General features: G+C 30.7%; 2 protein-coding genes, 1 long non-coding RNA gene and 3 other non-coding genes across 9 annotated transcripts; 3 read left to right on the forward strand and 3 right to left on the reverse strand.

Moving 5' to 3' along the window:
- Positions 1-7827: 7827 nt before the first annotated feature.
- On the reverse strand, positions 7828-17864 carry LOC124936422 (AT-hook motif nuclear-localized protein 7-like). The gene is made up of 5 exons (XM_047476920.1): positions 17082-17864; positions 16214-16290; positions 8987-9118; positions 8582-8743; positions 7828-8502 (listed from the first exon to the last, which is right to left on the reverse strand). Exons 1-5 carry the CDS (start codon positions 17461-17463, stop codon positions 8200-8202), a joined length of 1056 nt encoding a protein of 351 aa, XP_047332876.1. The 5' UTR covers positions 17464-17864; the 3' UTR covers positions 7828-8199.
- Positions 17865-26622: 8758 nt separating this feature from the next.
- LOC124933455 (protein trichome birefringence-like 18) lies at positions 26623-31963 on the reverse strand. 3 transcript variants are annotated; one of them, XM_047473856.1, is made up of 5 exons: positions 31833-31963; positions 31486-31661; positions 30684-31190; positions 28939-29213; positions 26623-28570 (listed from the first exon to the last, which is right to left on the reverse strand). In XM_047473856.1, exons 3-5 carry the CDS (start codon positions 31027-31029, stop codon positions 27785-27787), a joined length of 1407 nt encoding a protein of 468 aa, XP_047329812.1. In that variant the 5' UTR covers positions 31030-31190; positions 31486-31661; positions 31833-31963; the 3' UTR covers positions 26623-27784. The 3 variants fall into 3 exon arrangements, with proteins under 3 accessions (XP_047329812.1, XP_047329809.1, XP_047329810.1); XM_047473853.1 differs by having other exon boundaries at positions 30684-31193; XM_047473854.1 differs by lacking the exon at positions 31833-31963 and having other exon boundaries at positions 30684-31193; positions 31486-31728.
- An 8655-nt stretch (positions 31964-40618) lies between these two features.
- LOC124935979 lies at positions 40619-42955 on the forward strand. 2 transcript variants are annotated; one of them, XR_007099083.1, is made up of 3 exons: positions 40619-40701; positions 42593-42724; positions 42935-42955. It is a non-coding gene; the product is annotated as an uncharacterized LOC124935979 (long non-coding RNA). The 2 variants fall into 2 exon arrangements; XR_007099082.1 differs by lacking the exon at positions 40619-40701 and adding an exon at positions 41986-42033.
- Positions 42956-43357: 402 nt separating this feature from the next.
- On the forward strand, positions 43358-43429 carry TRNAC-GCA. The gene has a single exon. It is a non-coding gene; the product is annotated as a tRNA-Cys (tRNA).
- A 1140-nt stretch (positions 43430-44569) lies between these two features.
- TRNAC-GCA lies at positions 44570-44641 on the forward strand. The gene has a single exon. It is a non-coding gene; the product is annotated as a tRNA-Cys (tRNA).
- A 274-nt stretch (positions 44642-44915) lies between these two features.
- TRNAA-UGC lies at positions 44916-44988 on the reverse strand. The gene has a single exon. It is a non-coding gene; the product is annotated as a tRNA-Ala (tRNA).
- Between the last annotated feature and the right edge of the window lie 27101 nt (positions 44989-72089).

Here is a 72089-nt window from a genome sequence, read left to right on the forward strand (position 1 = left end):
TGACACTCCTCTAGTTGATTTTGAGCCAACAAAGGAAGATGAACAAGATGATGATAGTTCTCTAAATCCAGCCGATGATCAACATATTAGAAGATCTAATAGGCAACGACAACCTTCTAGTAGGTATCTTCCCAATGAGTATGTGATGTTGACTAACGGGAAAGAACCAAAAACCTATCAAGAAGTATTGTCTCATGAAAATAATAACAAGTGGTTGGTGGCAATGCAAGAAGAGATACATTCCTTGTAAGAGAAAGAGACTTATGATATCAACTTTTCTTCAGTCGTCCATTCGCATCTTGGCTTTTAAATTTTTATAGGACCATTAGAGATGACATGCAGCAAGTCAAATCGATAGCAGCCAAATGCACTTGCATCCTTATCTTCCAGCATTCATAGTTTTCTTTCGATAATATGGGAATTTGGTTACCTCCAAACATGATTCGGATTCTTGTTGCTTGAGAATAGAAATCAGAGCTCTGATACCAATTGATAGGATCGGTGTAATCAATAGAGACGGGGGTCTGACTATTGATAACAACTTCGGATAAACGGATTGATAGAAATCATGTTAGGGATTAATATCTTTTTCTATTCTTCGCAAATCTTCACAAACTCTTGAAAACGATTCAAGTGCGGAACTGTTTGTTTGGGTTTTAAGCTTTGAACCAAGAAGATTGAAAGGAATGAAAGTAAAGAACACAACAAGTTTTTTATGGATGTTCGGAGCTAACTCTCCTACGTCACCCCTTCTTTCAACAACCGGAAGGATTTCACTAAACTTCTTTGAATCAAAGACAACTTACTAACTAGCTAACACTTTGTTAAATAGAACACACTCTGTTCAACTTACCTTATGATCAATATATCTCTCAGCTAGACGGTGTTTTTGATTATCTCTCTTGAACTTGGAAAATGATGTACAATCAGTAAGTGCAAGAGTGATGAGTAAGAGGAATTCAATTCGATAACTAGTAGACTGAGCGATTCGTCCGTTGTCCTTGAGCATCTATTTATAGTAGAAGGACACCAACGGCCAAATCTTCTTCGTGGACATGTGGTACGCGCCCATAGAATGGCCGCCTAAAGGACAAAGTACAACAGACTTTGTGCTCCTGGAACGTGGTTGTACTGAACGGTAGTGCGCTGAATATCCTTCTACAACTATCATGTACTGAACAAGTAGTGGGAGGAATCTTCGCGTACGTGGCGTTCATTCATTGGATGCAAATAGTTGGCGTACTGGTCTGCAAAGAAAGTGGAGCAGGAGTAACGTACAGCTAGTTGATCGTGGGTAGACGTATGCTAACTTCAAACGGCTGCTGAAGCGAGGCATTAGACGTGCTCCATTAGACTACCAAGTCTAAGGTATTTAGACGTCAATGTCTAACAACAAGTTCCATTAGACTACCACGTCTAATGGAGTTAGACTACAACGTCTAACTTCGCATCCTATTAGACTACCACGTCTAATGGAGTTAGACGGCAACGTCTAACTACGTGTCACTTCAGACTAATCTGAAGGAGTTAGACGCTCATGTCTAACTACGTGTCTGTTAGATTGACACGTCTAACTACGTATCTGTTAGACTGACACGTCTAACTATGTATCTGTTAGACTGGCACGTCTAACTACGTATCTCTTAGACTGGCACGTCTAACTGCGTATCTATTAGACTGGCACATCTAACTGCGTATCTGTTAGACTGGCACGTCTAACTGTGTATATGTTAGACTGACACGTCTAATTGTGTATCTATTAAACTGACACGTCTAACTACGTATCTGTTAAACTAACACGTCTAACTGCGTATCTGTTAAACTGGCGCGTCTAACTACGTATCTGTTAGACTGGCTATTAGGCTGACACGTCTAACTACGTATCTGTTAGACTAGCACGTCTAACTACGTATCTATTAGACTAGCACGTCTAACTACGTATCTGTTAGACTGACACGTCTAACTACGTATCACGTCTAAATAGTTTGCTTAGACCACGTTTAAGTTAGACAAATCTGATGCACCTGCATAGAAACAATTAGAAGACTTAGCTTCTTTCATTCAGATTTTAATCATAGTTATGTTTTATTCATACATCATCAAAATAACGTTAATCAAATAAAATTTGACCCAACACACTTATATGAAGGCATTAGTTCGACCTTATTCGATAAAAAAGATCCAAGTTCAATCTTTAACAATTGGGTATTTAATTTTTATTTGACTAAATTTAACTTCAAGTCCAATCCTTGGACAAATTTAATAATAACTTGGGGCCAAAATAATGAGTTTAATGTCTTTCGATAACCTAATTAAATTTTTTTTTGCAGTCTACACAGGTTTTTGTCCTTTTTTTTAATAATAGAAAGTTTGTTATTTAATAAAATAATATGCCTTATAAAAAAATTAAAAGTTTGTTATTTAATAAAATAGTATGGCTTATTTGATCGTGACAACTAATTTATCTTTTATAATTTTTTAATTTAGTGCTACATGTTTATTTTTTAATAAAAAATAAATTTTGAAATAAGTCAATAAAATTCACAATTAACATTATACTCTTAATTAATATGTTAAAACTCTTTTTTTAAGTATAATATAATTATTATTTATCAATTAATTCAATCAAATTTGTACCCATATAAGTTTTTATAATTTTTCAAATAAGACCCTCAAATTTACACACTATCCTCTCCAACACAAATTTGTATATATATGAAATTTAGTCTTGAGTGTAGAAGGTGGACACTTTAAACATTAGACTATTTGTGTTGGTTGAATTTTAGTTATATATATATATATATATATATATATATATATATATATATATATATATATATATATATATATATATTTTGTATGTAGATACTTAATTTGAAAGCCCAAACTAATTACATTCACCAATTATACAAGATTACAATTATATTTCTATTATTTATTTATTTTAAAAATGAGTATGACCTTTGTCATTGTCTAAAAATGTGACTTTTTATGTCTTAAACACATACTCTTATTTATTACTTGAAATATCATAATTTAAAATCTCTTATTATTGTTATTGAAGTGATAACATATATATATTATTAACACACTTTTCTTGTTTCACCCTCCAATAGGCAACATTCCTACATTAGTGTAGAGACTGATATTTGTATTTAGAACACTAATTAATATATATCCAACTTATTTAATATTATTATTATTCTACTTCCTCCAATAGGTAACGTTTCTACATTTTAGCGTAGAGACTGATATTTGTATTTAGAACACTAATTAATATATATCCAACTTATTTAATATTATTATTATTCTACTTAGTGTTTGAAAAGTGGTATTAATTATACCTATAATTAGAAGGAGGTATAAATTATAAGAAGGTACTAAAATTATAAATTATATAAATTATTTGTGTTTGGTTAGAGTATAAATTATATAATTTTATTATTTTGTGTTTGGTGGATGTTATAAAAAAGTAGTAAAAAATGTAAAAGATTATTTTATTCTTATATTTATATAATTTTTTTTAATACTTATCTTATATGTAGTTTGTATTATTATTTATAATAAAATTAATAAAAAAAAATATTTAATTATCATATAAATGTATTTTTAAAACTATTATATGGTTTATATTATTTTTATATAATTTAACTTATATAATTATATAAATAAAACTTATTTATATATTAATTAATATTTAATAATTATTTTTAAAATTTATGAATTATTATAAATATTTGGTTAATTGAAAAATATTAATTGTTTGTATAAAATATAATATTAATAATAATATTTTTATAAAAAATAATATTTGAAATTAAATGGTATAATTATAAATTAGTTTCAAAAATAAATTATATAAATATAAGTTGTATTAATTTATAATAATAATAATAATATCACTAATTTATGTAATTAATTATAAATATTATTTATTAATAATGTAATAAAATTTTATTTTATAAATTAATTTTTTATATGACTATTATTTATTAATTAACATTATTAATTTTTTAAAATAATTATTATATTTAATTAGATATAAAATTGTTATATTTAAATTTTTTATAATATAACTTTTATTATAGAGATAATATATATATATATATATATATATATAATTTTAAAAATCAAATAAAAATAAGTAATTAAGTATTTATTATTATTATTTAAATTATAAAATTAATACAGTCAAATATAAATAAATATTTAGTATAATTTATTATTATTATATTTTAAAATATAATAAAAAAAAATTATAATTTTAATAATTTTATAACACTAAAGGGTAAAGAGGAATATTAAAATTTATGAAAAGTATATATTTTTGTAACAAATTAAAATATGTATTATATTTATCTCTTTCAATGTATAAATTATACCTAAATATTATTGTACATAAACTAATTAACCAACCAAACACCCATTATAACTTCCTATAAATTCAATTATACTATATTTTTATACCAATGTAGTCATATTCTATAGTAAAGAGAAGATTTATTTATAAATGAATTTTATTATTGATAAAGTAAATAAATAAAAAAGTGGACATATGTGGCATTGGTTAATTAAAGCATGAATACAATTGCACGTTGGGTGCGGCCATGATGTATAACTTTGTCTGTGCAAGCTAAGCTGGTCTCTTCAACTTGTCTCATCAAACCTGCATACTTGTCCACAGCTAAATATCATTATATTATTATTTTTCTCATATAATTATGAAAATTATTTGAAAAGTAATATTTATTAGTGATTTTGTTCGGTATAAATTATTTTAATTATTTAGAGTAAATTATCGACAGGTTGAAAAAAAAAAATAAAAAGTGAGGAGAGAAGAGAAAAAAAATTTGTTATTTTTTTAGCTAATTAAATTGCGTCACAACATTTCCTCCACCATTCTCTCTCAAATTCCCTCTCCAATCATTTCTCTCTCTATATATATTATATATATATATATATATATATTATTATGAATAATTATTCAACTCAAATTATTTTTTTTATAATTCATATTATATCAGATAATTATTATATTTTTAAAGTATGTTTTTACTTAATTCTTTAAATCTTATACCGAATATGTAGTGAAATTTAATTTTTCTCCTCTTTCTCCTATTTATTTTTTACTTAATAATATATTTTATTTTATTTTTAATTCTAAATCTTAATTTTTAAATCCTAAATCTTAAAAATTTTAAAAATTAAAAATATACCATTAATAAGTTATAAAAATAAAAAATAAAAAAGAGTAAGAAAACATGAAAAAGAAATTAAAAATTGTATATCCTTACTTTAAAAAGAAAAAAAAATTAGTGAGTTTTAAAATTATTAAATTAGTTAAATTCTTAGAATTTTACTCGTTAATAAATAATTTTAAGTTTATAATTTTATATAAAAAAAAAGAATTTATATTTACAAATTAAAAAACTTATTATTTATTTAAAAAATGAATTAGGTATACTTTCGTAAATATGAATTTCTTTTAATTTTAATTTATTTATTATTAATTTATACTTAATTATATATATAATATATTTTTTTCACATAAATTCTTAAAATTATAAATTTTATGAGTTTATGTCTAATCAGTATTAAATTTTCCATTTAAGAGTTTGAATTTGAATAAGGGAGGTGTTTTTTCTACTATCTGATATTCCTATTTCTGCCCATTCCTAACTCACCTCCAAAATTACTTATTTATCCTATCATTTTTATATATTTCCTTTCTTATTTTATTAAGTTTTTTTATCATTAAATATAATTAATTAATAACTTTTTAATATATATTTTTTACTTTATTTATTTAATTAAAAATATAAAACATTATTATTATTATATTATAATTGTTTAAAATATATTAAATATTGAAGTGGGTCCTAATTTAATAAAATATAAATATCTTATATTTTATTATATTAATTAGATATATATATATATATAATAAAATTATCTATCAAATAAATAAGGTGGAGTTTTTAATATATTATATATTAATAATTAGTCAAATTAAATATAATGTTTTACTTAATAATATATACTATAATATTGCATAATATTTTTAATAATATTTTTTATTAAAATATTTCATATTTAATTTTTTTTAATATTTTAAAAATATTTATTTTATATAAAATTGTTATTTTATTTAATTAATTTATTATAATTTTATTATTAATGTATAATATTTAAAATGAATTATATATTTTTAGATTTTCTTATCTTTTAATTTCTTAATATTAAATATTTTGACCTTATTTTTAAAAGAATACATGTAATAATAGGAAAAAAAATACACCAAATAAATAAAAATATAAAAATACAAATTCTAATCGATATTTCCTCCAAATTCTGCATTGCCGCCGTTAGGTCTTGTACCCGTTATTTCCTACCACAAATTAGAAATTAGCATGTGTTATATAACTAGTTGTCCATCTTTTAGCTTTGTCAGATGAATGATTGCACTACCACATTGGAAAGGGTGGTATAGGGTAATGAGAGTGTAAAAAAACTTGCACGAAGTATACATGGGCGATAGCTATTTCTCGGTGTTCTTGATCTGGAACTGGTGTACATGGGCGATAGCTATTTCTCGGTGTTCAATAGCAAGTGAGTAAAACAACTCCAATTATTCTCACCAAATGTATACAAACAACCTTGATGCCATGAGAATTCCTAAAGTCATAGAGTCCATTAAATATTTTAATAAAAATAATAAATTATCTGTCATTTATGTGGATAAAGCTGAATAACGTTTATTTTGTCGAATCATTCAACTATTGTTTTTATAAGTATTTTAATATATATATATATATATATAAAATAAAATATTAAATATTTATACATTATTAAATTAGGCCATTATTCAATATCTTCAATATTTTATATATGTTAAACAACTATAATATAAAAATAATAATATTTGTATTTTTAATTAAATAAATAAAGTAAAAAAAACATATTAAAAATTAATTAATTATATTTAATGATAACAAAATTAATAATTAAATAAAATAAAATAAGTAAAATAAATAAAATAAGAAAGATAAATATATAAAAATAATAAAAATAAATAAATAATTTTAAAAGTGAGTAAAGAACCGTTACAAGAGTGAGAATATAACATAGATAACAAAATGCCCGTCATTATGTTTTGGATGATGGATAGCCAATTGTACTTCTTTTGTACTTCTTTGTTATCATATTTTGGTTAGTGGTTACTAATTTACTTTGAAAAATAAAGTGTTACTAATTTACTATTCCTTAATACAAAAATATTTTTGGACCATGTTCTGTTTTTTATTATATCAGATTCGGACTTAAGTTTCGATATGAATAATTGGTTGTGCATAATAAACTGACCCAATCACCCTTTTTCCAAAAATAAATAAATAATAATAATAATAAAAACTTAGAATAGTTAGAAGCCAAAGTTTGCAATATTTATCTTTTATCATATTACATTTGACCATTTTTCTTTATTTATCTTTTATCATATTACATTTGACCATTTTTCTTCTGTTTGATCATAAAGTGTGTTCATCTTCTTATTTTTCAACAATAGAAGATTCAATCATCGAGATTGAAATAGTCAGGAAAAAAGGAATTTGACAATCTTCTTCTTGCATGTAATGATGTTCTTCATCTCTAGGAGTGAAATCAACAACATATAGTTTCTGCACATGAGCTGCTCTTCATAAAGAAAGACTCAATTCATCATTCAGAGAATTGTAGCTCTCCTTAATTTCAATATCACATTTGTAGTGACAATACATTCAGACACAAACATTCCTTGATATGAACACTAAGTTACAAACCAGAGAAATAAGACTTCAAACAAAACATCAGCATACCAAGTCTTCATATTTTGTGCAACCTATTCATCGCATAAATATGATAAAATAAAAATATTACGCTAATTAACAGTCTTCAGACAATAGTAATAAAAACTGAAACATAAAAGACCCATTATGCTATAAATATTTCTAAAGGACAAGCGCACAACACAACACAATACTCGAGAACAAAGCATAGCCAAGGCATAACACCTAAGAGAATACAACACAGCCTAAAAGTCTAAGACAGACACACAGACAGACAGACATGAACCTTAAAAAAGAAACTATGTTGTTATCTAAAGGGATCAGGTAAGTAACAGAACATATTTCTCCTCCTTCCATTACAAACTGCACAAAGTAATCAGCAAGAGATCTTGCAATTCTCAGATTCTTCTCTGCCAAATGAAATAATGTTTGGAGCTGTTGAATTAGAAATTGGCCTGCTGTTCAAAGGGGTTGGATTAATTACGTCAGTTCCATGGTAGGACGAGTGAGGAGTTTGGTTCGGCCTAGGAATGCTGAAAGATCCTTCTGTTCCATTTCCTGATGAGGCGTTATGATTAGTCTGGACAGAGGTTGAATAGTTTATTGTGAATTCAGATTTCTGCTTCTTCTCTTTCTCCTCAACCTGGTTGTTGCCCGATAAAAAGCTCCCAATCACAACCTGTTGTTTGTAATCACCAAAAATTCAAACAAAGAAAAAAAGAAAAAAAGAGCGATGAAAGATAAGAACCAAAGATAACCTGGACAGGAACTGCAGCCACTAAAAGGCCAGCAAGTCCACCTCCAAAAACACGTCCATCTGGACCAGCCAAACAAATGCTCATTCCTCCTGATCTGCTCTTTGTCACTCCATCATCAGTAGCCATAAAGGACCCGGTTAAAGAAAGTATCTCAAACATACCCTGCAAACAGAATTTGGTGTCAACAAAATGAGACCAACCAACCAAACCCAAAACAGAAATCTGGATGCAATTCTCTTTTTTAAGATTTATCATATTTGTCTGAATGTTAGAACTGTTTCCAAATGGGAATGCATTCAAATCAAAAAACATAGTAAAAGGTTCATCTAGCGAATGTATCTCAATTAGAAATTAGTGCATAAGGATTTCTGGAACTACATAAAGCCTTATTTTAAGTAGACAAACCTCATATGTCATAGTACCACCAGAAGAATTATGTTGTCGTAGAGTGACGTTCGAGACTGCACCATTTGCTGCAAGAATGCAAATAGCCCTGGAGCTTTGTTGAGAAAATGAGATGATTCTCATTGATACATCCTGAAAATTCATAAGAAAGGAATTACATATTGTAGAATCTTATGACAGAAAATGATGAGAATCATAAGAGAAATTCTTTAGATGAGAAAAATCATATTCCATTTCATTTCAATACTCAACATTCCTTGATACATGCCTACCATAATATTTATAGTAATAAACTCCAACAACCAAACTGTTGGGTGTGTTGAGAAAAGTGATGGATAATAATAATATCATTAGGTAGAGACTCAGATATAGAAGAGAATATCCCGTTTAATAGGGATATATATCACCTAAATTCTCAAGATAATTACTGAAAATAAAAAAGGCTAATTCATCAAGATAAAAGAATATAAATCAATTCTATAATTTAGGAACTAATAATATCTATAAGCTTAGTTTGAATTTCCATACTACTCAAGCTAGGCAGCATATATTCTCAATATCAAGGAGACCCGTGAATTGTTTTATCCAGTTCAAACGAGGAAGCCATGAAATGCTAGATTGAGCTAAAAGTGAGAAGGTCCAGATGAAGAAGGACCGTGAGAATGCAACACAGAAGCTTTAGAAGGGTCTGAAAATATTCAAACTAGGTCAGGCAGATAATCCCTACAGTTTAGGAATTAGTTAAGTTTTTCTATGTGATTAGTTCTAACTTGATGATCCAATCCCAGCCTTAAGCTCAACAAAGGTATGATGTAACAATTTAAATTATTAATACACATGTAAATGAAGTAATAAATGGTTTTGTTTTCTCAATACATTTATAAAAATTGTTTGTTTTGTAGAAATCTATTATTTGGTTTACTGAATATGCTAACTTGATATCCACTTTGAAAGTGGTTAAAACAAAAATAATCAGTATTGCAAATAGCACTCATAGTTCTCACAAATCACATATTTTAAACTATGAATCAAAATACAATGGCATATATTATAACACATTCCAACAAAAACTAAACATAGGTTGAAAAGATTACCAATAAGTTGACATAAACCTTAAGATCATAGGTTGAAAAGATTACCAATAAGTTGACATAAACCTTAAGATCTTGATTGGACACCTTTGAAACGATGCAACCTCAAGAGGTTTTATTGGTACTACTCTTAGTTCATTTTGTTTTTGAGATGACACACATGTTGTTCCATTTGGAAACACTTCTATTTCTATTTTGTATCTGGTATTGGATCCAGATATACAAACCTTGCCAACTAAACTTTGTTAGAAACAGATTTAGAATTTATTTTTTCTACTGAATATATAGAAACATGAAAAGATATACAATGTGTTTCCTGGGACATTGTATTTGAAGAATATGAGAAAGGGGAGTGTGGAATACATTTATCACATAGGTAAAACACTCTATAAATACATGTACAAGAAAAAAATATTGATAAGACTTAATCAATGTTTAATAAACACGATACTCTAACAAAAATCACTACAAGACCACTTTATCCTTCTAAATTTAATAAAATTACTGCTATAGATAAAGTTGTATTAGGTTTTACAACTGATCATAATTCATCTAAAAGTGTTTTCAATGGACATAGTATTTGAAGAATTTGAGAAAGGGGAGTGATTGTGGAATACATTTATCATAGGTAAAACACTCGTATAAATACATGTAAAACAAAAAAAACATATTGATAAGACTTCGTCAATGTTTTTGATAAACACATCGCTACTCACTGACCACTTTATCCTTCTAAATTTAATAAAATTATTGTTATATATAAAGTTATATTAGGTTTTCCATTTTTTTCTCCTTATAAATATAAGGAACTTCCTTTTTTTCTCTTTGATCATAGTTCATTCAAAAGTGTTTCCAATGGGACTAAGTATTTGAAGAATTTGAGAAAGGGGGAGTAATTGTGGAATACATTTATCAAATAAGTAAAACTCGTATAAATAAATGTAAAAGAAAAAATATTGACAAGACTAGGTAAATGTTCGATAAACACGCTACTCTAATAAAAAAACACCAAAAGACCAATTTATCCATCTAAATATTGACAAGACTAGGTAAATGTTTGATAAACGCTACTCAATGACCACTTTATCCTTCTAAATTTAATAAAATTATTGTTATATATAAAGTTATATTAGGTTTTCCATTTTTTTCTCCTTATAAATATAACAAACTTCCTTTTTTTTCTCTTTGATCATAGTTCATCCAAAAGTGTTTCCAATGGGACTAAGTATTTGAAGAATTTGAGAAAGGGGAGTAATTGTAGAATACATTTATCAAATAAGTAAAACTCATATAAATAAATGTAAAAGAAAAAATATTGACAAGACTAGGTAAATGTTCGATAAACACGCTACTCTAATAAAAATCACCAAAAGACCAATTTATCCTCTAAATATTGAGGAGACTAGGTAAATGTTTGATAAACACGCATCGCTACTCAATGACCACTTTATCCTTCTAAATTTAATAAAATTATTGTTATATATAAAGTTATATTAGGTTTTCCATTTTTTTCTCCTTATAAATATAACAAACTTCCTTTTTTTTCTCTTTGAGCATAGTTCATCCAAAAGTGTTTCCAATGGGACTAAGTATTTGAAGAATTTGAGAAAGGGGAGTAATTGTAGAATACATTTATCAAATAAGTAAAACTCGTATAAATAAATGTAAAAGAAAAAATATTGACAAGACTAGGTATGTTCGATAAATACGCTACTCTAATAAAAATCACCAAAAGACCAATTTATCCTTCTAAATATTGACAAGACTAGGTAAATGTTTGATAAACACGCTACTCTAAAAAAAATCACCAAAAGACCAATTTATCCTTCTAAGACTAGGTAAATGTTCGATAAACACGCTACTCCAAAAAAAATCACCAAAAGACCAATTTATCCTTCTAAATTTAATAAAATTACTGTATATAAAGGTGTATTAAGTTTTCCACTTTTTTTTCTCTTTATAAGTACAACAAACTTCCTTCTTTTTCTCCTATTTGAAGAATTTGAGAAAACGAAGAATTTGAGAAAACGAGTGATTACATTTATCATATAGGTAAAACACTAATATAATATATATAAAAGAAACAAATATTGATAAATATTGATAAGACTTAGTCAAAGTTTAATATAAGAATTTATCACTTAATTTAATATATTGAAAACGTATTTAATATAAATCGATTTCATGCATATTTATAATCACTTATATATATACAGATTTAAGTAAAATTATGTTAAAATAAAAATATCATGTTTATTTTAAAAGAGAAAAAAAAAACTTAACACGCTAATCTTAAAAAATATCACAAAAGACCACTTTATCATTCTTAATTTAATAAAATTATTCATATATATAATGTTGTATTAGGTTTTCCAATTTTTTCTCTTTTACTTTTTTTTCTTTGATCATAATTCATCGATGTCATACATGTAAAACAAAAAAATATATTGACAAGACTTAATCAATATTGACTTAATCAATATTTGATAACCGACTTATTACTTAATTTAATATATTAAAGACGAACTCCTCATATTAAGGAGAACTAGTATAACACCTCACATTCCCCACTTAAACTTAAAGAGCTTCCAGATGACATAACGGATATTTATAATCACTTATATTTACATATTTAAGTGAAAATATGTTAAAAATAAAAACTAAAATATCATATTTATTTTAAAAAAGAAAACAAGTTACTCTAAAACAAATCACCAAAGACCCCTTTATTCTTTTACTTATTAGGTATTCTATTTTTTTTTCACTTTACAAGTACAAACAAACTTTCTTCTCTTGGATCATAATTCTTAGAAAACATTTGAGAGAAGAGAGTGATTGTGAAATACATTTATCATATAGGTAAAACACTATATAGATACATGTAAAAGAAAATAAGACTTAGTCAATGTTTGATAACTACTTGATTTAATATATTACAAACTTATTTAATATAAGTCTATTTCATAACGCATATTTATAATCATCAAAAGACCAGTTTATCCTTCTAAATTTAATAAAATTCCTGTTAAATATAAAGTTGTAATGGTTCATTTTTTTTCTCCTTACAAATATAACAAACTTTTTTTTCGCTAATCATAATTTATCAATTTTTTAATGTTACAAAATTAATTTCAAACATTAAAATATGATCCTATCTAAATTAATTATAAAATAGAAAAGATGGAGGAATGAGATGAAATATATATATAATAGTCTTGATTTATTTTGTTCAGATATTAATTTTAGATATTATCAAATCAATTCAAATATTGAGTACTTAAAATTTAGATATTTTTATTTGGTTAATTCAATTTTTTATATCTAGATATTTAAGTCATTGTACTTAGAATTCAATATTCATATCATAATTTTTAATTTTATCATCAAACACTACCTTAAACAAGTTATCTTTATGGTAAATACAAAGAATTAACTTGTAGAATTAGCCTAAATTGTTATTTAACAGTTTCTTATCCTTGTCATTCTTTTTTATAAAGACATGATGTTAAAATTTGGTTGGGATGAGTAGATGACACTTTGACCAAGGATATGGCATGCCTTCTCTCAAAGAAAGATGTACTTAACCTATTACAAAAAACTTATTTTCTTGGTAGTAGTAGGTAAGTTTGGTAGTTTATTGTTGCAAACACTTAATGGTAGAAGAGAAGATGAAGGATAAAAGCCATCAAAAGCTTTAATGAATAGAAGAATAAAATGTAAAGGCCACTAGAAGGAAATGTATATCATGGAAAACTTAAGCTTGAATGTCCAGCATGATACATTAGGACGAGAATAAAGAACGGTAAGATTGAACTTTGTTATTGAGAAAAAAAATTTAATGTAGAAACTAGGGCCCTCTCAGCCATGATCTTCACTCCAACTTAAGGCGTTTTAGGTGAGAAATCATTCTTACCACTTGAGCTACCTTAGTGAGTTTGATGATTTTGAGGATTATGGGGTAATGATGTAATTATCTTGGAACTATAGCTCCAAGATTATTTTATGGATGATGATGAATTGTGTATTTCCTTTGTTGCACTGTTAATGTTGAATATAAAGAGAATCATGCTTGTTGGGAGACGGAAAATTATTTGTGGGTTTGAAATTTTCTATTAGATGTGGGATGTTCATGCTTGTTTGGAGCAGAAAATGATTTGGGAGTTTGAAATTTTTATAAAGATTTGGGATGTTCTCACCATAACTGGTAAGGTTTTGATGATCAAGTGATGTGGAGGTGATTTTGCAGTTTTAGTTTGGTGGGCAAGAGCTTTTCTCCTTGGAAACTTGTTTGCCTATTAGGTAGAGGCTCTTCTTTCAAACTTTTTCTCTTTTAAATATCTCTTGCTGGGTCATTTCTTGAAAGATTGAAGTCACATTTCGTGACAATTCATATTTATGCTTAGTTGTAAACCAGATACTAAACATGTAAAGCAAAATCTTAATTTATAATATGTCCACTAGTCCTAACTTGGTGGAATAACACAAATAGAGAAACCTCAACAGAAGACATTTATCCAAGGCTCATTCATTTGAATGTTATAAATAGGATGCTTTATTAAATAAAAAGGTCTCTAGGAAATTGGGATAAGCAAACAGGGTGTGAGTTGTTTACTAAGAATACTCATTTAAAGATTGAGGCAGCTCCAACATGCAAGTGACAACAAATTGGATCTAATCTTTATCAACATAGTTCATTTATGTATAAGGATATTTGATCAGCAAGAGAAGTATGAAACAAAATGCACCATCTCAATCAAGAGTTGACACATAGAAGATCATGCAATGCTTAACACTACATAATACAAATTCATTTAGTAAAGAAATCCTTTTGAACACTATTTCTCACATTCAAAGCTTAACATAATTAGAATTAGAATTTTAATTCTAATTCTAATTTTATAATAATTGGAATTAATTATAATCCAATTCTTAAGTTTGGAAAAAGCATAGAATTGTAATTCCGAAGTGGGAAGGGTGTAATTGAGACATAAAAAAATCATACACTTTCCATTTCCATTTGAATTATAATTCCAAATTCAAATGCTAATTTTATGTCATCAAACAAACCCCAATTCCAGTTCCAAATCCATAACCAAACATAGCAAAAGATATTTTATTTATGGGCCTTGCCTCAATAATTAATTACATAGCCTACCTTCTCCAACAATATAATCTGCACATTCTTTTATCAACAATAGTCTTGTTTATGCATGAATAGAATGTCTCTTTACCTTCTTGCTAATGTTTTCTATCTATATGTGATACCCAACCAACTTTAGCAAAACAGTCAAAGATGAGATCATTGAGTCTTACCCTATGTTTGTTTACTTGGAATTAGAATTCTAATTATGTTTGGAGAAATCATTAGAATCGTAATTTTTAAGTAAACTTATAATTTTCTTACTTTTTCTTCTCTTTTATTCGTTTTTACTACTAGTATATACAAATCACAAAATTAATAAAATACTTTCATTTTCAAGTTTTGTTTTCTTTATTTATTTTTTGATTAATATTAATATATGCAATTATAGAATTAATAAAAAAAAACATTGAAATAAGAGATTTTCAATAAACATGTAATAAAACTACAAGGAGATATGCAAATAAAAATAATTAAAAAATTGAAATTCCTTTACTTCTAGGAAGGAATTGAAGGACAAGAAATAACATTGATTTTAATTCCATGGAATTTATAATTTAAATTGGCCCCAATTCTAATCACAATTCCAATTTTATCCAAATCAAACATAGCCGAGTTACCGAGTAGATAACTCGCTATACAAGAAGAGAGATCATAAGAGACCGATGTGCATCAAGCTATTACTTTGTATTACTCTTTACAAGGACATAAAAGAAAATTTGTGACATGAATCTAGTTAAGACTGAACAATGTAGACTAGTAGAGAATAAAAATACCACATATACTCTTACAAGAAATTTCATTATTAATACATGCTGAAAACGCAAAGAATAAGCACATCTTTTTCTGAAGGAAATAAAAATAAGCACATATGATGTAAAGAGTCATACCACATGGACTTCAAATATATTTGTAAAAATCTTTCAAAAAAGAGTTATGTTCTACCAAGATCATACAGACGATGTAATTAACCTTATGAGCAGTAAAAGGAATTACCTCGCCAGTATTAACAGTGAGAACATGGGGTGTAAAATTGGCACTAAATGAATAAGGCATGCCCTGGCCATCACCACCTATTAGACAGAGATAAAAAGGGAGAGAGTCAAACAGTGATTCATGCCAAAAACTATAATATCTCAAGCATGATGTAGGCAAGTCAAATTACACTGCCCATAACAAAAGAAATATCAAAATTTAAACAATCAAAGTGAAATTTTCCCTTCAATGAAAAGCAATAATCCCTGATAACTAAACTTAGATTTCAGAAACTTGGAAATTTAATGGGTTTTTTTGCAGCAAAAGTTCAACCAGGTCAACACCAACTAGCAATTTAGTTCAATACAGAAGAAAAACAAAAAAAAAAAACAGGTATGGTGAGTGGCCGCAAGAAGTTTGGTCACACTTGAATTGAAAATATGTTCAAATTATGATTTGTGCAGGACAGCTTTTATTTATGGTCACATCAACCAACAACAACCTAAGAGCAAAAATAAAACATGCTGGCACCTATGAAAAGTCTTCATTCACTATCTCTATCTATCTCTCTCTTTTTTTTTTCTCTTTTTATATATGGCATTCTTCCTGGTCCTGTATAGAGAAGTCTATAAAAGATGATTTCAAGCTGAAAACCAAAGATTCCATGACAAAAACACATAAACTTCTCTCAACCACAAATACCCTAAACCTCAGCAGCATCGGGGCCGATGGTCCCACTCCGATGTCTATTTTCTAGCAGATCTACAGATTCAGTTACAAGGAAAATACTTTATGCTAAAAAATGCAACAGTTATAGCAGTTCAAGTGATTAAAACAGATAAAATGAAGAATTTAGATAAGAGAAAAGTGCTGAAATACGATTTATTACCTATGTTACCAAACCCAAAATCCAATTTCGCCTTCTTCTTCTTGAATGGGTCTACAACTGGACGATCCTGTTTCCAAGCAGAAGCAGAAGAAGAATAGTCCCCTCCACCACCAAGAGGAACTGCAGCTGAAATGGGCATCGGGGAAATCGCAATTCTTGTCCCGTCTTGATCGTATTTTCTCGGTCTCCCCCTCTTCTTTTTCTTCTTCATCAGCACGTCCGTACCCAAGCTTACCGGCGTATAAATCAATGCCGGCGCCGCCATATTTGATCCTCTCGATTGATCATGTTTCTCACTCCTCGGAGCCAACCTGTAGCTGTCTGGAGCTTCATCTCCTCTCACAGTGAACCCAGAATTGTTGTTTCCTTCTGTTGCCTCCATTCATAGAAGTGTACAAAATACCCTTAAAAAATTATCAATCTTTCCTGATACCCAACTGGAAATCAACGAACACGACAGATTAAAGGAGAAATCAAAGATCTTATGAAACGGAATCTACAAAGATCTATCCCAGAACTTGACTACTGTTCTTATACTTAGATTCAGGCGAAATACAAAGTACAAACAAACTACTGTACTATGTTTCAAAGCAGAGGTAGACCGCCATGAACATGCACAGAGCTTCGATGGAGGGAGCTGAATTTTCAGAAATGTTTTTTTTTTTTTAAATAAGTAAAACAATTGCTGCTTTGGCTTTGAGAAAATGCTTTGCAGATATGGAAATTAGGGTTTTTGAGGAAAAGAGGGAAAGCAGAAAAATAAAGTGGGGAAATTGGAGGAAAATAATGAAAATTGGAATATAATATTAATAATTTATTAATAATGATAATTTTTTTTATTTGCAAAATTCAAGGTATTAATTTTGGTTAAGTAAATGGTGTCAGGTCCGTGGAGAAATTTATTAAGGACTATCTAATTAATAATAAATAAATAGAAAGTTGGTGAATATGGGAATATAAAAATCAAAAAAATATTGGAAATGAAAATCCCTTTAATATTTTATATCAAAATTTATTAATTAAAAGCTGTAAAGGTATCATTGTAACCAATACTCTATTTTTCAAACCTATTGGCCTATTCTTTGTCTTTTCAAGTAAAGAAAAAGTTGACCAATTTTATTATTATATGCCCCTTAGTATTTCACTAATTTACTGTAATACCATTTAAAATATTAATATATTTATTGTAGAAAAACAATTATAAAGAAAAATGTTTTTTGTATAATAAAATGGAAGTACAAATAAAGCAACATTGGTTGTTACTCTTAAAAGGATTATCAAGGGTACTTAGTTTTGCTTATTTAAGATTTTACAAATAATTTGAAATAACTTCAATGATTAAATAATCTAACTTTTCAATCTTAAAAGCTTAAATATATTTAAGAAAATAAATGAAATCTTTTTTTTTTTTTACTAATGGTGTTCAAGTTGACTTACACAAATCTCCAACTATTCTATCCTTCAACTCAATTTGAAATTTTCAATAATCTTATACTTAAGTATTTTATCAATAATTTTTCAAAAGTAATCTATTTCTAAATTATCACAATTCAAATTCTCAGATAATTAATAAAATATATTCAAATAATATAAAAACTAAATAAATTTGGATAATAATCTTTTCAAATCAATTTCTAAATCATAATAATTCAAATTCTCAAATAATTTTAAAACTAAATAGATATTTTATTATTTGTAACATATCATAATAAAGTTATACAACTAATACATTTGAATAGCTATGTTATAAGGTCATATATACTCGATTATGAAGTAATACAGACACATTTCAATCTTTAAAACATAATAATTCAAATTATCAAATAATTAGAAAAGTATAATCAAATAATTTCAAAACTAAATAGATAGTGTTATTTTATTTTTTATTTTTGCAGCAGCGTAGTAATGGGATGATACAACTAATGCATTTGCATAACGGTGATATAACCAATGAATTTGTAAGGTGATACCTACACATTTCAATCTTTAAATCATAATAATTCAAATTCACAAATAATTATAAAAATGTATTCAAATAATTTCAAAACTATAGATAGTCTACCTTTATTATTTGCAGCAGACCAGTCATAGGGTGATACAACCAATGTATTTGTATAGAGACCAGTCATAGAGTGAGCAGACCAGTCATAAGGTGATATAACCAATGCATTTGTATAGGCTCAACTATGGGGTGGTTCTCAGATAATTAATAAAATAATTCAAATAATATCAAAACTAAATACATTTTGTCAATAAAGTGATACAGCCAATACATTTGCATAGCTATGTTATAAAGTCATATAACCAATACTTAACATAGGCTCGATTATGAGGTAATACAAACACATTTCTATCTTTAAATCATAATAATTCAAATTCTCAAATAATTAGAAAAGTATATTCAAATAATTTCAAAACTAAATAGATAGTGTAATTTTATTTTTTATTTTTGCAGCAGACTAGTAATAGAGTGATACAACTAATGCATTTGCATAACGGTGATATAACCAATGTTATACTTTATTATTTGTAGCATAACAGTAATAAAGTGATACAACCAATACATTTGCATAGCTATGTTATAAGGTCATATAACCAATACTTAACATAGGCTCGATTATGAGGTAATACAAACACATTTCTATCTTTAAATCATAATAATTCAAATTCTCAAATAATTAGAAAAGTATATTCAAATAATTTCAAAACTAAATAGATAGTGTAATTTTATTTTTTATTTTTGCAGCACACTAGTAATAGAGTGATACAACTAATGCATTTGCATAACGGTGATATAACCAATGAATTTGTATAAGCTCGACTATAAGGTGATACCTACACATTTCAATCTTTAAATCATAATATTTCAAATTCACAAATAATTAGAAAAATGTATTCAAATAATTTTAAAACTATAGATAGTCCACTAGTAAAAAATCGACCTTTACCGACGGTTTTTTACGAAGGTTTTATAAAACTCTCCTAAATACTCCCGAGAGGAATAAATCTTTCGGTATTAAAAATAGATTCTGAGAGGGGTGTAAAACCTTCGGGTTTATTAATTATTACCGAAAGTTCTTTGTAGAACTTTCGGTTTTACTTTCCCAAAAACCAAAAATAATTCTAAGTGTTGGATGTGGTTTAATTGCGAAGGTTTTTACAAAAACCTTCGGTTTTGCAATCCCGGAGATTTTTAATTGCGAAGGTTATTCAAAGAACCTTCGGTTTTACCTTTTTTGAAATTCTCTTTTGTGAATGTTTTTCAAAAACCTTCGGTTTTGACTCAATTAAAAATAATTCTAAGTTTGGTAATGATTATTTCCGAAGGGTTTTTAATAAACCTTCGGTTTTGACTAATATCAAAACCGAAATTTATATGAAAACCTTCGGCATCTACCTCTATAAATACAAACTCTAACCCTTCTCTTTTTCATTTCACTCTCTCCTTTCTCTCTCTCCCGCGCCGCAGCCGCCTCCTCTACGCCGCTTCTCTTCTTCTCTTCTCGCGTTCAGGTTTGTTTCATTTGTTTTTTTATTTGTTGTTTATTATTAGATTTAGATTTCTTATAATGTACGTAGTTTATATATATATATATATACATTATCTAGATTTAGGCTAGTTTAAATTATTTGTTTGTTTCATTGATTTAGATTTGTCTATACGTTATTGTTTAGATTAGATTTAGGTTTGTTTGTTAATTAAATATATATGATTTTGTTAGATTTGTTATTTTTTTTATTAAAATTATTAGATTACAGTTATTTTGTTTGATTAATATATATATACATATATCTGAAATGCATTTAGGATGGGTAATTCATGGAATAGTCTTCGGCGTACACCGGAGAAACTGCCTCCGTGTTACCAGAATTTGCTTGCACAAACAGAAATTGCGGCACGTGAGGAAGAGGTGAGACAAATGACGCTGGAAATGGAGCAAATCCGATTAAGGGATGTGGAAAGAAGCCGATTGCTGAGTGAAATTAAAGCGGACAGGGCTGAAATGGCCCAGAGATTAGAGAATCTCGAACAGAAACTTGTATTGTTGAGGAGTCGACTGAATCAACCACCCCCTCCTCCCCCCATCTAATAATTTCTAGATTATATTGTTTGATTAATTATGTGTTTTGTTTTCCGTACGAACGATGACATTTTTATGTGTTTTGTTTTAATAATTATGAATTATTATTATTATATTTGGTTTGGTTTTAATATGTTGTTCATGAATTATTTTATTTTTGTTTGCTTTTCACTTTTTAAAAAAAAAACAACATGGCCAAAATCGAAGGTTTTCAAATAAACCTTCGGTTTTGACCCATGTTTAAAAAAATCTAAAAATTTTCTAAGTATGGAGAAGGGTCAAAACCGAAGGTTTTCAAATAAACTTTCGGTTTTGACCCATGTTTAAAAAAATCTAAAATTTTCTAAGTATGGAAAAGGGTCAAAACCGAAGGTTTTCAAATAAACCTTCGGTTTTGACCCTTGTTTAAAAAAATCTAAAAAATTTCTAAGTATGGAGAAGGGTCAAAACCGAAGGTTTTCAAATAAACCCTCGGTTTTGATCCATGTTTAAAAAAATCTAAAAATTTTCTAAGTATGGAGAAGGGTCAAAACCGAAGGTTTTCAAATAAACCCTCGGTTTTGACCCATGTTTAAAAAAATCTAAAAATTTTCTAAGTATGGAGAAGGGTCAAAACCGAAGGTTTTCAAATAAACCTTCAGTTTTGACCCATGTTTAAAAAAATCTAAAAATTTTCTAAGTATGGAGAAGGGTAAAAACCGAAGGTTTTCAAATAAACCTTCGGTTTTGACCCATGTTTAAAAAAATCTAAAAATTTTCTATGGAGAAAGGTAAAACCGAAGGTTTTCAAATAAACCTTCGGTTTTGACCCTTGTTTAAAAAAATCCAAAAATTTTCTAAGTACGGGGAAGGGTAAAAACCGAAGGTTTATTTGAAAACCTTCGGTTTTGACCCTTTTTTAAAAAATCCAAAATTTTTCTAAGTATGGGGAAGGGTAAAAATCGAAGGTTTATTTGAAAACCTTCGGTTTTAACCCTTTTTAAAAAATCCAAAAATTTTCTAATATGGGGAAGGGTAAAAACCGAAGATTTTCAAATAAACCTTCGGTTTTGACCCTTCCTAAAAACATTCTGTTTAAGGTCAGGACCTTTATTATTTGCAGCAGATCAGTCATAGGGTAATACAACCAATGCATTTGTATAGGCTCGACTATAAGGTGGTTCTCAGATAATTAATAAAATATATTCAAATAATATCAAAACTAAATACATTTTTTCAATAATTTTTTCTAAAGACAATCATTTCTACATCATAATAATTCAAATTCTTAAATAATTAAAAAAATATATTCAAATAATTTTAAAACTAGATAGATACTTAATTATTTGCTGCATAACAGTAATAAAGTGATACAACCAGTACATTTGAATAGCTATGTTATAAGGCCATATAACCAATACTTAACAGAGGCTCGATTATGAGGTAATAGAAACGCATTTCAATCTTTAAACCATAATAGTTCAAATTCTCAAATAATTAGAAAAGTATAATCAAATAATTTCAAAACTAAATAGATAGTGTTATTTTATTTTTTATTTTTGCAGCAGCCTAGTAATGGGGTGATATATACACATTTCAATCTTTAAATCATAATAATTCAAATTCACAAATAATTAGAAAAATGTATTCAAATAATTTCAAAACTATAGATAGTCTACCTTTATTATTTGCAGCAGACCAGTCAGTCATAGGGTGATACAACCAATATATTTGTATAGAGACCAGACATAGAGTGAGCAGACCAGTCATAGGGTGATACAATTAGAAAAATATATTCAAATAATTTTAAAACTAGATAGATACTTTATTATTTGTAGCATAACCGTAATAAAGTGATACAACCAATACATTTGCATAGCTATGTTATAAGGTCATATAACCAATACATAACATAGGCTCAATTATGAGGTAATACAAACACATTTCAATCTTTAAATCATAATAATTCAAATTCTCAAATAATTAGAAAAGTATATTCAAATAATTTCAAAACTAAATAGATAGTGTTATTTTATTTTTTATTTTTGTAGCAGACTAGTAATAGGGTGATACAATTAATGCATTTGCACAACGGTAATATAACCAATGAATTTGTATAAGCTCGACTATAAGGTGATACCTACACATTTCAATCTTTAAATCATAATAATTCAAATTCACAAATAATTAGAAAAATGTATTCAAATAATTTTAAAACTAGATAGATACTTTATTATTTGTAGCATAATAGTAATAAAGTGATACAATCAATACACTTGCATAGCTATGTTATAAGGTCATATAACCAATACTTAACATAGGCTCGATCATGAGGTAATACAAACACATTTCAATCTTTAAATCATAATAATTCAAATTCTCAAATAATTAGAAAAGTATATTTAAATAATTTCAAAACTAAATAGATAGTGTAATTTTATTTTTTATTTTTGCAACAGACTAGTAATAGGGTGATACAACTAATGCATTTGCATAACGGTGATAAATGAATTTGTATAAGCTCGACTATAAGGTGATGATACCTACACATTTCAATCTTTAAATCATAATAATTCAAATTCACAAATAATTAGAAAATTATATTCAAATAATTTTAAAACTAGATAGATACTTTATGATTTGTAGCATAATAGTAATAAAGTGATACAACCAATACATTTGCATAGTTATGTTATAAGGTCATATAACCAATACTTAACATAGGCTCGATTATGAGGTAATACAAACACATTTCAATCTTTAAATCATAATAATTCAAATTCTCAAATAATTAGAAAAGTATAATCAAATAATTTCAAAACTAAATAGATAATGTTATTTTATTTTTTATTTTTACAGCAACCTAGTAATGGGGTGATACAACTAATGCATTTGCATAACAATGATATAACCAATGAATTTGTATAAGCTCGACTATAAGGTGATACCTACACATTTCAATCTTTAAATCATAATAATTCAAATTCACAAATAATTAGAAAAATGTTTTCAAATAATTTTAAAACTATAGATAGTCTACCTTTATTATTTGCAGCAGACCAGTCAGTCATAAGGTGATACAACCAATGTATTTGTATAGAGACCAGTCATAGAGTGAGCAGACCAGCCATAGGGTGAGCAGACCAGCCATAGGGGATACAACCAATGCATTTATATAGGCTCGACTATAGGGTGGTTCTCAGATAATTAATAAAATATATTCAAATTCTTAAATAATTAGAAAAATATATTCAAATAATTTTAAAACTAGATAGATATTTTATTATTTGTAGCATAACAGTAATAAAGTGATACAACCCTATGTTATAAGGTCATATAACCAATACTTAACATAGGCTCGATTATGAGGTAATACAAACACATTTCAATCTTTAAATCATAATAATTCAAATTCTCAAATAATTAGAAAAGTATAATCAAATAATTTCAAAACTAAATATATAGTGTTATTTTATTTTTTATTTTGCAGCAATCTAGTAATGAGGTGATACAACTAATGCATTTGCATAACGGTGATATAACCAATGAATTTGTATAAACTCGACTATAAGGTGATACTTACACATTTTAATCTTTAAATCATAATAATTCAAATTCACAAATAATTAGAAAAATGTATTCAAATAATTTCAAAACTATAGATAGTCTACCTTTATTATTTGCAGTAGACCAGTCATAGGGTGATACAACCAATGTATTTGTATAGAGACCACTCATAAAGTGAACAGGTCATATGGTGATACAACCAATGCATTTGTATAGGCTCGACTATAGAGTGGTTCTCAGATAATTAATAAAATATATTCAAATAATATCAAAACTAAATACATTTTGTCAGTAATTTTTTCTAAAAACAATCAATTTCTAAATCATATTAATTCAAATTCTTAAATTATTAAAAAAATATATTCAAATGATTTTAAAACTAGATAGATATTTTATTATTTGTAGCATAACAATAATAAAGTGATACAACCAATATATTTGCATAGCTATGTTATAAGGTAATATAACCAATGAATTTGTATAGGCTCGACTATAAGGTGATCCTACACATTTCGATCTTTAAATCATAATAATTCAAATTCACAAATAATTAGAAAAATATATTCAAATAATTTCAAAACTATATTCATATAATTTTAAAACTAAATAGATACATTACTTTATTATTTGTGATGCATTTTTGTAGGGTTAGTAGTACAGTTATGGACATATACATTTGTATAGGCCACATAAAATAAAATATAGATATTTTTAAATATTTGAACTCTTCACTTATTTTCACTTGACTTGTAAAAAAATATAATTAATCAATTAAATTAAATTATTTGTATTTAAAATGTACAAAAGAAAGAGTAGGTGATAGATATAAGACTAAGTTATAAAAAAATCTTAAAATGTATTAATACATAATAAAAAATATTTAAAATCAAATTAAGGGTATTTTGCTAAATAATTTGATAAATGTCAATTGAAAAGCAAATATGTGAAAAGATTAACCAGAACAATCACAGTTGTTTGATGTTTGGTTATTCGAGATTTTTTTAAAAATAATTTATGAAAAAAGTATGTTATTTAATTTTTAATTGATTGAATTATTATAATATTTTTTATTATTTAAAATTAAAATTCTATAAAAAAATAAAATAAACATATTTTGATCATTACATGGTTAAAAAAATAAAATGTATTAAGTGAGTTTTTGACCAACATTAAAATGAGCTAATAAAGAAATGTTATCATTGAAATGTTTGTTTTTTTCATGTCCATCATAGGTGTTAGTCCAATGTAGTTTTGGGTTGTTAAGTCAAAGTGTCATTAAATATTAATTAGCCTAACAACTTGAGTTGTCAAAATTTCTTTATAACAACCAAACTAATTTTGACTTATGTCTATTTGCTGGAAATAGTTATTTTTTCAAAGACTCCAACTTTAATAGTCATTGAAGATTTGTTTTTTCATTGAAGGCTAATTTTGATGAAGAACTGAAGTTGAAGACATTTATCACTGATGTGTTATCAAGTTAAGTGGTTTACTTGAATAACAAAAGACAATCACTTTGTTGTAAACAATCTTTTATTGATCTATGATGTTCTCATTCTCTCAAACTCTGGAACCCTACATGTTCTTGAAAGATGGTTATCTTGTTAGTCATACAAAAATCTGTGTTTGTTTAGAAAACTGCTGTTTTAATTGCATATCTAAACCCATATTGCAGTTTCATTCATATAAACCCTAAGAACTTTCATTCTTGTTTTCAATTCCAGACCTGTTAAAGGTTACATCTGTAATAACATTCTTGATTACAGCCAATTTTAATTTAAAGTCATTCCTTTTTGTTTTTAAAGGAACCAAGAAACATGGGTGATGGAAGATTGACTTTAGTGTGATTTTATTTGGTTGTAACAACTGCATATATAATAATTTCTCATTCCTTGTACACCAAAGGCAGCTTACCAACGTATTTTATAACATTGTTAACACAAAAATCACTGCAATCATCATAAATCACTCATCCCTCACAGCGAAGTCTATACCTAAGCAACAAACAATACTAACAAATAAGAAGACTTGCATAGTTCAATGAAAGAGTGCAAGGATCATTCCACAATGTCATAAATTCGAATATTCATAACTATTTAGAAAAAAGAAGAAAAAAAAGAATGGTATGTTCTCTAATGGGTAGGAGTAGTAAACTTAGTGAAAGAGAAACTCAAAAAGTTATCAGATATTTCGTTCCATTTAGAGCCAATTGCCAAAAGTGTAAGGTTAATAGATGAGGAACAACATGGAAAACATGAACATGAGGATGCTGAGAGGATTCAGCCCATGTCAATAGCATCCGAATACAGATTCTTAAGCTGCTAGGAAGCATCCATGGAAAGCTTGTGCATGAGGATGCTGAGAGGATTCAGCCCAAGTCAATAGCATCTGAGTACAGATTCTTAAGCTGCTAGGAAGCATCCATGGAAAACCTGAGCATGAGGATGCTGGGAGGATTCAGCCCATGTCAATATTATCCGATGCTGAGGATTCAGCCCGGGCCAATAGCATCCGAATACAGATTCTTAAGCTGCTAGGAAGCATCCATGGAAAACTTGTGCATGAGGATGCTGAGAGGATTCAGCCCATGTCAATAGCATCTAAGTACAGATTCTTAAGCTGCTAGGAAGCATCCATGGAAAACCTTAGCATGAGGATGCCGGGAGGATTCAGCCCATGTTAATATCATCCAAATACAGATTCATAAGCTGCTAGGAAGCATCCATGGAAAGTATGAGGATGCTGGGAGGATTCAGCCCATATCAATAGCATCTGAATACAGAAGTGGGTATTAAGATCTTTAGATCACTATGCCTTATTATTGATCAAGGGCATTGGATTTCAGAAATGCCTAACCTAACATTGACACAAGCTTCCTTCTTCTGTTAGAATAAAAAATATAATAAGTAACCAATATTAACAATTATAAAATACCTTCCAATATATCTTAAATCATGGTTTATTCCATCACAACCATGACCACTCACTCCTAATATATTTAAGCTTCTACTTAAATAATTGAATTAAGCAAATAAGCCTATTATAAATTACATGAAGATAAAAACTTAATTATCCTCAAAATTTCCTCCTTATGATTTCAAAAACCATCTCATTCCATGTATCAACTGGACCAGGCATGCACCAATGTAAGCAATCCTGAGGCGGTGGTTGCCCATCAGGCCCACGTTTAGTAATCTTATTAGGGTCTTGGCTCCTATACGGGCCTGGATGCCCGTCATGTCGATATGCAAAGATCTTTGTAATATCCATCAGCTTCAATGTAGATTTATCTTTAGCTTTCTTAATTGCCTTGTTAAAACCGTCTACTTGCTTCTTGTGCATTATGTCCGTAAACTCATTTTTCACAAGCTCATTATCTAAGGCAGGCCTTCTTTTTCCAGTGCACGATCCACCAGTATTCCAAGCTCCACCTTCATAATGATCAGGTGAAAAAGAACGAACAATAGTCAAACCAGTGTAATTCGGATGAGTAGCCATAGCATTTAGAATTGTTTCGGTAGATATTTTGAAAGCTTCAATGTTGTTAACTTTCATCACACGCGATTTATCTGGCCACCATAACTGTCCTCCTACGATCTTGTTTTCCAGTATATAGACAGACTGCTTTGCAAACCAGTGGCCAGACGACAGAACAACCACGTCAAATCCGGAGATGAAATTCATGAAGGTCTCATCTGGCAAATCGAGATGGAGCTTGGTTACACCTTTTGGAGCAAAATCAAATTCATGGGTTGTTTGGTGAACTAGCCATGATGACCATATTCTGACGATCATTGTTGATGTTGACTTGAAATAATATCGCTGCATTCTTTTGTTCCCACGGTTTTTGGGAACCTCAACCTGAAATTCAATAACATAATCCCATGACTTATATACATGATAAATAATGCAGCAACTGTGAACTTTTATAAGGCAAACACAAATGTAACATCATGTTAAACTGAAAAAAAAAATATTCTCTCTATAATATTTATTATGGGATAGAAGTTCGTTTGGTTCCAAAACTTGCATAACAGACTAGTTTTGCTAGTTCTGGTTCTCTTTCATTTGAGCCTGAGTCTCTCACCCTTCATTTTTCTATCTTCTAATTTATGTCTTTTCCCAATTTTATCTATTATAATTTGGTAGTGTATCACAATGTGGAGTCCAGTTCATTTTTTTGTTAACCTGTGACAGCATATGAAAAATTCAAAAGTCCAATTACTTGCCTGCCAAAGGATGCACAGAAGTGATTCCATTTGATTACGAGCTACTGAGTCGCCAATAAAAGCCAAAGTCTTCCCTCTCATTAATTCCAAAAACATTTTTGGGTCAAAACGAGGAAGGTCGCATTTAGCAGGTTTCCATCGCCAATCTTCATAATCTTTATCAGGCCTTCCATTTCCTCTACAATTCTGCATCTGTGTCAAGACAGGACATGAATTGTTGCTGTATAATGGTCCAGTTGAATCATATACCCATTCTCCATTGAACAAATCACAACCTAACCAAAAAGAAAGACAATTGATTGTTTCCGGGCAAAATAAACAAATGAAGATCATTTTCCATACATGGTCATTCGTATTGAACTTAACCATGCTCATCTTTCTAGAGGAGAATTTCAGATTTTATGGGTAAGGAAATTCCAAGCTAGACTTTTATTGAATAGAACCAATTCAGCATGGCTTGATGGTTCACTCAACGTGTTCAAGACTTGGTATATAGTATAGACATTGTTTGTATACAAATTTTAACATTTCAAAAAAAGAAAACGATTTTTTTTTTTGTTGTATCAAGGCTACATCAATGTTTCAGGTTGCCTTCATGTTCTCCAAAATCATATCTACAAAGATGCCTACAGAAGTCTCTTTCAGAAAACGAGAAGCCAAAGGTTCCTATGACCTCAAAAGCAAATTCTTTTTGGAAAGGCTGAATCCTTATTTTAATAAATGAAAAGTTAGGGTCACTTACAAAAGATACAAAAAAATTACTACTTTACAAAAGGCCAAACAAGCCAATGAAAGTAACTAAGATATGAAAGTCAAATCTAATCAAGACGCACAAAATCTCCAAACCATCACGCACAAAATCTCCAAACCATCACGAGGATTGTGTAAGGAGGTTAGTTAGTTGGTATCCATGCCACATTCCTTACAGAAAACAAAAAAGAAGATACCCAACAAACAAAATGAGTATCGCAAAAGAAAATAACTACTATACAAAAAGCCAAGGAAAGCAAATAAGACATGAAAGTAAAATATAATCCAGACTGACAAAATTTCTCAATCAACACTAGGATAATGTAAGGAGCTTAGTATTCATACCTTATTCCTTACAGAAGATAAGAAAAAAAATTACCCAACAAACAGGTATTATACAAAAAGCAAACCAGACAAGAAAAGCAAAGGAGATATGAAAGTCAAAGCTAAATCACTCGGGCCCAATTTGGAAACACTACATATTTATGTATCTTGGATCAAGATGAAGAAACGTTTGGAATAAATTTACTGCTTTCTTCAACTATGGCAAGGAAAGAAAGTCTACTTATCGGGCACATAACCTGAAGATTCCATGATTCAGAAATTTAATTTTTGTATCTGGATCACACTAAAAATAAAATTAAAAAGTGTTTCCAAATAGGACCCAAAAGTCTCCCAAGAATCCCTAGCATTATGTAAGGAGCTGAGTATACATTCCTAGGTCCTTAAACAAAAAACAGTTCAAAAGAACTTGTTGATCCTTGTCTTAGTTTTGCTATTTCTTATTGCAAATTTATCACAGTTTTTTTCTTCACTCCCAATGCATAAGTTTTGCATGCACAACTAGAAAGATGTATCCACATATGATTTAAGTTCAATTACTTAAAAACACAGCAACAAAAATCGTCTACTTCTACACCGAAACAATATTTACTGCAGGTAATGCAGAAGAAAAATTATATGTACTTTTTTTTTCTAGGATGAATTATATGTACCTGGATCCATTGAATTGTTATCATTCACAGCATCAGGTATGGAACCAGAAAATAAATCATTTTCTACACCTCTTGTAACATTTAAAGAATCAGCAGGCCTTTGACCTTCATTATCTATCTGCTCCTTTGTTGCCGATGTAAAAAACAAGCTAGAGGAACTCTGAGTATCGATTTTATTTGAATGATTAACCTCGTAAAAGTACCCACGAACGAATGGGTGTGAAACCAAAAGCAATGAGACAACCACTAAGAATGCTGCTAGTCCACATATTAAGAACATTATCGATGAAAGTGTCCTTGGGTAGGAAGCCACTGTGGAACTTCCCTTGTGAGAAACTGTGGTCATTCTTAAGTTGATGTCACATATGGGTTCCCAAATTTGAAAAATTCTTAGAATATTCTTTTGAAGTTATTCCTCATAAATTTATTGATTCCTTCTTTGAAACTGAAGAAGCTCAAGAAATCAATAATAGCATCTTTATGGTCACTTCTTCACCTCTTTCCTCACTTCTGCATCCAACAATATATATTGCTTGATTAAGCTAAATAAAACTACAGTTCCTTTTAATTGGGTTTACTTTGGAATTGGAAACTGCATCTAGCTTTTGATAGAATCAATGAGCAAGAGTAACATGATAGAATCACTGATTTCCAGATCCTCAATTGAGAATTAAATCAAGAATGATTAGAGGATTTGAGAATCATTTTCTTATTCTTTTGTATGAATTCGTATATATATGTAGATGTAAACAAGAGGAGTGAAAATAACCCATTAATCTCAAACGTTTCATTTTACACTGACCTCGCACGATCTGTGAAGATTTCACAAGAAAGAAAGCATGGAGAAAGTGAATAAGGCCTTCCTCCGCTCGAAGAACGAGGACCCTGATACACTGCCGCTGAAATCTGCTTCCTCCTCTCGCTTGTTTTCCTTTTGTAATAAGCTCCAGAAGAGAAAGTAGAGAAATACGGTCTTCTCTGTGATTGAGACAAATTGAAAAGAAGTTATTTTGTGGGTTCTCCTTTCCAAATCAAACCAACCCAAATCAAATCAATCCAAACCAAATCAAACCAAAAAAGAGTGAAGTGGAAGAGAGAAAATAGAAAGATTCAAGAGGAAGAAAATAATGAAGGAAAGATCATACATACAATCTTTAATGGAGAAATTCTCACAATCAAATGAGAATGCTTGCGTTTGGTCCTAGATTGAATGAAGGATGAATGGATGGGCATCTTGTTTCGTGACAAAACAATGTCACTTGAAGAAATTGATAAATTTTGAGAGTAACGGTCTACATTGCCTTTTATACTAATGAATAAATTGCATTTTTTTTAAGGTGAAATTTCTTGTTTGGATCGATTCACATAGAATTATGTTTGAAATTTTACTTTTTATTTAAAAAAACAGAAATTTTTAGTTTTTACAATGATTAAAGGGACATTGAATGAGTTCTTTATATTAACCTAAGCAAATTGTATATGTGGTTATAATCTTATCATGTCCAACCTCATTCTTTGGATAATGTCCGTTTTAAGTTGTTTAACTTTATTTTTATGATATACATTGAATTGATAAAGTTAAGAACAAGACATACTTCATTATTTCTTCTTGTCATTAAAAACTATTTTACTTTCATTTATGTCAAATTTTGTAAATAATTGCTCTAAAAGTACATATTTAGATCTTCCTCTTTACAATAGTTTTGATGATGATCAAATCTGGTAGACTATATCAATTTCTTGAAACTCTTTTATTGGTTATAAACTTATTACTTTTTCTTCAAATGAATTTAGGAGAGGATTAGGATTAGTTATTCCACATGGTGTTATGTCTCTTCTTGTATCTCTTGATAAAAAATGTAAATAATTATAAAAAAAACATAAATATGAATTTAAATATTTATAAAATATATTTTTATCAAGGGATATATATATTGGAATTCAACATGTGGAATAACTATCCTTCCATTAACTAGTTCAAACAAAAAATAGAGAAATGTTTGAGGGGAAGAAATTTAGAAGAGGCAATGGGTGAAGAAATTATATGTCGTAATTTGTAATCTGAATCTCTCCTCTCTCTTTCCTTACACTTTTTACTTTTTCCAACCAATAAGGTGATGACACGTTATTCACTCTCTCAAAATCTCTTGCTTATCTAATTGGTATTTGATGCCTTCAATATTAACAATAGATTTTTTTTTCCAGTCGGTAAGACACTTCATTTTTAAGCACCAATTTTGTGTGTAATTGAATTTGTGATGTTATTTAAACTGAACTATAATGTCTTATAAACTGAACTATAACGTGTTTTAAATTAAAATGTAATTTGTTATAAATTGAACTGTAATTTCTTATAAACTGAACTATAATGTTATATAAACTGAACTGTAATGACTTATAAACTGAACTGTAATGTCTTATAAATTGAACTATAACGTGTTTTAAATTGAAATGTAATGTTTGTTAACACAGTTTCTCTCTTATGCTTTAGCTTCATGGATCAACCATCATCATCACATCCCGATGTTCAAATCCCCACTATTGGAATGACTTTTCATTTCGAGAATGAGCTTCGTGAGTATTATAAGGCTTATGCTCAATTCAAGGGTTTTGACATTTATAAGTTAGCAGCAAAAAGTGGTCAATATGACAAGCAAAAGTGGTTCTCCATTGCATGTGCTAAAAGTGGAATATTTACTACAAAGGGGAAAAATATTTTACAAGTTATACTTTCCACCAAGACGATTGTAAGGCTAAGATAAACGTTGCTGTTAGGAATGAATGTGCAATTTAGATTACTAGTGTCTTCCATGAGCATAACCATATTTTGAGCCCGAGAAAGTCGAGATATCTTAGATCTCACAAGGTTCTAGAAGAGATAAGACTCCTCTTGGCAACATCTCTTTTGTAATTAGATGTATTGAGCAACGCCGATACACCTTAAGCAAGCAAAATATAGATGTGTAGGTGACGTAGCACAACATACAATCTACACTATCTTGGAATATAAATGACGATGTGTCTTGTAGGGTAGGAACCCCATGCAAGCAAAAAAAATGTGAACTCAAGATTCACATTTGAATTATTTGGGTGATGTACATTCCGATTAGGTTATCATTTATTTTTGTGTGTAAATGACATGATTAAAAGATTGGCCAAATTGTTTGTTTAAAGTTAAGAATCGCGTATCCCTAGTAAAGTTGTCAGTTTCTGCACGTTTTTTTTTCTTTTCATTTTTTCTCGATTCAAAACATTTTCCCCCGTCTTTAAGGGTGGTTCGTGTGATTCGAAGTCGGCTCCAAGCCTTATATTCCTCTTGAATCACGAGTGGGATGATGAACCAAAATGGTAAGCTCGACTTATGCACTTTTAGAAAATATTTTTAATCGATTACTTTGTTAAGTCTCGTGGCTTACCTTCCTCTCAAATCTCGTAAAACTAAACGAGAGATCGACTCTCTCAGGAGTCCTCTCATCTTAAATTGAGATGAGGAACCGAAATAGAACTTAACAATAGACATAATTTTGACTTTTTTTAAGAGTCGTCAAATAGTTTACTTCGAGAGAAACTAAGAGTTTTTTTTAAAATTCTTTTGGGCTTGGTGCTTGGTTACGTGTGGGAAAAGACCATTTAGTACTATGACCCACATGCCCTTCCGAAAGAAAAGTCTCTACTACAAAACAAATTTAGCCTTTTTATTTTAATAATGACAATTTACACATATTTTATTTAATTTAAATAATTAACCTAATCTTGTTCATTTCCTTACCTATGCCCTAGCCTGTGATTTAAAGGAGAATGATCTTTCTAATCCTAACATGCATATAGACCAAAACATCAGTAAGTAACATATTCATTTAGGTTTAGCAAAAGTACTTATAGCGTAGGTAAAAAAATATGGAACGAAAACCGATAAACAATTTAGTTAAAAAATGGTTTAAACCAACAATGTATTTGAAAATTAATGTTAGTATATAAAAAATTCAGAAATAATTCAAGAATCATTATGGAATTTACCTCATATTTTTCGGACACCTGTATCACAAGTTATGAACACTACAAGTTAGGCAAAATGAGGTAAATGATCAAATTGCCCATAATCGGAGTTTCATAAAATTTGGAAAATTATTTCAAGTAATTTTCTATTCTTTCAAAATTTGAATTTTTAAAGGCCTTCTTAGATCAAGAATAACTTAAAATATCAAAACTGTTAATCAGATCAACTAGTTCAAATGTGAACCGAAGTCCAAATTGAATTGGCTTGGTCAACTATCAAAAGTCAACAAAATCAAACTCCAACCGCCTGTATTCATCTCCTTCACAACCGTTTCCATTTTTTCCCTTTTGATAGAACATCATCAAAACATAACCAATTTCACTCAAATTTGTCCAAATCAATGTTATGTGTTTGTACTCAATTTATAAATTTTAAAATAATAATAAATAAATTCAAGATAATTAAAATTAAGACCAAACCATGATTACATAATTAATTAGAATAATTATTGTGATAATTAAATCTTAATTAATTAAATAAAAGCCAAGAAAAATAAATAAAATAATTTGAGAAAATATTGTATTAATTTTATCTTAAATTAATTCAAGGGGTCAAAATAAATTAAAATGAATAATTTAGAATAAATGTTGTATCCATTTTATCCCAAATTAGTTATTTAAAAAATCCCAAAATGTAAAAAACATAAAAAATAAAATAGGCAAAATAAATATTATGTCTATTTAAAATATTTTGTATATTTTGTAGCTTGAAAACAAAGCCAAAGAGATGAAAGAAAAACCAATTTCAAACAAGTCCTAAAGTTGGAACAAGATTGTGATCTACTATAGCCGAAATTATAAAAAACTAGTGCAACAGACCCTATAGCCATCAAATGAGCGCTTTAATATCATCCAACACTCAGTGTCTAGATGCGTCACCCGCTACAATAGAAGTGACACACATTCGCGAAGCAACGGATCAACTAACGTGTGCCTAGCGTCGTTAGCCCAAATGCTAAAGGAATTCCCAAACGCAACGTAGCGCTGACGGGATGCGAACAGAACGCCTAGGCATTTGTATTTCAGCCCAAAATGATGACATTCCGTCTTCTAGCTGTCTTCTTCCTCGCGACGAATAGTAATGAGATCGACTGAAACTTTTAATTTTTCAAAAGTAAAACTCAACCGATACTTAACCAAATCGGTTGATTCAAAGGTTGAAATAATCACCTTACTTTAGTGATCATTTCACCTACGATCATAGGCTCCATCATCGCTTGCACGATCAAGTTGGATGAAGAACAAACAAAAACCATTAATGACATTTTATCTAAAATTCGATCCACTTGATCGATCAACCGACTTAAGGAGACTATAAATACCCTCCTTAGGAAAACCGAAGGCGATGATCAGAATCTAAAGCCCCTCAATCCATTTCATACAAAATCCGTCATTAAATTTTTTAAGTTTTTCTTGAAATTTTGTATAAGGCTCTAATGTTCGGTTTGGTTAATCAAAAAGTTTTTGAAAGAGTTTAGGAGTATTTCATTCATGTTGTAATTCAACTTATGAATTGAAAAATGAAATTTTCATATTTCAGTTTAGTTAGTCTTGATTATTGCTCGAATGTTCGATTTCTTGATCTGAAAATAATTCTAAAGTCATTTATAAGCTTTCTATTAAACCTTATTCAAGTAAATCAAGCTAAATAAAAAATACCCGAATCTAATTTCAATGTTGGGTTTTTATTTTTGAGTTATAACTCTCAAATTACAGTTTGAAAACTTTCCTAACATTTTCTAAATGTTGTTAGCCTAATCGATTTTAAGCATGCTTGCTTAAAAACCAAGATTTTCGAAAATCTGGAAAAACCTAGTTCTGAAATCGATCAAAACTTAAACACAATGTTCTTGTTTTGGTTCCATTTGATCCTATGAGGTATAAGAAAGCTATTGTCAAACACATTATACCCTGTTAAACCCTAATAATTAAAATCTTGATTTTGCTTAAAAACTGTTCAAACCAAATAGAACATCATCCCGATCGAATGATACATCGAGATGATGTTATAAATGATCACTGGGACTAGACAAAGCTCCCCATACCCTTGGATTGAAGGATAAAGTCCTCCGTCAAAATCATCAAACCTACACTTTGATGTTCTTGAAGTCCGATCAAGGGTCTTTCCTAGGTTCGATTTCCCACCGAGAAAATCAAACCTTCCCCTACACCCGACCGATGGACTTTTAGCTTGGACTAGATTTTCGATCGAAAAAATAAGCCTAAAGTTTTCAGCGTAATTGGTTGTCATTTGATTATATCGTTTACCAGGGAAAAAAGACACAACTCCATCTCTCCAACTCAATATATGCCAAATAGACGGAAATATGAGGGTCCTTAGCCCTGATCTTGTCAAAATATCGATTAAACTTTGAGACTATGTATGCACGAGAAGCCAAATCAATCTGTCTGGAAGTGATCAGTTTTAAATTTGATCATAATATTATCTTGATGTGGTATGTGCATTCATCGTGATATGTTTCTTAAAAAACTGCGCACAAGACATTGACAATACTTGGGTGTCTATAGGATATGAAGATGAGATTCAGGACTGACCCAATTGCTTCTCTTACTTTTTGCATGAAATATGTCCATGAGCTATTAATCTCTGAATCAACGACGTGAAAAGCAACAAAATATAGTTGCTAATTCGAATCCAATGCTATAGCCACCAATAGTTGACCTTCAACCTTGTGCTTAAGAAAACTAACATCGACGCACAATACAGGACGACAAAACTTCTAAAACCCCTAACTAAAACCCCTAGGAACATGAACATATACCTTAAATGGACGAGCTTATCCGTCTGGATGTCTGTTATGGTACTCGGATTATTCATCTCCAACATGTACAAGTATGATGACAATTACCATATGAATCCTCTACAGTTCTTCGCACCGACATTAGGGAATTTTCCTTAGACCTCTAAGCCTTATTATAACTCATATTTGTTCCATAACTTTTTTGCATGTCTTCCATTATTTTCTTAGGTATGTGGTCATGATGATGGTCCATGTACTTACTCTTCATGCATTCCCCAATAACCCATGATGGTGCTCTTCTTTCATCCTCTTGTCTCGTCACAATTGAACATTTGTGATCTTTTACAAATTTATGAATCTCAAATATCTCCGAGGATTTTTCCTTTCACAACACGCAAAATTCATTTGCAATTCTCATCCAAACATTTCACATACCAAAAATCTTTTCTTGACTTCTACACTTTGAATTCAAAATGATTAGACATCGCATATTTATATAACCTAAATTGATTTTTTTTTATTCTCAAACAACGTACTGACTTCCAATCCGTTTTTGCAAGTCAATGTCTCAAGTATCGGATTTTCACTACTTGATATGGTACTAACAACCCAATCACTACTTGGATTGGTACTAGCAACCCACTCACTAGTTGGTTTGGTACTAGCAACCCAATCACCAAACCCTTGATTCAGACGCAAACATGTGTACTAGCAACCCAATCACCAACCCCCTCATTCAGACGCAAAGACGAGTCTTCTTCATTTACTAATATGTCATTTTGAGTTTCAAAGACAAACTCTTGCTACTGAAATATTAGGAATACGTCAGGATCATTAATTTCTGGAATCACTACACTTTTTCGAGTTGAGTTTGTTGGGTTTCTAGATAGTGACTTCTCTACTAAAGAGATATACAATATAGTGCGATGGTGGATTGACATCATTTCTGCTAAAAAGAACTTTACATACATATATTGTTTGATATCAGTTATAACAGAAAATTTGGCATCCATACCCAGAGTATTATACTTGGTTTGAAACACTAAATTATATCTAAATTTGTCAACATTAGTTGCACAATAAATTATATCAACTAATTCGGCATATGTAAAATTTAGGGGAACATTCAAACATTTGGATGACTTTGCATCAAAATGACTAACACCATTCGTAATTTTCCACTTTCCATTATAGTAAAAAAATTACTTGAGCTGTAATTGAAAACAATTAAACAATAATTATTTGAACTAGAAAGTTGAATGTATTATAAACCTAATCATTGGGAGCGAGATCGAGAAAGGAGAGAGTCCGTGACGATTGCGTTGGAGAGAGTCATGGAGAGTTGGAGAGTGAGTCGGGGATGAGAGTAAGAACGCCTTTAAAATTAGAGTCCCCAATGAGGTAAAGTTTATATATTAGAGTTAATATGTAATACATTTATTACATATTACGTGTAATGCACTTAACGCGTAATATGAACTTCACGCGTATTACATATTACCGTATTACGCGACACCGGGGCATTCACGAGGGCAAGCCGGACATTTCGCAGACCGAAAAGCTATTTTGCAAAGTTCATAAGTATGGATATTTTTAGAATTTGACCCATTTTCAGGTATATTTTCAAATTTTCCTTTTGCGGTCTCTCATCTTCGGAGCGAGCCGGCCGGCGAAGTCAGAGTAATGGCGTCTGTTTCATCTCATCATGCAATCAATTCCCTCCATTGGTATAAACGTCTACAAACTTCCTCCTAACCAGTTCCCCTCATTTCTGACCAGTCGGTCCTTCCTTTCCCGGTTCAGATGTTCCGCTGGCCAGACTGGAATCTTCACCCGCCTTGGACCGAAGATTACTGTTAAGATCGTGGGGATTTTTGTATAACCTTTGCCTCCATATGTTCTAAATGTCAATGCAAATTCTCTTAGCAACAGAATCTTTCATCTATAACCATGAATTCCTTAACTGATTTAGGGTTAAAGTTTATCTTCTTTGTAGAATGTCTTGAAAAGGAGTGTGGTGGACATTTTAACTAAGAAATCAAAGAAAACAGAGATTCAACTTGGTTTCAGGTTGGTGATATTGTAACATTGATATCACATGCATTGCTAGCTATGTGGTGTTCTAATTTGGAAGCATTTGTGTCTTATACAAGGAAACCAGCCTTGATCATGATTGTAGGCGTTAATGGAGGTGTGAAGACAACATCTCTTGGTAAGTAAGTAACTTCTGCCCTTATAGTTCCTTAACATTTCAAGTCAAACAGATGGATGTTGAGAATCACTCAAATATAAAATGACGACAAAACTGAGAGAGGGAGGACCGAGTTCTTGAAGGGCTACATTCTATATTATTCAGTATAAAATGAAAAGTTACAATACGTTACTGTTCTAACAATGGGTTGAATAGGTTGGTTAACATTTTATCTCTTCCTTTAGTGTTTATGGGGGAGGCAACATGAATTGTTGAGCAAAGTTGCAAAACCAGGTTTCTTTGACTTGTTAATCCTGACCAACTAGAACATTACTGATGACTAAATGATCAACCAATTGATCCTTGATATCATCATAATTGCTAAAAATTAAAATTGTTGTTAACCTAATGGGCTTAGTTGAAATGATGATCTTAACATGTATTAGCTTGGGGGAAATCCTGTTGACCATTTTTTAATGGTTAAAATAAAATTATAGAAGTTTTCTGTAATATATGACAATCATTAATACTCCACTTCACATATAGACATTTCCTTAAAGTAACTGCTATAACTGCTGTAACATTGATTATGGATAAGTTTAATTTTGTAAAGCCTCTAACATTCTGTATGTGTAGCTTCCAATCTATATTTTGTGAGTAGAAGTGTTGGTCTATTCAATTTTAGGACAGAGAGTCTGTCTTATCTAGTTTAGCATATCTTGTTGGTGACAAAACTTCTGGCAATCATTCTTAAGTTCTTCCTTGATAGTTTTTCACAGGCTGTGAAAAGAGGTAAAGAGCAAGGAGTTGATGTTGTCTTGTATCATACATCTAGATGTAAGCATTTGAACCTTAAATTATATTCCATCATCACCTGTAATTGTGTTCTAATGTGGATGTAGCAACTATTTCTTTTTCTTGTATAGGTTTACTCACTAACTACAGCTTGATGGAAGAATTGATTGCTAGCAAAAAAACTGTAACCAAAATTGTTTCTGGTGCACCAAATGTAAGTCTTCTGATTTTGTCATGTACGCAGTAAATTTATCTTTTCTTTTGTCCAATTTCCACTAGTTTACATATTATCTTCAAGAAATTTGATCGTGGGGATTTTGGACCGAAGATTACTGTTAAGATCGTGGGGAGTTTAACTGATTTAGGTTTAAAGTTTATCTTCTTTCTAGAATGTCTTGAAAAGGAGTGTGCTGGACATTTAAACTAAGAAATCAAAGAAAACAGAGATTCAACTTGGTTTCAAGTTGGTGATATTGTAACATTGATATTACATGCATTGCTATGTGGTGTTCTAATTTGGAAGCATTTGTGTCTTATACAAGGAAACCAGCCTTGATCATGATTGCAGGTGTTAATGGAGGTAAGTAAGACACTTCTGCCCTTATAGTTCCTTAACATTTCAAGTCATAAATTGACAACAAAACTGAGAGAGGGAGGTCTGAGTTCTTGAATGAAAAGTTACAATACGTTACTGTTCTAACAATGGGTTGAATAGGTTGGTTAAGATTTTATTTCTTCCTTTAGTGTTTATGGGGGAGGGAACATGAATTGTTGAGCAAAGTTGTAAAACCAGGTTTCTTTGACTTGATCCTGACCAACTAGAACATTATTGATGACTAAATGATCAACCAATTGATCCTTGATATCATCATAATTGCTAAAATTGATGTTAACCTAATGGGCTAGCTGAACAATATAAATGATGATCTTAACATGTATTGGCTTGGGGAAATCCTGTTAACCATTTTTAATGGTTAAAATAAAATTATAGAAGTTTTCTGTAATATATGACAAAATCATTAATACTCCACTTCATATATAGATATCTCCTTAAAGTAACTGCTGTAACATTGATTATGGATAAGTTTAATTTTGTAAAGCCTCTAACATTCTGTATGTGTAGCTTCCAATCTAGATTTTGTGAGTAGAAGTGTTGGTCTATTCAATTTTAGGACAGAGAGGACAGAATGTAAGATTGTGGTGGCTGAAAAGGGCATCTTAAGATTATGAGTCTGTCTTATCTAGTTTAGCCTATCTTGTTGGTGACAAAACTTCTGGCAATCATTCTTAAGTTCTTCCTTGATAGTTTTTCACAGGCTGTGAAAAGAGGTAAAGAGCAAGGAGTTGATGTTGTCTTGTATCATACATCTGGATGTAAGCATTTGAACCTTAAATTATATTCCATCATCACCTGTAATTGTGTTCTAATGATGATGTAGCAACTATTTCTTTTTCTTGTATAGATTTACTCACTAACTACAGCTTGATGGAAGAATCGATTGCTAGCAAAAAAACTGTAACCAAAATTGTTTCTGGTGCACCAAATGTAAGTCTTATGATTTTGTCATGTACGCAGTAAATTTATCTTTTCTTTTGTCCAATTCCACTAGTTTACACATTATCTTCAAAAAATTTGATTTGTAAAGGCTACATTGCATAAGTCTATAGTTCTGACATGCCCCCCCGACAAAAGCCGAGATTGGGTGAAATAAGATGCAAACTGCTTTATTTTGTTCAAATAATTGTTATTTAAAAATCACTTAATTATTTAGACCGAGTTCAAATTAAGCTAAAAGATTTGGTTTAATTCGGTAAGTTATCTACTATTTAACTTGGTAATAGAGTAAGAGCGTTTAAAGACAACTTTAACACATGCAAATTTATCAAATTATTTCACAATAATGGTAAAATAGTTTTAAGTACTTTCTAACATTAGTTCCATATTTTACCAAAATCAAAATATCGAAGTTATTAAATTTATATATTTTTATTTAGTTTTTTCAGCATTTAATTTTCAGTCACTTAACTAATTGAATACTTAAATTTCAGTATTCAACCTTTAGTACTTGATTTTTCAGTTTTATTAAACACACCCAATAATACAGGTTTTACCTAGGAATGTTGTAACTTGCTAGACATCCAACGTCTTATGATGAACTTTTACAGAAGATCCTTTTGGTTCTAGATGGAACAACTAGGTTGCATATGCTTCCACAAGCAAAAGGGAGTTCAATGAGGTGACTTTCATTCTCTTTCTTTTTGGACTAAGTTTTACTTTTATAACAAACAATGAGTTTTCATAGCTTCACTAACTTTTAACCCACAAACTGCGCATGGCCATTCTTTGTTTCTGAAGAAATTGTGATCTCTTGCTGCATATTTGTTTTGTTTCCAGTAGGGTCCATTTAACATTTTTTGTTGATGACATTAACTTCTTAAATTGACAGGCAGTTGGAATAACTGGTTTGAATGTGACAAAGCTTGATCCCAGAGGAGGCTATGTGGTATGCTTAAAATTTTTATTCATATTAATTAATTGTTAATGCTATTGGTTCAAACTTATTTTAGATATCCATTTCATTTTTTGAAATTCTCTAACATCTAACATTACAAGCTTGTATTCATTTATTCATATATTCATATATTCATATTAGAAACCCCACTTTTGTTGATCATAACATTACAAGCTCAACCAATTTACCTGATCTAACTTATAATAAAATAATTATATCTAATAAAATATGACCTTTACACATGTTACAATATATTAATTCAATCTGATTCGATAGAGCATTTCTATTTAAATTCCAGAACCACTCAGAAAACCTTGTTTTTCGTCTTGAAAACAAAATGAAGTCAATTTAACATATGGGTCCATAGCTCAGTGGTAGAGCATTTGACTGCAGATCAAGAGGTCACCGGTTCGAACCCGGTTGGGCCCTTTTTAAAAGATCTACATGATATTTTGATAAAAATGAAGTTAAGCATGTAGTAATTTCTTTTGCATGAAAGCTGGCACATAGGTAGGTTATAGAAGGAAGGGAAAAAGGTGAATATCTGTCCATGCTTGTTTCCATCAAATAGTCTAACTAATGCCTTATATTTTTCTGAAGAGATTTATTTTTTTATCCTTCGATCATTATATAAGTAACATTGTATCCTTCAAAGGCATGCTTTTTTCTGTTAAATTGCCTGATATTGCTTGCAGCGGGTGATCATTTAGGGCCACTGCTAGTGATCATCTAGAGATTTGGGCAGAGAGAACATAATGTGAGATTGTGGTGGCTGAAAAGGAAAATGCCAATGCAGCATCGGGTATCTTAATCTAATTCTTCTTCTTCTCATTCTAGATCAAGAATCTAATTGAAAATAACTTTTCAAATCCTAATCCTAATATACATTTTCGTCAATCACCTCATCTTTACTAACTACAATTTTCTTGGAGATTGGATATCATCGATAAATTTTGGACTCATTACTTACTCCAAAAAAAATGAAGTGTCTTCTTTTATTTAGTTTAACCCTCCTTTGATCTGGAATATTCACAAAACTAAGGCTGTCAAAAATCTTAAAATGGCATAAAGATGGAGTGATGTTGCTCGAAGCTTGTTCATGTGTTTTTTTCTTTAGAAAAGCTGTGAAACTTCTTTTTAGAATGTGTACACCCCACTGAACTGGCTAGAAATCTTTAGGTATTCTTTTATTTAATAGCATACTTCTTCGCACAACATTCATAATGGTTAGGTTCTTTTTTCTCTGTCAAGCCATTTTGTTGAAGCCATTTTGTTGAGGCGTATGGTTAGTTGTGAGATTTCTTATTACCTCATTTGATTCACAAAATTCATTAAACTCAACATAGGTGAATTCTACCCCTACGAGTCATTAAGCATGTTAGTGAGCATATGCTCTCATTCTTTACCAGCAGCTTGAAAGCCTTGAATTTCTCAAATACTTTTGATTTCTTAGGGAAAAAATATACCTAATTTTTTTTAGATAAATCATCAATAAATGTTAGCACATATGTTTTGATACTTACTGAGATTGAAGTGACACATAACCTTGTGTTTCATTTTTGAACAAATGGGTCCATAGCTCAGTGGTAGAGCATTTGACTGCAGATCAAGAGGTCACCGGTTCGAACCCGGTTGGGCCCTTTTATAAAAATCGTACGTGATTTATAATTTTTTGATAATAAATAAATTACGTCACAAGCATGTGGTCATTTCTTTTGGAGGAAAGTTGGCACATATGTGACGAGATTTCTTCTTTTATCTTTATATAAGTATATCCTTGGTTGGTCTTTAAATTCCAGATATTGTTGGTGGGCAACACTAGGTAACTTAGCATGTTGGTGACAAAACTTGATTTGATGTTGTCTTGTGTGATCGATGCATTTGAACCATATGAAATTAATAAATAAAAATATGATGGAGATGCGGGGGATCGAACCCCGTGCCTCTCGCATGCAAAGCGAGCGCTCTACCATTTGAGCTACATCCCCATATATCAATTATCAAATATGAATAATTATACAAAATCAAATGTTTTTAGCCATAGTTTTATTATAATTCATTTAACCATGGTAAGTTTTCTAACAATTATACCAACCAGCTCGTGTAAAGAGTGCTTTAAATGTGAATGGTCTTCTTTATATGAATGGCTGACTCTATTGTAGCCATTGACTGCATGTCTTTCATGTGAAAAGAAGGTGACAATTTGTTTTGCCCCTAAATTGGCTATGGTCACAGTAGAAGACACTTGTTAACTCTATTAACGTATGTAGTTCAAACATCCTATCATTATGGTAGGTCATACATTTATGCTTTTTTATTTATTTAAGGAAAATTGGAGATATAAAATATTTGAACTTTAAAAATGAAAAATGATATACTAACTTAGGTTCAAATTTTAAGAGATGATAATTTTTTTAAATAAAATATTGGGAAAATTACCTTAAGTGGTTAGATATGTTGGATTACCTTGGATATTTGTTGGTTTGTAGCCTAGTGAAGCAAGTGATGACCTTTCATGGGATTCTTACTTTTTTTTTTGGGTAGTTGATTGGGGACACTTGGTTGTTTTGTAATTGAATTGTTGAAAAGTATCAATTTGATACTTTAGTAATGTGTGTAGTGGTTTAGGGTTATAGTTTAGTTACTAGTTACTTATCACATTTGCAAAGCAATAACTAAAACTTTAATAAATAAATAAAAAGAGAAAAGAAAATATTAATTATATCTTGGAAATTTAACTAGTTTGTAAGAAAACTTATACATTAATTCATGTCATAGCGACTCTCATCCGGTGAAAAAAAAATGCGCTCTTTTTCAATTTTGATCGAATCATAAAATTCTCTATAGAATGAATAACTCAATAATTGAGTTATAGATTTCTCACTCTCTATGAAATCCCAAATAAAAAAAGAAAGACGACTGTGAAGAAAAAACAAACTCGCAGAAGACGACTACCGCAAACAAGTGTACCTCCAAATACTGAACATGCTAACATTAAATATTTTTAAAACTAAACTATGATGTCTTATTCTTATAAACTGTAATGTTATTTAAATTAAAATGTATTGTCTTATAAAATGAAATGAATTGTAATTGTTTTAAATTGACTGTAATGTTGATAAACTCAATTGTAATGTCTGATAAACTAAAATGTAATGTCTAATAAATTAAATTGTAATGTTTGATAAATTGAACTTTAATTTCATTTAAACATAACTGTAACGTCTTATAAATTGATCTGTAACGTCTTATAAACTAAAACTGTAATGTTATTTAAACAGAAATGTAATATTATTTAAACTAAACTATAATTTTATTTAAAAAAAAATATAATGTTATTTAATCTGAATTTTAACATTTTTTAAAACTGATTTGTAATTTTTTATAATCTAAAATGTAATTTCTTATAATCTAAAATATAATTTCTTATAAATTTAAATATAATTTCTGATAAATTAAAATGTAATATCATTTAAACTGAATTATAATGTTTTATAAATTGAACTTTAATGTCTTATAAATTAAATTATAATGTCTTATGATAATTGAACTATAATGTTTTATAAATTGAACTGTATTATTTTATAAAATAAAATGTAATATTATTTAAACTGAATTGTAATATTTTTAAAATTGAATTGTAATATTATATACACTAAAATATAATGTCTTATAAATTAAAATGTAATGTCTTATAACCTGAAGTGTAATGTTATTTAAAATGAACTTCAATATTTCTAAACTGAATTGTAATATTATATAAACTAAAATGTAATGTCTTATAAACTAAAATGTAATGTTTTATAATATTAAAAGTAATGTCTTATAAACTAAAACTGTAATATTTTTAAAACTGATTGTATTGTTATATAAACTAAAATGTAATGTCTTATAACCTGAACGGTAATGTCTTATAAATTGAACTGTAATGTTATTTAAACTGAATTGTAATATTTTTAAAACTGAACTTTATTGTTAATATGTTATATAAATTAAAATGTAATGTCTTATAAACTAAAATGTAATGTCTTATAACATGAACTATAATGTCTTACAAAATTAAACTATAATGACTTATATGTTGTTTTTGGCATAATTAGAATCCTACATCGGAAGATGATAGGAGTGAAATAAGTTTTTTAGTATATAAAAGAAACTCTCTTTACAATTAGAATAAAATCCCACATCGGAAGATGATAAGAGTGAAATAAGTTTTTTAGTATATAAAAGAAAGTCTTTTTACAATTAGAATAAAATCCCACATCGGAGGATAATGAGAGTGGGAGAAGTTTCTTAGTCTATAAAAAACTCTTCCCCTTTAGTTTATTGCACTCAATATTTGTATCTCTTCTTCCTTATTAATTGATCGCCTTAATCTCAGAGACGTAGGCAACTTTTGACCGACTTATCAAATTATGTTAGTGTATTGTTCCTTACGTTTTCTTCATTTATTCTGTCAATTTTTTCCAACAAGTGGTGTCAGAGCCAAAGGTTCGTCCTTGGCATGACGACTAAGTCTTCAAAAGGGCATCAACTCCTTCGTCATCCTAGACGAGAAACCCGATGTCGAATTTAAAGTTTGCGGTGGAAATATTTGATGGAATTGGGAATTTCGGCATATAATAGGGTGACGTTTTAGATTGTCATTTTCAGCTGGGTCTAGATGTTTTTATTGAAGACGGAAAGCCAAATGGTATAGAAGAAAAGTAATGGAATATCATGAATCTATTGACGTGCGGAACAATTTGATCGTGCCTGTCTAGAGAGTAGTAGTATGTCACGAAGAACGAAATTTCTGCACAGAAATTATGGAAAACATTAGAGGACAAATTTCTGAAAAGAGTGATCAGAATAAGCTTCTTATGAAGAAGCGGTTGTTTTGGTTTGATTATCAATCAAGTACTACCATGAATGAACATATCACTAAGTTTAATCAATTAATATCAGATCTGTTAAATCTTGATGTAAATTTGAAGATAAGTATCTTGCTTTGATGTTGTTATCGTCCATTCCTGATGAATTTGAACATTTAGAAACAACATTACTTCATGAGAAGGGAAATGTATATTTTGATGCTGTAAGTTCTGTTTTATATAGTCACGAATTGAGACTATATATCAGGACAAAAAGAAAAACAAAATAGGTACAACATATTAATCATTGATGGTGAGGGCCTTCAGCAAAACAAATCAAAAGTGGGAGGAGGAAGATAAAAAAGCAGAGTTGCCAAAGATGAATGTGCTTTCTGTCATGAGAAAGAACATTGGAAGATTAACTACACAAAGTTGAAAAAGAAAGAGAAATATTTTGAATATATAAATGTTGCAGAAAACAAAGGTGATGCAGATTCAGAATACTCTTTATCGATGTCACACACAATATCACATCCTGACGTGTGGATATTGGACTCATCCTACATTTATCATATGACACCAATTCAAGAGTGATTTTTTTATTTTAAAGAATTAGATGGTGGAGTTTTTTAAATGAGAGATGCTAATACATGTAAAATAAAAGGGATATGTTCAATCAAGATGAGAAATGATGATGGATCCATCAAAATTATCAGAGATGTTCGATACATACCAAATATGAAAAAGAATCTCACTTTTTTGGGGGCCTTGAAATCAAAAGGTCTACACTTGAGAATGGGAAATGGAATATTTAAGGTAATCTCTAGAGCGCTAGTGATGTTGAAAGCTATAAGGAAAAGTAATAATTTGTATTACTATTAATGTAGTACAGTCGATCGGCACAACAACATGATAGGCACAGGTAGAAAGACACGATCGGGATGGACGACACGATTTTGTCATGCGCCATAAATCATTAAATCAATCCCGGGATCACCATTAATTAAAGGAAAAGCGATAGGCATAAACGACACTATACGATCAGCACGGACGACACAATAGGTACAAGCGGACAACACAATCGGCACGGGCGACCGGGTATTGTCTTGCGCCATTCATTAAGTGTTTTTAATCTAGAGTTTCTTGTGTATTTATAAGCGCCACTAGAATTTTCTCTCGATTGCGGTTTATCTGTAATCATCTTTAGGGTTTCTATAATTACTCTATTCTATTACTCTGTTTCTGACATTATGGGAAAGGGGAAGAACAAAAGTAATAAATCTAAAGAAGTCAGAGAGTTTGTACTAGAAGGAATTAAAGAAGCAGCAGTAAAAGAAATTGAAAGAATTACTGAAGAAATTAGTAAAGAACATCAGAAAAACAACACAAGTAAGATATGCTAAAATGAAAGAACTAATTTGTTTGGGCTTAAGAATTAGATTACAAAGCTCCTTATGCATGTCAAAAGGGGAGAAATTGTCATTAATAAGGATAAAGCACAACAAATTATAATTCAACTCAACATTCACTATCTTCAAGACTGAAATCTGTTGAAAAAAGAAGAACATGAAGAAATTATTCAATGGTCAGTTGCTACAATGAAGGAATTGATGAAGGCTCCTAAATCTAAGTCATTTACTATAAGGAGAAACTCGACATGGAGAACTAATGAAGTATGGAAGAAGAACAATGCAAAAAGATCATGCCTATAAAGGGAAAATCTACTTGGGCAATACACAGAAAAAAGTGGAGGTACTGAATTCTCCATTTGAATTTAAATTTCCTATTGAAGTAGAAGAAAACTGTATAAAGGAATGGGAAAATATAATTGTGGTAAACTACATAGGGAAAAACAAAGTATCATTTCCAATTACTAAAGAGACATTGTTGAAGCAATGAGAAGGAAAAGGGCTGAAGAAGATTTCAGAAAATGTCCATGATCTATATTTCCTTAAAAATCAAGAAGGGATATAATATGGAGGAAATTCTAGGAAATGGACATACATATATAGGATCCAACTATATGAAGTTGGAAAAATGGTCTGAAGACTTGAACCTTTTGAGTAAACCAAAAGAAACTGCACAAATATGGTTCAAGCTCTAAAATATACCTGCATATATATATAATTATGAAGCCCCTTAGTCATTTTGTAGGTTTATTGGGTAAACCAATATACATGGACCCAATTACTAAAGGAGGAGAACACCTATCATTTAGTAGAATTAGGATTGAAGTGCATCCTAAAAGCACACCACTGAAAAGTATGACAGTAGTAGACATAAAAGGAAAACCATATGTCATGGAAATCACTTATGAGTGGAGGCAAGACATATGCTCTTTCTGCAATACTTTCCAACATGCAAGACAAAATGTGATTTTGCTAAGAAAGAAGATAAAAAATTCACAATAGTCAGAAAGTAAAGATGCAGAAAAATGAAACAGAGGTGCCTATAATCAAAGAGCAAAATATGATTAAAGAACAGAAAACAAAAGATAAAGAAAATTATGTATAAGAAGAAAGCAATACGAAGAAGGAGGTGGAATCTCAACCTACTCATGTTGAAGAGATAATTGAAAAATCACAATCAAATCAAGTTGAAGTGGTTATTGATGAAAATAGAGATGAAGATACTCAGACTAATCATGAAAAAGAAGAGAATTTCAAGGTTAATATAAAGGAATCCAAAGTTGATAAGGATTTCAAAGTTGAAGTTGAAGTAAATGAAGACAATGCTCTAGAAATTAAAGTTGAGAACAACAATATGAAGAGCCTGATAATCCTGGAAAATAATTCTTTTTATCAAATAAGAACAAGTTCATATAAAAAAAATCAAAATGTGAAAAGGCAGTATTCATCAATCTCTCCAGTTCACCCCCTTTAATTGAAAGAGGAAGGGGAAGGGGAAGGGGAAGGGGAGGACAACCTGTTGAAACATCAGGTTGGTATGAAAATAAAAATCCTGATTGGGATAATTAGGATTTGATATAGTTTGTAATCTTTGTTTGTAATCTCTATTTATTGTATGTTTGATTGCTACTAATTAGGTTCTTTAGGGTCATTTGATTGTAATCTTTTAATCATAGCTAGGGTTTGTCTAGCTTTGATTCTTGACCCTCCCACTTTTGGGATTTTAATGAAATGATTTTAACCGTTTTCCACAAAAACAATGTAGTACAATTAATAGGATATCAATAACTGTATCAACTTCCGACAACAATAAAGAATTAGAGGCAACAAAGCTATGTAATATGTGATTGAGACATGCTGGTGAGAAATCTATGCAAACTCTTGTCAAACAAGGATTGTTGAAAGGTACAAAAACATGTAAATTAGAATTTTGTGAACATTGTATTATGGGAAAACAAAGACGAGTAAAATTTGTCACTACTATCCATAACACCAAGGGTATTTTGGACTATGTACATTTAGATGTCTAAGGACTTTCTACGACCCCATCTCTTGGAGGTAGACATTACTTTATTACATTAGTTGTTTTTTTCCAGAAGAGTATGTGTGTTTACTATGAAGAACAAAGATGGAATGTTTGAGATTTTTCTTATGTAAAACTAAAGTTAAAAACGAGACAGAAAGAAAGATCAAAATTCTTCGAACCGATAACAGTGGAGAATACAAGAATGATCAATTCCAGAAGTTATGTCAAGAGTGTGACATTGTTTGACACTTCACAATTAGAAAAATACTACAACAGAATGGATTATCAGAACGTATGAACATAACATTGGTGGAGAAAGTTCGATGTATGTTGTCTAATGTTGGGTTAGACAGAAAATTTTGGGCATAAGCTGTCATACGCTCAACATTTGGTAAATCGTCTACCATCATCTTCACTTGGTGGCAAGACTCCATTAGAGGTATATTCTAGAAAACTTGTAACTGATTATAATACTTTGCATATTTTTAGGTCTATAACATATTATCGTGTAGTTGAATCAAAGTTAGATCCATGAGGAAAGAAAGCTCTTTTAATAGAATTTACTACTAGAGTTAAAGGATACCGCATTTGGTGTTTGGATGCAAAGAAAACCATTATCAATAGAGATGTTACTTTTGAAGATTATTCAATGTTGAATAAGGTAACACCAGACAACATTGATTATACTCCGCAACATGTAGAGTTTGAGTAGATAAAGATAAGCCCAACTATAAGTGACTCTCCGCCGACAGACGAAGAGTCAAATGATGAAGAGGTTCCGACCCAAGAACCTTCACAACAACGTGAATCAATTGTTGTGAACAGACCAATACGAATTATTCAAAAACCAGGTCGGTTTGTTTACATGTCGGCCTATGCACGTCTAGTCATAGATGATGTTCCATCCACTTTTTCAAATGTTAGTTGAAGCACTGAAATGGAAAAAAGAAAAGTGACATGGAAGATGAGATGCAATCTTTTCATAAAAATGAGACATACAAGTTGACGCATCTACCAAAAGGGAGAAGGCTATTGGTTGTAAATGGATTTTTACTAAGAAAGAAGGATTTCCCGAAAAATTTGATGTTCGCTACAAGGAAAAATTGGTAGCTAAAGACTACGCTTAAAAGGAAAGAGTTGATTATAATGAGGTATTTTCTCTTGTTGTTAAACACTCTTCCTTTAGAATTTTGTTAGCCTTGGTGGCACAGATTAATTTAAAACTAGCTTAAATAGATGTGAAGACCGCAGTCCTACATAGTCATTTGAACGAGGAAATCTACATCTATCAACCAGATGGATTCAAAGTTGCTAATAAAGAAAATTGGGTTTTCAAGTTGAACAAATCATTGTACGGGTTGAAGCAATCGTCGAGACAATGGTACAAGCAACTTGACAAATTTATGATGGAGCACAAGTACACAAGAAGTAGATTCAATTCTTGTGTGTATTTGCACAAACTACAAGATGAGTCTTATATCTATCTACTCTTGTACGTTGATGATATATTGATAGTATCAAAGAGCCAATATGATAAGATCAGCGTAATCAATAGAGACGGGGGTCTGGCGATTGATGACGGCTTAGGACAAACGATTTGATAGAAATCCTGTTAAGGATTTAGATCACTTTCTATTCTGCACAAACCCTTGCAAACTCTTGAATGATTCAAGTGCGGAAATGTTTGCTTGGATTTGAAGCTAAGAACCAAGAATGAAAAGATGACGGAATGAAAAGACACAACAGTATGTTTATGGATGTTCGAAGCTAACTCTCCTACGTCACCCCTTCTTCCAATCATCGGAAGGATTCACTATACTTACGAATCAAATACAGTTACACGAATAGCTCACTATTGAACAGAACAGACTCTGTTCAACTTACAATATGAAGAATATCACTCAGCTAAAATAATTCTTTGATTCTAACTCTCTCTTGATTGAACACTTAGTAGAAAAACAAGAAAGAAGCTCGCTCAATATGACTAGATTGAATGCTCTATAATTACAGCAGTATCCAGGAAATTCTCTTGTTCCGACAGTTCTTCCGTTGTCCTTCAGAATCTTTAATTAAGGAACAGGTACCAACGGTCGAATCTTTCATAATGACACGTGGCGAGCTTCCATTGGAATGCCTCCATAGTACACAACAAACTCCGAGTACTAGGATCGTGGCCGTACCAATCTGGTAGTGCGCCAAATATTCTTCAAGGATATTCATGCAAAAACGAGTAGTGGGAAGAATATTTGCTTACGTGGCATTAATCAATTGGTTGCAACTTGCTGTCGTACTGATCTTCACTGGAAAGTGGAGCAGGAGTAGCGTACAGCTAGTTGATCGGGGGTAGACGGGTGCAAGCTTCAAGCAACTGCTTAAGCCTAGCATTAGACGTATTTCACATAGACGACCTCGTCTAATGAAATTAGACGCCCCCGTCTAATAGTAGGATCTATTAGACCACCTAGTCTAATGGGATTAGACAACACGTCTAATACCACATCCCTTCAGACTAATGTGAAGGAGTTAGACTGCATCTAACTTCCATTAATTAGACTGCACGTCTAACTATACATCTCTTCAGACTAATCTGAAGGAGTTAGACCACACGTCTAACTTTCATTAATTAGACTATACGTCTAACTATACATCTGTTAGAATGCACGTCTAACTCCGTTTGTTAGACTGCACGTCTAACTACGTCTGTTAGACTGCACGTCTAACTACGTCTATTAGACTGCACGTCTAATTCCGTCTGTTAGACTGCACGTCTAACTACGTGTAACTCAATGCATCTATTGCCAAATCAGTCTAATGAACCTCATTAAGACTAAGTCTAATATAACCTGTTTTTGATACACCTGCACCAAAAATAATTAGACGGCATAGATTGAGTTTTATATACATTCATCATCAAAATTCCAATAGTCAAACTACTTTGACACTCAGTCAAAATAATTTGACCCAACAATCATTGTACGGGTTGAAGCAATCGTCGAGACAATGGTACAAGAAACTTGACAAATTTATGATGGAGCACAAGTACACAAGAAGTAGATTCAATTCTTGTGTGTATTTGCGCAAACTACAAGATAACTCTTATATCTATCTACTCTTGTACGTTGATGATATATTGATAGTATCAAAGAGCCAATATGAAATTTACAAATTGAAGGCTCAATTGGGTAAAGAGTTTGAGATGAAAGAAATGGGAAAAACCAAATCTAAACATTGTTTAGATTTGGTAAACATCTTCCGCGTTTGAGTCGGCACTGAAGAGCGCCAATTAGAAGCACTTAAGAACTATTTTTTAATAATGAAGATTTATATAATATGGTGCCAATGTGGAGATTTGATATTTTTGACACAATTAGAATCTCACATCAGAAGATGATAGGAGTGAGAGAAGTTTCTTTGTATATAAAAAAATTCTCTTCACAATTAGAATAGAATTCCACATCGGAGGATGATAGGAGTGGGGGAAGTTTCTTAGTCTATAAAAGAAACTCTCCTCTCTTTGGTTTATTGCACCCAATACTTGTATCTCTTCTACCTTATTGATAACCCTAGTGTTTGGAGACGTAGGTAACTTTAGGTCGAACTCCGTTGTCAAATCCTGTTAGTGTGTTATTTCTTACGTTTCTTCTTTAATCTTGTCAAAAGTTTCCAACATTATAATATGGACTGTAATGTTATTTAAACTGAACTGTAACGTTTTTAAAACAATATATCTCATATTCTTTAGCTTCATGTATTAACCATCATCAATCCATCCCAATGTTCAAATTCTCACTGTTGCAATGACTTTTCATTATGAAAATGAGCTTCGTGAGTATTAGAGGATTCTGCCCAAACAAAAGGTTTCGACATTTGTAAGTTATGAGAAAGAAATGGTAAACAAAAGTGGTGTATTTATTATAACTGGTTTTACAAGTTAGACCTTCCACCAAGATGAATTGTAAGCCAAAGATAAAAGTTAGGTAGAAGTGGTGGATATCCCTAGCCTCCTGAGATCCTGGGTTCGAGCCTATCAGGTGGTAAGTTTAGCGCTTGGTTAAATGATTAAAAGTGTTTACAGACTATGTGTTTAACCCTTGTGGCCACATTTTTATCGCCTCTTCTAGCCTAGCAGCAACAAACGATGGATATCCTAACCTCTTGGAATTTCTAGGTTTGAGCCCGTTAGACGACAAATTCTGCACCTAGTTAAATGGTTAAGTGTGTTTGCGGGCTATGTGCTTAACCCTTGGTCCTATTTTATCCCATATTTTAGCTTAACAACAACAATATGTGGATATTCCCATCCTCTTTGAGAGGTCCTAGGTTCGAGCCCGTCAGACAAAAAGTTCTACGCCTAGTTAAATAGTTAAGTGTGTTTGCGGTCTATGTGCTTAAGTCCCTTTGGGGCCACATTTTTAAAGATAAATGCTGATGTTAGGAATGAAGATGCAGTTGAGATTACTAGTGTCTTCCATGAGCATAATCATATTTTGAGCCCAATAAAGTCGAAATATCTAAGATCTCATAAGGTTCTAGATTTAATTGCGAAGAGAAGATTACAATTAAACGATGAAACTAGAATATCTTTGAAAAAAAATTCAATCAGTTGTAGTTGAAGTTGGAGGATATGATAATTTGACTTTTGATGAGAGAAGTTGTAGAAACTATATTTTAGAAGTTAGGAGGTTAATGTCTGGAAATGGTGATGCCGAAGCGCTTTGTCAATATTCTACCGAATGCAATGCAGATGTTTAATTTTTTTATGTTTATGATCTAGACGAGGAATCCCGGAAAAGGAATGTGTTTTGGGCTAAAGGAAGATGCATGTTGCTTATGAGTACTTCTCATTTGTCATCACATTTGACACAACATATTTGACAAACCGTTATGATATGTTTTTACTCCTTTTTTTGGGATTAATCATCATGGAAAATCTAATTTTCTAGGATGTGGCTTACTATCTAGTGAGGATTCAAAGTCATTTATTTGGCTTTTTAAAACTTGGTTGACATGTATGCACAAACGTGCTCCAAATAAAAAATAATCATTGACCAATGTTGATCAATGGCCATTGCTATTGAAAATTTATTTCCGAACACCAATAATCATTTTTGTCTTTAGCATGTCATGAAGAAACTTCCTACAAAATTGCCTGCTCATACATAGTATAAAAGTATAAAAAATGAAATTGTCTATAATTAAATCACATTTAAGTAGTATGTAGATAATTTGATGAAAATGATAGAGGAATTTGAGTTGGAAGACAATTATTGGTTGAACTCCTTGCACGTAGAACGATCTAAATAGATTCATGTATGTTAAATTCCACTTCTGGGCAGGTACGCCAATATTGCAAAGAATTGAAACTATTAATATTTTTTTGATGACCTTATTCATTCAAAAACATCCCTAAAGTAGTTTATTGAGAAATATGACGGGGCCCTGAAGAAGAACATAGAGAAAGAAAATAAACTGGATTTTAGTCTTTTAATACCACCATTCCAATTGTTAGTGGCCATTTCTTGGAAAAGTAATTTCAAAGTTTATACACTAATAACATTTTTAAGTTGTTCTAGAATGAAGTGAAAGGATTGATATTTTGTGACACCTCCATACTTGAAGTCGATGGGAGAACTATTATATTTAGAGTAGTGGAGACCATTCTAAGAACGGATGGAGAACAATTGAGAGATATTTTAATCAAGGTACACTTCACCTCGGTGGAGACTTTTATAAACTTTCATTGTCAAATGTTTGAGTTTGGAGGGCTTTTGTATATGCATATTTTGATAGTTTTGAGATGAATGAAAGTGAATAAGGTGCACGCGAATTATATCTTGGACTACTAACGTAAATATTTGAAAAGAGGTTATCAAAGTATCACTAATATTTATGATTCTAATATGTGTGATAGTGAAAGAAACCAATATAACTATCTAACTCCAATGGTGCAATAGCTCCAACAAATTGTTGTACAATCTGATCATAATACTTCTATTTTGGCTGAAATGGTGACATGAAGAGAATATTTATTGAATATTCGACAACATCAACTTCTTCCAATTATTGAAGGTGTAGATCATCTTTCCTTTAATATAATTAGCATTGAGGTGCATCCTCGAAGCACATTGCTAAATCAAATGACAATGGTTGACAGGAATATTTTTTACTGTCATGGGAATCACTTATGATTGAACGGCACACAGGTTTTCATTATGCAATATTTTCCAGCATGCCATCATGAAATTTGCTCAAGCTAAAGAATAAGAGAAGAGAATACTAAAAGGCCATGGAGAAAAAAAAGGAAGAAAATAAAACAGAGGAGTCTAACATCAAAGAGAAAAATGTGGAGGAAGAGTAGAAAGTTGAAGTTAAGGAGGACTCTAAAAATGACGAATGTAATGTGATTGAAGGAAAGAGGGTAAATGAGATTCTCATTAAAAAGATGATAAAGTTTGTAATGAAATAGAGGTCGAGGAAGAAGACGGAAGTTGATTCTCAAACAAGTCAAACTATAGTAGAGAAAACTAGATAGGAAGATACTCAAACTAAGCAAGTTGAAGTAGAGGATACCAAGGCTGATGTAGAGGATATGAAAGCTGGTGTTGAAGGAAACAAAGGCAAGAATTCTGAAATTAAAGTATAGGACAACAAAGATAAGAACTTTACAGTTCTAAAAAAGATCTTTTTCTATCATATTAACACGAGTTCGTACAAAGAAAGATTACACAATGGGAATAAGCAAGTCTCATCATCTTCTTTAATTCAATCTACTTATATAGCAAGAGGAAGGGGAAGGGGAAGGGGAAGACGGACTTATGGTGCAACAAGTTTATATGGAAATAAACACTCTAATTGGGGTAGTTATAATCTATTTTTGAATGTATTCTTTTCGTTTGTAATCTCTATTATTTTGTTTTACGAATGATACTAATTAGTTTTTAAGGTCTTTTGATTGTCATCCTTTAATCATAACTATATTTTGTTTAGCTTTGACTCTTGACCTTCTCACTTTTACGATTTTTAATTAAATGACATTAACCATTTTCCCAAAAAACATCAACTTCTACACTGACAAATCCTACACCAACATCTTGTCCACCAATTTTTACATTATCAAATTTTTCACCAATACCTTATGCACCAACAACTTCTGTACCAACACAATTGATCCACTCTCCCATGAGAGTAAGGACTTGAGGTTGACCACTAACAAAAAAAAAAAACAACTTGCCATTGAAAAAGTTATGAATAAATTATCTACAAGGGTTCGAAGTAAGGTTAGTTTCTAAGATGTGATTTTATTTGGATATTTTGTAAAATGTAATAAATACTAGATTTTAGGAAAATTTTATTGTTTTTGTATTAGGAAAATTCGGTGTCAGCAACTGCAATAGCATGATTCAATATCAACACAATAATAATGAAATGATCTAGTCTCGACTCAAATTTCCTTCACATCACTTTTGTCCGCTAAATTATTTCCCGAAGATAATACTTGTGGGGACAACATTCAATAAAAAATAGTAATTGTATGAACATGTTGTATGTTGTAATATATTTGGATATTTGTAAACTATTGTAAATACTGTATTTCAATTGATAATAAATTAGAGTTCAATATATAAGACGTCATAATTTAGTTAAATGACATTATGGTACTGTTTAAATGACATTAAATTTTAGTTTATCAGACATTATAGTTCATTTTATCAGATATTAAAGTTCAGTTTATTGGACATTACATTTTACTTTATAAGAAATTACATTTCATATTATAAGAAATTACATTTCAATTTCAAACACATTATAGTTCAGTTTTAAAAAACGTTATAGTTTAGTGTATAAGATGTTACAGTTCAGTTTAACAAACATTATTGTTCAGCTTATCAGACGTTACAATTTAGTTTATCAGACAACTCAGTTGAAATTACATTACTGATCATTTTATCAAACATTATAGTTCAGTTTAAAAGACATAAAACTTTGTTTTTCAGACATTACAGTTCAGTTTATCAGACATTACAATTCAATTTATAAAACATTATAGTACATTTTATAAGACATAAGTTTCAGGTTAATAAACATTAAATTTCAGGTTAATAAACATAAGATTTCAGGTTAATAAACATAACTGTACATGTTCATAAACATAAAATTTCAGATAAGTATACAATGTGATGATATTCAAGTTTAATTAATAAAGAGTTACATTAAGCAATATGAATTAGTCGGGAAATGTAATACCTCCTCAACCAATTAAGCTATTTTCTTTGAATTTTGTAAGGTGATGCCAAACTTCTTATTATTGTCTTCGCCCATATAGGTCTCTATATGACACATGAGATACACTCCACAATCGCCGTAGTTTGTATTATCTTGCCATGGCATTGATAACACCTTTAGTTTTTAGGTGGAGAGCAAATCAGCTATGGGAGACACAATAATGTCTCATTCAAATCCTTATTGTTGAAGAGTTATGGAAAGATATTGTATCAGATTGTAGCGCCCTTGCGGGAACGTGGAGAAGAATCCCAAGCACGGAGCAGAACTAGAATATCTACTAGAACTGGAATTTACCGTTTGTTTGAACTCACTAGAATTGAAAGCATTGTAATTAGATAATTCATTTACGTTTTTATCTTTTTAGGTTTTATTTAGAATGTTATGACTTCAAAATCATTTTAGGCCTGTCTAGAATGATCTCTTAAACTCGTGGTTTTTTTTCCCGTTTTTGAGAATTTTTAATGAAATGGCGCTAAGTCGTTTTTCCCAAAAAAATGTTTCTTGTTGCATTTCTTGCAACATCCTCAGTGTATGTTCGTATGCTCGCATGATTTCCTGAGTAAATGGTCTCATTCAAATCCTTCTCTTGAGCGAGAACCTTATCGACATTAGTTTTATCCTCTAGCCTTTCTGTAATATATGGAGATCTCAACCTCACTGGTAGTGTGGGCTGTTTTCTTCTTAGACGGGGAGTTCTCTTCTTTGTCGGACCTGATTTTGCAAGATGATCATGTATTTCTGCATAATGAGGCTCAAGCATTGTTAGATCTTCCTCGAACTCATGAATTGAAAGAGCAGTTTCACAGGGCTCGAATGGAGGAGTTTGTTGGTCCTCCATTGGTGTGGACGGTTGAGGCTCTGGAATGTCACCATAATCGTCAGCACTTTTATCAGTTGCTTTATGAAGCCTCTATAGCAAAAAACTTTTTAGCATGTCACTTTGTAAGAATGTTTCGATGAAGGGATGTACACGCGATTCAAAAATAAAGTAATGTTATGTGCCTTATACACGATTGAGTGCTTCATTAAATTTAGCAATATATTTGTCACCTTTTCCAGCCCTTATTAATTGCATTGTTGCACCTGTCATTCTCTTCCATGCATCACCAACACTACTCGAATTTGAGGAATTAGGTCGAACCTTATTAGTTTCTCTCGAATTTAAAGACTAGGGTTGAACCTCATTCTCCACAATTTAGAGTGGAATCTCCAAAGTCGCGAGTGGAATCCTATACTCCTGTCTTGGGTTGGATCACGTTCTCTTAAGCTCGGAAGTCACTTTACTCTTTCCTCCAATAGTTATATAAACCGAGTTCAATCTTAAAAGGACATCGTAAACGCTTTGCACTTGGATTTCGAAAGAGGAAGCAACCCACCTGCTGTGGTGGGAAAGCTTCACAATCAGACCTAGACGATTATCCATACCCTCGGTATCTTACGATTTTATGTCCATCCCTAGTTGAGTACTATTTCCTTTCGATTTCTCCATTGTAGTCGTTACCCGAATTCGTCGCTTTGATTATCTATGTAATTTGTTCAACCAACCTAATTAGACTAGCTTAGCTATGCCAAATTCTCCCAGTCCCTCTTCCATCCATCTTCTCTCATATACTATCTTGTCATTCCAACATGACAATATGAGAAACCGTCTCTCGTAATTCTACTTTAAGGTATAATCTTCTACCCTGTCCATGTATCATAACAAAAAAATGTTAAGTGTCTAGTATGCAAATCCAGAATAACTTATTGACCAAGTTAGTGAAGAAATGAGAATATTCGAGATAACCCCGAAAGAAATTATACATGTTCATCTTATAAGTCCGATATTTTAATATCATCTGAATACTTAAAGACGGCTCAGATATATATCACATTTTAATATGAATTTCCAGATCTTCTTACCAATAACATACGAAGCTCGCTATTATATTGTTTGCATCAATATGCAAAAGAGTGTAATCGAAATCATCGACAACCTCACATTGCCAAAAAAACTACCATGAGAAGATAAATATGTCGCAACTCGGCAATTGGTAAGTTGAACTTTCTGTATGTTGAAGTGTTTTGAAATCTATGTTAAATTTAACTTCATTGGTAAAACAAATACCTTCATTCTTGAAGTTCTTCAGCACTCTGGACTCCAAAATCGCAACAAAATATCTAAATTCCCATCCAAAATTTTGAAAATTTCTTGGCAAGACAGTATTAATACAAAAGATTGTGCAATATACTGTATGAGACATATTCAAACTTATATGGGCGATCCAAACGGTTTTATGGTTTGACTAAAAAATGTAAGTTACAAATTTCAAATTTTGATTGTATAATAATTCTTTAATCACTACAGCATTTTATTTTTTGTATGCAAAAGGATTTCCTGAGGCTTAACTAGTAAAATTATGTTATAGCATCATTATGACAAATTTCAACATGATGTTGAACTATATTTTTGACAAATATATAGAAATTATAAAAGAAGAATCTCCCAAAATATATAATATGTATTATGTTAAAGGTGATAGAAAGGACAAAATGTAACATTATAAATTATTAAGGTTTTTAATTATGTAAATTTCTGGTATAACGACATTGTCTTCAATTCTTTTAGGTTTTCTAGTCTTCATTATATTGTGACATAATTTCTTGAAACTAAATGATAAGGTGTCCCGAAATAAACATAACTTGTCTCGAAATCACCGAAATAGACATAGCTTGTCCCGAAATTGCCATTTTTGGGTTATGAAATGGTGATTTATAGTCCCGAAATGGTCATTTTGGGAAAAATTATGTCTATTTAGTTGTCTGAAATACTTAGTTTAAATATCAAAATGCTCATAAAACTAAATGTTACAAAATCTTAATAAAACTCAATGTTAGAACTTGATCATAATTACTATATTCGTTGAATGTTATCCCCACATGCATTATCTTTGGGATATATTTGAGAGGACAAAAGTGATTTTTTGTTGTGAAGAAAAATTGAGTCGACAGTGGATTATTGCGTTGTTGTTGTGTTTAATTCAACAATATTACTGTTGTGGACGTATTTCCCTAATACCAAAAACAATGGAATTTTAAATAACCCAATTTTCACATTATATATCCTAAATTCAACAATTATACCAAATAATTAGGACAAACCTTCTTTTTTGCTCTCGAAGACGACTTCTTAGAAATTTCTCAATTAATGATGGTTTTCTCTTTGTTCGTGGTCGTCTCGACTTTTAACTTTGTTAGGAGAGTGTATTGAAATGTATGTTGATGGAGATGCTTCTATGCTTTTGTCTTTAAATACTTTTGTGCTTCCATAATTAAGTGACATAAATTTTTCCATCAAACTTTTTATGCCTTTCATCCAAAATGAACAAATGTCTTCAGATTTTACTCCAACTTGTTGAACCTGTTGCATCAATCGAGTTAAACTATTATGACGTTTTTCTTCTTCCACAGACATATCTGAATCATAAATTTTGGTGATAGTTTAATACCCACACTTAATATCTTTACGCCAATAGTCCATTATATAACACATTGGTACCTCATTCACCCTCATTTTTTTCAACACGACCATGATATGCCTACACAAAATACCTCTAAACTCAAACAATCAACATTCACATTTAACATTGCAGTACAGTTTTGTATAATGCACTTTGTAAGAAATATCTCTTTCATGTTCTCCATTTACCCCTAAATTATTTCCTCAACTTTAAATATACAAGTTGTCCCTTCCTCTTCAATTACTGAGATGTTGCACAAAATTAACCCTCTAACTTGTTCTTGAACTAACCTAAATATATCTAGAGTGTAGAAGGTTTGGTATTGCCTTTCAAAGGCAAATCCACTAACATTTGGTATCAAAGAATTAAACGATTGAAAATCCAATTTCTTTTCTCTCTCGATATTTCTCAATAGAGCCCTATAATAGTGCTCGACGAATTGTTTGAGGGATGTTTTGGACTGCACGTAGTCATCAAAAAAGGCATTCATACTTTCATTCTGTTGAGATGTGGACATCCATACCCAAAACTGTCCTTTCACATAAACATGTATCCATTTAGATCTTTTCAAAAATAAAGAATTCAACCAAACATTATCTTCCAATTGATAATCTTCTATTAGTCTAATCCAATCGTCTTCGCATTGTTGAATATTTATGGAGTTGTATACTATGTTTTTCGGCCCATTCTTTATTAGATAATATTTAGTATGGCTTCCAAGTTTTGTAGGAAGTTTCTTCATTATATTCCACAAACAAAAACGATGATGAGTTTTAGGAAATACCTTCTCAATTGTGATCGTCATGGATCAACATTGGTCTATGATTATGGAAGTTGGAAGTCGTTCATAAATACATTCCAACCAAGTTCTAAACAACCAAGTGAAAGAATGTGAATCTTCACTTGACAATAAGCCACATCAAAGTACAATGGATTGACCATGATGATTAACCCCGAAAAACGGAGCAAAATGCATGTCATAAGTTGTATCGAAAGAAATAACATCGTGAAAATCCTCATAGGCAGCCCTACACCTTCCTTCTTCCCAAAACACGTTTTTAATTCGGAATTCCTCGTCCAAATCAACAAGGTATAAGAAGTTTGAGTTCCTAATTTGCATTTTTAAAAAATAATTAGTGAGTGTTTCAGCATCCCCACTCCCTAACCTAAACCTTCGTGCTTCTATAACGTAATTTATACATGTTCTCTCATCAAAAAACATGTTTTCATACCCTCTAGCTTCTGCTACAAGGGATTGAAATATTTTGGTCATAATAATTCTAGCTTCATTGTTTGTACCCAATCTCCTATTTGCATTTCTGTCTATTACTTAAAATATCTAATATGGCGTATCCTTTTAGGGCTTAATATATGGTTGTACTCAAGACAAATACTTGTTATCACATATTCCCTTCATTCCGAACAACAACATTAATTTTAGCTTTACAATCTGTCTTAATTAATGGTCTAGGTTGATTAAATTTATTTTTGGCCCTCGATTTTTTCATACAACTCTTGGCACAACCAATGTTGAAGTATTTCCTATTACCACCTACATTTTTTCTCCCTAACTTGGTAATGCTGAATACAGTTAAGTGGGCATATGATGTGTAAAAATCAATAAGTTGTTCTTCGGAGGAAAAAATCATTCCAACATTGGGAATTTCACTACGAAAATAAGTGTAACTGTAAGAATAACATCCCGAAATAACCATTTTTGGTCTGGAAATGTCAATTTTGTGACGCGAATCAAAAATTCGGGTCCCAAAAATGTCAATTTCAAGACCCAAAATTGTCATTTCGGAACATTATGGGACATTTCCCCTGAAATTGCATTTTCTAGACGTCGAAATGTACATTTTCTAAAAAAACATTTCCACCAACATTAGGTTACCTTTTAGGTTCAATAGGGGTGATTTATTCAGGTTCAATGCTTCATCTATTACTTTGTTCTCTTTGCTGGTTTCTGAAAGATAAAACAATTCGTTATCATACAAAAACGAACTAGATCTGAAAAAACATCCAATTTTAATTTCAAAATCGGATTTTTGTTCCTGAGCTCTAGCTCTCGAATTATAGTTTGCAAACTCTCCTAACATCTTCTAAATGATGTTGGATCAAGTCTAATTGATTTTAAGCAATTTTGTTTAAAAACCAAGATTTTAAAAAATTTAGATAAACATGTTCTGATTGGTTAAAACTCAGACCTATTGTTATTGTTTTGGTTTCATTTCATCCTTTGTGGTATAAGGAAGCTATTGGTAAACACCTTATACCTTGTTAAACCCTAAAAATCAAAATCCTGATTTTGCTTGAAATTTGATCAAACCAAATAAGATATCATTCCAATTGAATGATGCATCGAGATGATGTTATACATGATAATTAGAACAAGTCAAAGAACTCCATATGATTGGATTGAAAGATAAAGGCCTCAATAAAAGTCATCAAACCTGTAGTTTGATGTTCTTGATGTCTGATCGAGGGTCTTACATGGGTTTGATTTCCCACAAAGAAAATCGAACCCTCCCCTTCAACAACCGAGAAACCCTACACCCAACTGAGGGATTTTGAGCATGGGTTATATTTTCGACCGAGAAAACAAGCCCGTCATGGTTTTCGACCGAGGAAGCTTATCCTCGACTGAGAACTCCCCTACACCCGACCGATGGTCTTCCACATCCGACCGATGGTCTTCCAAATCCGACTAAGGAATCCTTGCCTCGATCCGAGACCGAGGGATCGACACCCTCAACCGAGAGGACCGGTCCTAGGACCCGTTTATTTGTGATTTTAATTTTAAAAATTGTTTTTATTAAAATAAAAGCCCCAAACTATTTATAAAATTCAAAAAAAAAAAATAGTAAATGATTTCAAAATATTTTAAAATAATCCTCATAAAAAAAATATTTTGATAATAGCTTGTTTGAATTTATTTCTAAATTCTAACATCTTAAACTAATATTTTTCAGGTACCTTCCCGATAATTATCGCCCTTGATCACAATACTAATATTTAAATATTGTTTTATAATTTTAAATGCATGAAAAATTGTGCATGTTAGGATTTAAAAAATAATTGGTCAAATAAAATGTAATAAAACTAATTTTTTAAGATCCAAAATTTTATAAAGTAAAGACCGTTCTTTAATGGATATGAAGGATATAGTGCGAAAGCCTTTTCAGAGTATCACCAAGCATCGAATTTAAAAGAATCTCTGGTCAAATATACGTATACAAAATGTTTTATTGATTTTAAATAAAAAATTAATTGGTGACATTTCATCAAATAAATAATCCTGTAAATAATTATATTTAATTTATTTAAAAATACATGTTTCTATTAATCAAATTGTGATTTGATTATTGTGAATCCAAAAAATTATGTAAAATTCATCTTAAAAAATAATTATTGTTCTTATAATCAACATGAAATCATCCTAGAACTCAATTTTGCATTTAAATCAAAACGAAATTCACTAATCAAGCCCAAACAAAATTTAAGAAAACAAATTCACAAAACCTGCACCATTTTTTACAACCTTCATATCTCACCACATGATCAATTTCATTGTGTCGTCGTGGTCCACACGGGCTTGATCTCGCATCGAATAGTTGTTCATAGAGGAAGTTACGATTTTGTCGTTCATCCTCTTTAACATGTTCTTGGGTTCTTCATACGAGAAGATGTATAGACACATTCTCTAATCTCCCCCAATATTTGGCGTTCCGTTAATTGATCAATATCGATCCGTTAGCAACTAACTATATTTGGGAGTTACATCAAGGTACAATTAGTTTTTTTGTTTAGTGTGCGTGGCTCATTCCTGGCCTTCAAATCATTACGGGAAGGTTGACGAGCGTTAGATGATCCTACTGTAACACTTTCTCCTAGTTTTACTACAACTAGATCACTAACAAATAAACTCAAAGTCTTTTTTGATTTCTTGCATTTCTTCAATCCTTTTCAACTCCATTTTTTTTATTTTCTACAAGGAATGAAACACAACATTAAATCTCACAACAATATATTTTTATTTTTCTTTATTTCGTTTAATATTATAATCTTTCATTATTATTTATTTATTTAGTAGCATTTTATTTGACTATATCTTGGTCATCCCCTCTTTTAGACTAACAGCAACAAAACAAAAGGTGAATATTCTCAGTCTGCCTGAGGTCCTAGGTTCGTGCCCGTCAGACGACAAATTCTGCACCTAGTTAAATGGTTAAGTGTATTTGCGGGCTATGTGCTTAACTCCTTGTGGCCACATTTTATCCCATCTTTTAGCTTAGCGGCAACAAGATGTGGATATACTCAGCCTCCTTGAGGTAATGGGTTTGAACCCGTTAGGCGACAAATTATGTACCTAGTTAAATGGTTAAGTGTGTTTGTGGGCTTTGTGCTTAACACGTTGTACCATTTTATTACTATATCTTGGCCACATTGCCTTATTTTTGTTTTCATTATTATTCAAATAAATCTATTTAAATAAAAAATACCCGAATTTAATTTCAAAATTGAATTTTTGTTACTGAGCTCTAGCTCTCGAATTACACTTTGAAAAGTTTCCTAACATCTTTCTAAATGATGTTGGAATGGTTTTGGATCAAGCCTGATTGATTTTAAGCATGTTTACTTAAAGACCAAGATTTTCAAAATTTTAGATAAATTCGGTTATGAAATTGGTCAAAACTCAAACATAGTGTTCTTGTTTTGGTTACATTTGATCCTATGAGATATAAGGAAGCTATTGAGAAATACCTTATACCCTATTAAACTCTAAAAATAAAAATTCTTATTTTGCTTGAAAAATGATCAAACCAAATAAGACATCATCCCGATCGAATGATGCATCGGGATGATGTTATAAATGATCATTTGGACTAAACGAAGAACCCCATACCCTTGGATTAAAGGATAAAGACCCCAATCAAAATTATCAAACCTACAATTTGATGTCTTGACGTCTGATTGAGGGTCTTTCCTAGGTTTGATTTCCTACCGAGAAAATTGAACCCTCCCCTACACCTAACCGAGAAACCCCGCACCCAACCGAGGGATTTTTAGCATGGGCTAGATTTTCGACCAAGAAAATAATCCTGTCATAGTTTCCTAAACCGAGAACTCCCCTACATCTGATCGAGGAATCCTAGGCTCGATCGAGGATCTCTCGCACCCAACCGAGAGTCCCTCGCACCCAACCGAGAGTCCAACACTCTAATTGAAGGAGTTTTAGATCATGACGGAGGAATCGATACTCTCGACCGAGAGGACCGGTCCTAGGACCCATTTGTTTGAGATTTTATTTTAAAAAGTTGTTTTTATTAAAATAAAAGTCCCTACCCATTTTCTAAAAATCTAAAAAAATAGAAAACGGATTCAAAATATTTTTAAAATATCATCATAAAAAATGTTTTGATAAGAGCCTGTTTGAATATATTTCTAAATTCTAACATCTTACACAAATATTTTTCAGGTACACTTCTCGATAATCATTGCCCTCGATCATAGTACCAACATTTAAATATTGTTTTATAATTTTAAATGCAAGAAAAATGTGCATGTTAGGATTTGAAAAATAATTGTTCAAATAAAATGTAATAAAACTAATTTTTTAAAAGCCAAGATTTATTTATAAAGTAAAGACCGTTCTTTAACGGGTACGGAGGATATAGTGCGAAAACGTTTTTTAGAGTATCACCAAACATCGAATTTAAAAGAATCTCTATTTAAATATACGTTTATATACGTATACAAAATGTTTTATTGAATTTAAATAAAAAATTAATTGCTGACTCTTTCATCAAATAAATAATCTTTTAAATAATTATTTTTAACTTATTTAAAAATACATGTTTTTTTAAACAATTTGTGATTTGATTATTTTAAATCCAAAAAATTATTTAAAATTGATCATAAAAATTAATTATTGTTATAATTAATCAAAATAAATTTTAATACAATTCTTTTAAATAATTTTTTATTAAAATATTTTCGACACACAAACCGATGTTGAAATTTCTTGAACTTCAAACTTTTCTAGGACAAGAGATTTCTAGGGGTTACACTATGATTTATATCAAATCAAGAACAACTTAACTGAATGTCAATTAGAGAATATAAATCACAATGAATTATGAGGCTCGATTATGTCAAAAGTTTATGCCTATCAACACAATTCATTAGGCTCGATTATCTTGATTTCTAAAGCCATAAACAAACTTAACAGTTGATTTAGAATGTGTCTATGAAACTAGAAGTCCTAACACAACTTGTAGCATTGGTCGGAGTCTCGCTGGACAAAGGAAGAAGATGCTTAAAAAATATGTAGATTCTTCAAACGTGATTACAACAACTAAATTTTTATTCTAATCAACATGAAATCATCTTAAGAACTCAATTATGTATTTAAATCAAAACGAGAATCACTAACCAAAATTTTTGAAAACAAATTCACAGAACCTGGACCATTCTTGACAATCATCAAATATCAACACATGATCAATTTCTTTTCGCCAATATCTTTTAAATCATTCATAAAATATTTTCTTATCATCTAGTTCAAGTTTACACTTGAAGGAGACAATTTGAAAATTTCAGTCAGGATCTAAATTAGGTGAATCTTCTCCAAAATAATTCTTAAATTTAAATTAAGCATCTCGTTCATAAGAAAATTTAGGATTAAAAGTAGACAAACGAAACAAGAATTGGTAAAGAAATGAAGAAAATATGAACTAAAGTATTCTATTACAACTTGTAATCAACAAAACTGGGGCATCAGTATCTTGGCAATGCAGGAAAAGTCTTTGTGTCGTCGCGATCAGAATAGGCTTGATCTCGCGTCGAATGGTTTCTCATAGAGGAAGTTACGATTTTAGCGTTCATCCTCTTCAACATGTTCTTGAGTTCTTTAACAAAGAAGATGAATAGTTACATTCTCTAATCTATCACGATTTTTGGCATTCCGTTTATTGACCGTTAACGATCCATTATCAACTAACTGTATCAAGGCATTCCCTCAAGGTACAATTAGTTTTTCTGTTTAGTGGACGTGGCTCATTCATGGCCTTCGGATCATTACTGAAAGGTTGACGAGCATTAGATGACCCTACTGTAACACTTTCTCCTAGTTTCTTTTTCAAATAAACTCAAAATCTTTTAGCCTACCGACAACAAGAGCTGGATATCTCCAGCCTCCTTGATAGGTTCTAGGTTCGAGCCTGTCAGGCGGTAAGTTATGTGCCTTGTTAAATGGTTAAGTGTATTTGCGGGCTATGTGGTTAACCCCTTGTGGACACATTTTTATCCTCTCTTCTAGTATAACAGAAACAAAAGGTGAATATTCTCAGCCTCCCTGAGGTCCTAGGTTCAAACCCGTTAGACGCCAAGTTCTGCACTTGGTTAAATGGTTAAGTGTGTTTGAGGGCTATGTGCTTAACTTGTTCCCCTTATTTTTACTATATCTTGGCCACATTGCCTTATTTTTGTTTTCATTATTATTATGTCGATACACTTTATTTAATTACGAAATTTATTTAATTCCTCAAGGTGTCAAAAATTAGTATTCGGTGCGTAGGGTCAATCCCCGTGTGATTTGTTTGTGTTAAGCATATAGTTGATTCATGTCTTGTTTAGGCATTTAGTGCCCTCTCTACCGGAACATACAAATATGATGGTGGTGTAACATAGTTTAATGAGTTTGTCTCTATCGCTAAAATATAAGGTAGTTAAGTCCACTAGCATCTTCAAGACTACAAAGGAGATGGCGTGTCGTTGAGAGTGAAGAACTTTCCTCCAAACACCAATAATTCTTATTACATAAACCGTTGATGAAGTCGATCGCCAAGAGTAACATACATACTAGAGAAGCACCTACCACGTAAATGCATATCCATCCAAGGGAGCCTTATATTTTTTCGATGATTATGACTACGACTACGGTGACACGCATTCCAATAGGCAACTCTTGACATTGAGTAAGATAACTTTGGTTAACTATGCATTAGGAGGTTCAATCATATACCTTGAGTTTATCATGGGTATGCTACAAGTTTCTTCTTTTCCTTTTCTTTGGGATATATATATATATATTCTTTTTCTCTTTTTATTTATTGATATACAATAATTAACACACATATTTCTAAATCATTAACATAAGAGTAATGTCACAAATGAAATCATAAAATACAATTATTAACCTAAGATAATGCCACACATGAAATCATAAAATATAGTTATTAACTTAAGGTAATACCACACAGGAAATCATAAAATACAATTATTCATAAAATATAATTATTCAACATTAAGAGGACTTAAGAAAATGTAACACATGAAATCATAAATTCAAGTTCAAGCTAAAGTCTCATGTTGTTGAGATAATGACTCATTTTGTTGAGATGATGATGCACTTGCAGTAGATGGTGCATGCATCACTACTTTGCATGTTGCCCTATTATGACCTTGACCACCAAATGAGTTGCATCGTCTCCAGACCTTACGAGGCTCACATTGGGATGACCTATACTTTGTTATTGACCGTTATTTCTTAACCTTAAAAGGTGGTTTTAGGCAAACTCGTTTCTTAATATTTTCGGGAATATTCCAAGCGTTTTCATGACAAACTAGATAACATGTCTCTGCATATGCATTCAACCATAATTTAGTTGAGTAATACTTGAAAAAGATAACGATTCAACATGTGAGAGATTGGTTTGATAGATTCAACATGTTAGCAATTGGTTACCTTGATTAAAAGTCATAGGGATCCAATTTTCGGGTACGAGTAGTAGCCAGGGCATGAGTATAAGGAAGACCAGATACATCAAATAACATACAAATACAAGTCATTCCTTTGAAGTCAACTTTAAAATTAGATTCACAGTCATGCGCATACAACTCAAATTAGTTAAGTCGATTGACGTTATATAATCTGACATTCTAGAATTGCTCACATATGAATTTTTCATAATATTGAGATAAATATTCAGTGTGATTGGACGATTTTTCTCTGCT

The sequence above is a fragment of the Impatiens glandulifera genome, chromosome 4 (genome assembly GCF_907164915.1).
Source record: "Impatiens glandulifera chromosome 4, dImpGla2.1, whole genome shotgun sequence".
NCBI lineage: Eukaryota > Viridiplantae > Streptophyta > Magnoliopsida > Ericales > Balsaminaceae > Impatiens > Impatiens glandulifera.

What these genes read in the sequence shown, in the direction of transcription:
- LOC124933455 (XM_047473856.1), bottom strand. Translation starts at nt 31,029, where the DNA reads ATGACCACAGTTTCTCACAAGGGAAGTTCCACAGTGGCTTCCTACCCA. An exon ending in TAACAATTCAATGGATCCAG is followed by an intron (nt 29,214 to 30,683) that starts GTACATATAATT and finishes CTTTTTGGTTAG; the next exon opens with GTTGTGATTTGTTCAATGGA. An exon ending in TTCTGTGCATCCTTTGGCAG is followed by an intron (nt 28,571 to 28,938) that starts GCAAGTAATTGG and finishes ATTGAATTTCAG; the next exon opens with GTTGAGGTTCCCAAAAACCG.
- LOC124936422 (XM_047476920.1), bottom strand. Translation starts at nt 17,463, where the DNA reads ATGGAGGCAACAGAAGGAAACAACAATTCTGGGTTCACTGTGAGAGGA. An exon ending in TCACTGTTAATACTGGCGAG is followed by an intron (nt 9,119 to 16,213) that starts GTAATTCCTTTT and finishes ATGAATTTTCAG; the next exon opens with GATGTATCAATGAGAATCAT. An exon ending in GTGGTACTATGACATATGAG is followed by an intron (nt 8,744 to 8,986) that starts GTTTGTCTACTT and finishes TTCTGTTTGCAG; the next exon opens with GGTATGTTTGAGATACTTTC.